Genomic DNA, 72,089 nt, shown 5'->3' on the forward strand with positions numbered 1-72,089 from the left:
GAAGAAAATTTGATAATAGGAGTAAATTAGAAAGTTGCTTAAAATTGCATGCTCTATCTGAATCATGAAGGTTATTTGACTAGACTATTCCTTTATAGAGCAGTGATTTTCAACCTTTTTTTTGCCGTGGCACATTTTTTTTTTTTACACACACACTCATACACATTTACACACCCACATTTATACGCACACACTGATAAACACATAATAACACATATTCATACACGCATATATACATACACACATTGGAAAAAAACACAAAATCACACACACATTCATATACATATTTAAACACACACACACTCATATTTATTGAAACACATTTAGGAAATGGTACTAGGTCCGTATATGTAAAAATAGCACACTAGCAAAGGCAACCTGACAGCCTAGTTCCTAAACATACCACATGACCGTAACCTTGTATATGCCAAGGGGAAAAGTAATACTGGTGTACCCAGACCACATGATGAAGTATACACTATCCTAATTCTTTAAATATAAGGGCAATATTCTCCAATGGGCTAATTTATCACCACTCCATTCGATAGCCCGATCGTAACTAATTCCTTTCCCTTAAGTCCTTATGCCCCAGCCCCATTAATTCACCCTGGTACTCAACCCATAGTTGTGCTGCTGCTTCCTGGTGCTTGCTGCGATCCTGGGTGCTGCTGCCCTGCACTGGGCCAGGGAGGGGGTGCTGTTAACCGCTGTTACTATGGGGTAAGTTCTGGCTCATGTACAAAACACTTTACTTGTTCCATTGCAAAGATGAGTCATAGAAAACCACAGAAATAGTGTACAGTGTAGAAGAGACAGAACGTAATGGTGCTATGCAGTCACACTGCCAATAAGAACCCCCCCAATGCTGCCTGATGAAAAAGGAGAATGGGAGAGCCGAGAGCGCTAAACTTTTACACTGGTTGTAGTTGAGGCTTTACCACTTTTTGTCCAGCAGCGCCTACTGAGTTGCGCTCCTGACTCGGCTTAGCTCGCTCCACATTAATCTTTATATTCATAAATGTGTAGTTATCTATGCCGAGTCAGAAAGTGCAACTCAGTATCACGACTGGAAAAAAAGTGGTAAAGAGTCTGTACCGATGATGTGAAGCTGATCTGCTGGCAGGGACACTGGCTGAATGTAGCAGGGCCTGCAGCCAGGGTGAGCTTGGAGCCCACAGCCCCCCGGGTACTTACCGCCATGGTTGTTGTCCTGCTCCTAGGTGCTACCAGTTCTGCTGGGTGCTGCTGCCCTGGCCAGGGGAGATATGTTCCGCTGGTTCTATGCTGTTGTGCTGCCATGAACCAATGAATGCTGAGCTGAATATGGGAGCAACTCAGTAGCGCGCGCGCAGCTGATCAAAACATTTTTTCAAATCTGAACCAGTGTGAAGCTGATCTGCTGGCGGGAATGCTGTGACGTGTGTGACAGTGTAAATGTAGCAGGGATGAGCTTGAAAGCGTGCACTTAAGTTAACTTGTTACTGTTCCCACTTCCCTCTCTTATTCACAGGACATTGAGCATAACACATCATTCTGCTTATTTATGAACTGCAACAACTAAAATGATAAAATAAAAAAAAATTACAACTAAAATGATGATGAGCACTGACACTGGTTGAAAATCAGAGATAGAGCAGGCAATTTAAAGCAACTTTCTAATTTGATCCTATTATCAATTTTTTTTTTTTGTTCTCTTGGTATCTTTATTTGAATGTAAGCTTAGATGCCGGCCCATTTTTGGTTCAGCACCTGGGTAGCGCTTGCTGATTGGTGGCTACATTTAGACACCAATCAGAAAGTGCTATCCAGGTCCTGAACCAAAAATGGGCCGGCTCCTTTGCTTACATTCTTGCTTTTTCAAATAAAGATACTAAGAGAACAAATAAAACTTGAGACAAGGAGTATATTTAAAAGTTGCTTAAAATTGCATGCTCTATCTGAATCATGAAGGTTTAATTTTGACTAAACTATTCCTTTAATCGGCCAATTATTTTATCTGAAAATAATAGTTAGTTGCAGCCCTAAACACCACATATTTTCAAAGAGTTAGCAGTGGCTTTTATAACACAAATTAAGTAATAAATAGACACCACTGCCGTCTCTCTGAGCTTGAATGCTGCAGCACTGGCCCTAACACCATATGTGCGTATGCCGATGAAAACGGGCAATACCTTTTTTGACAGTAAAGTCAAAATTAAAGTATGTTCCTTTTTCCAAAAAGACAAAAAATGTGAATGGTCCATTACTGAAACGGTTTTTGATATTTATGAATCCATAAAAAAAAAACCAAAAAAAAAACCACAAACTACACAGGCTGATTTCGAAAAATATATTTATTTCAATTTGTCTTTTCAAACTGATCATAAAATTTATATTTTTAGAATCTTCAAAGAAAGAAAGGTTTCAACAGGATAAGTTTAAATAAATACTTTTGACTCTTATTTTAATAGCTCATAAAAAGTTACAAAAATGTGTCTAGGGTGTCTTTTTCCTTGCCTGTTGCAGACATTTATATATATATTATTATTATTTATTTATTTTTTTTATTCCATGTATTATAATATTTTTGAAAATAACCTAAGGTCCTAAGTCAAACCTTTTCCTCTAGCAGCATTAGCAATTACAGATTTTATCTTAGCTTTTATTTTTTTGACGAGTGTCTATTTTTTTTTTTTTTAATAAGTAACCCCAAGAGTAGCAAGGGTCATGTGAAAAATAATCACCAATTTTTATAAATTCATAAGTGCTTATCTGAAAATAAATTCAAAAGAATATTAAACTGTTTGCCCTTAATACCAATGTGAAAAAAATCCATACAAATGTAAATTGGCAAATTATTCATATTGCTATAGATTATATATTTGAAGATGAATTTTATTCTTTAAAAAAAAAAAAAAAAGAAAGAAAGGTGAAAGGTTGTTCTCCCCTTTTTTACCACAAAATATATAATTTCCCCCTAAAAATGGATTTTCACAATGGAACTGCATCATCCTCCTTTTACATTAATTTTGGATAGTTTTTAAGTCAATTTTGGATAAAACAAATCTGATTGCCAAGTGCCCTGGACAAATCCAAATGATATACGTTTTTTATATTTGGTTAGTTTTCTTCCCCTCAATTTGAATAGACGGAGATCATTTTGATGGGGAATTCTGCTTGCGATATATGTGTAGTTGGAAAGGAAATAGAGATGATGTTTCAACCTTACTAACAAAGCCATTGTGGGAAAATAATTGTATATTCTTTTTTATTCATAAATAGTAAATGTTTGCTTTCAGCTCTGGGTAAGATCAAGAATAATTACAATACAGCTTTTTATTGAAAGATCCTGTTCCAATCAAAATGGTTAAAGGTTTCTGGCAGAGATACAGTTAAAACATGTTTAAAAGAGGCATGAAACCTATATATTTTCTTTCATGATACTGAGCAAGCAATTTTAAACAACAATTTATTTCTATTATCTAATTTGTTTTGTTCTTTTTCTATCCTTTGTTGAAAATTATACCTAGGTAGACTCAGAAGCTGCTTATTGGTGACTACACTTATATGCCTTTTGTCATTGACTTTCAGCTAGTTCCGAGCAGTGCATTACTGCTCCTTCAACAAAGGATACCAAGAGAATGAAGCAAATTTGATAATAGAAGTAAATTGGAAAGTTGTTTAAATTTTTATTCTCTATCTGAATCATGAAAGAAACAGTTTGGGTTTCATGTCCCTTTAAACCTCTAAGCCAAACAGCTGCCATATTAAATATTTCTGTATCATTATAAACTTAATCTCTTTGGTTTCAAATCCCTTAACCAAATAAGGGTCCTTTCATCCAATCCGTTTACTCAAATTTTCCAGATACTTGTAGATGTTATATTTCATTCAATGTCAAGTTTTATCACTTCATTCAGTATCATTTATTATAATGAATCTGTTCTCATGACTGCATCCCTAGCTGTTGTACAATGGAACCATTCGAGAGATATTATTTCTACAAATTGGGCATTTTTTGGGTTCAGGAAGAGCCTGGTAGCACTCGTAGCAGGAACATGCATGTCCACACTCCAAAAATATGCAGGCTTTTTCACTGTTTAGACAGATGACGCAGGTGTTCTGCAAGTTCTCAGCACCGTCCTCTTCTAACCTGGCTTTTGCTTGCTGAAATTCTCTCTGCAGTCTCTTTAGTCGCTCCTTCTCCTTGTGATGACGGTATTGGCGCCTCAGAACAAAGAAGAGTGTAACACATGTGGCCGCACCACACAGCAGGGTCACAATCTTCCATAGACGGACCTGGGACTCCTGCTTCTGCACCAAGGTCTCAAAATCAAGGTTGCTGAGATAATATTGCATTCCTGGCTTTGGGGGTTGCAACTTAATAGTCTTGTTATCAAGCACAAGTTCCCCAATGCCAGTTATTGTGGCTCCAATTTTCAACATCTCTTCGGTTTCCTGAACACCTTTGGGACGCTCGCCGGTAATGTAATGGCCAAGAACATCAGTGAAGGATTGCACAGCAGGGTGGAACTTCTCATACACTGTCTCTAGACCCAGATGCACAGCATCAAGAGGTTTGATCACTCTAACCGATACAACAGGTTCTCCATCTGGTACCAAGTCAAACAGAACCGTGTTAGTTCTTTGATGGATCGTTTTCTCATGGTCATTCCTAAGATAAATAAATAGATGTGTCATTAGTTTGTAATGAAATGGATTTACTTAGTCTACAAAAAAAAAAAAAAAAAAAAAAAAAAAAAAAAAAGGGGATTGGTCAAAGCATGAACATTTCTAGGTGGAATAAAAAAAGTATACATATAAAATATTTTTTCTTTGACGGTGCAAGATTCTCCCACAATGTTGCGTATCAAACATATATTAATGTATAACAATTACTTCTTTATAAAGGTTTTCACATTTTTTGTCAGATGGAGGCCTCACAATATGAAACCACTTCTCATGTTAGTATACACTAAAGTCAAAATTAAACTTTCATAATTCAGTTGTAAGAGACTTTCCAGTTTACTTCAGTTATCAAACTATGCACATTTTCTTATATATTTTTATATGCACACATTCTGGGACACCAGCGCCTACTGAGTATGTGCAAGAGTTCAGTTTTTATTTATATATATGTGTCTGTGATTGGCTGATGGCAGCCACATGATACAGGGGGCCGGCAAATTAAAGGTTTGAAATTTGTCAAAAAAAATCTACTGCTCATTTAAAATTCAAACTAAGTGCTATTACATTGTCTTTTTTTTTATGATGTTACTTAGCAGTTAAACAATTCTATTTAAAAGGGACCCTCTAGTCAAAATTAAACTTTCATGATTCAGCTAGGGCATGCAATTTTAAACAACTTTCCAGTTTACTTTTATCATCAAATTTGCTTTGTCTTCTTGTTATTCTTTGTTGAAAGCGTAAAATAGGTAGGCTCTTATGCTAGTTTCTAAGCCCTTGAAAGCCATCTTATCTCTCAGTGCATTTTGACAGTTTTTCATAGGCAGCGCTAGTTCACATGTACCATATAGATAATATTGTGCTCGCACCGTGGAGTTATTTATGAATCAGCACCGATTGGCTAAAATACATGTCTGTCAAAATAACTGAAATAAGGGGGCAGTCTGCAGAGGCTTAGATACAAGGTAATCAGAGTTAAAATATATATATTAATATAACTGTTGGTTATGCAAAACTGGGAAATGGGTAATAAAGGGATTATCTATCTTTGACAATTTTCAAGTAGACTGTCCCTTTAAACATGAAACCCACATTTTTCTTTAAGTATTTAGATAGAGTATGTGGGTTTAAACAACTTTCTAATTTACTTCTATTATCAAATTTGCTTTATTATCTTGGTATCGTTTGAGGAATTAGCATTAAAAGGGACAATTAACATCTGCTTAAAATTTTCTAAACTGTTTCTGAGGAATCAAAATAAACTAATACACTGTTCTCAATGCAGTATTTTCATCTTACTACAAGCTCTTTAAAGAAGACTCCTCATATTTTCTATGCTTATCAACAGCTTGTGTTTTCCTATGTATGGTGCCATCTTGTAATGTACGTTACACACAGGCACTGCAGTCACATGACACGTGTGCACCCAAATCATGTGATGCGCACGGCTGCTTCTTCTCTCACTGATGTAATTTATTGAATATCCAAGGAGATATTTATCTGAACACACAGAGAAATATTTCCTTGGATATTGCAGAGATCTCTGAATAACAGTGAGTTATAAAAACGGCTGCTAGACTCCCTCCCCTTCCCTCCTCCCTACTGCCACTGAACATCGGCTGCCAATTGCTTCTTTCAGTTATAAGCAGTGATCAGTGAGTGAAACAAACAGACTGTGGATCTGTTCAGGGTACATAAAACATTGAAAATATGTTTTATAAAATAAGAAGCAGTTACTGTATTACACATATAAAATTGAACTTTGTCCTCATACAGCAATGCATTACAGTGAATGAGCATTGACGATTTGCCTGCCTTCTATAAGTTACATCAGTGAGAGAAGTAGCTGCTGTGTGCATCACATGACTTGGGTGCACACGTGTCATGTGACTGCAGTGCCTGTCTGTAACGTACGTTAGAAGATGGCACCATACATCGGAAAACACAAGCTTTGGATAAGCATAGAAAATATGAGGAGTCTCCTTGAAGAGCTTGTAGTAAGATGAATATACAGCATTGAGAAGAGTGTATTAGTTTATTTTGATTCCTCAGAAACAGTTAGTTCAGAAAATCTTAAGCAGATGTTAAGTGTCCCTTTAATGCACTAATGGGAGCTAGATGAATACATCCGGGGAACCAATGAACAGAAGTATATATGGGCAGCCACCAACCAGCAGCTAGCTCCCAGTAGTGCACTGCTGCTCTGGAGCCTGCCTAGGTATTCTTTTTAACTAAGGATACCAAGAGAACTAAGCAAATTGGATAATAAAAGTAAAATGGAAAATTGTTTGAAATCACATGCTCTATCTAAATTCCGAAATATTTTTTTGGGGGGTTTCATGTCCCTTTAAATAAAAGGGCCGAAGCTCACCATAGATGGGTAGTTCTGTTCCACACCATCTTGTGCTCTTTTAAGGAGAGTCTCTGGATAACGCCTTTGCAGTTTTCCACGAACTGGCTATTAAGAGTATCCTTCACTGATCTGACAACGCCTGCACAATAGAATTCAGTTTGAGTCAATTTAAAATACATCACATTTCAACACATTTTAAATATATGAAAGAATTTTGGTTCCAGAAGCTAAAGTAATGCAGTGCAAAGTAGTGAGTTGCATCATCTTACCCTATCTATGATCAAGGCCATTTGTGATGATTAAATAAAACGTTAGATGCTTTTATTTGTCTGGAAAAATGTAAAGTAACAACTTAAAAAGCGACACTCAAGTCAAAATAAACTTTTATGATTCAGATAAATGATGCAGTTTTAAGACACTTTACAATTTACTTCCACTATCAAATTTGCAGTCTTTTTATATACACTTCAGAGGTAACAAGATCCTACTGAGCATGTGCACAACCTCACAGGTTATACGTATACTAGTCTGTGATTGGCCGATGTCTGTCACATGATACAAAGGTCCGGAAAATGGGAGAAAAAATACATTTGTCAGAAAAAAAAAAAATATCTATTGCTTATTTTGCGATACAGAGTAGATGTTATTGCATTGTCTTTTTATTATGCACTTCTTTTGCATTGAGTGTTACTTTGAAAGTCCATAATAATCGGAAACTTACATGCTCTAATTCATTAAAGCATGCGCTTTCCGCACAACTTAAAATTTAAACTAGCGCTGCTGAGTGGATCAACAGCGGTTTCTGCTTGGGACCAGCAGTACTCTGCTGGTCCCAAGTGGTATTTCTACTGTGTGTTTAACTCATTTGCAGGGGTTAAACACACAGTAGTGCAGGGTCAATAGTCTTAAAAATGACATGCTCTAACAAATTAGAGCATGTCATTTTTCAACTTTTATGGACCTTTGTGGAGTTGTGAAAAGGAGTAATGACGTTAAAAATAAAATAAAATTTAAAAAAAAGGAATAATACATAATTCAATGACTTCTATTAAGTATAAGTCACTGTTTTTTTTTAATGAAACTGGTTGTTTTATATCTCTGTAAGAATGTATATTTTTGCACTACAATATCCCTTTAAAATTAGAATATTAATTTGCAAAAAAATAATAGTTAAAGCAATGTTACATTTAGAGTGTCAACACAAGAACTGCACAGTTATTGTAAAGGGCAGGATATGGTCAATCAGCCAATACATTTAGGAGACAGAAGATGCGTGCACACATACATTCATACAAAATTTGTTCATTGCTGAATGCAGAAGTAAAAGGCGATTTTCGGTATTCGCTCTTTTCTTGTGCAAGTGAAACACACTAAGATCTGGTTTTGCACACAGAAACTGCTGAATGCACACACATCTATCATTAAAGGGACAGTCTAGTCAAAATTAAACTTTCATGATTCAGATAGGGCATGTAATTTTAAACAACTTTCCAATTTACTTCTATTATCTAATTTACTAAATTCTTTAGATATCCTTTGTTGAAGAAATAGCAATGCACATGTGTGAGCCAATCACGCAAGGCCTCTATGTGCAGCAACCAATAAGCAGCTACTGAGCATATCTAGATATGCTTTTCAGCAAGTGATATCAAGAGAATGAAGCAAATTAGATAATAGAAGTAAATTAGAAAGTTGTTTAAAATGACATGTTCTTTCTAAATCATGAAAGAAAAAATGTGGGTTTCATGTCCCTTTAATGTATGTATATTATAGTATATTCATTGACAAATACGTATACACACACAAACATATATACAAATACATTATATAATAACACACTAAACGTTGCATTTGTATTTCACAGCTTTGAGGCCTAGAAATGATCTGCCCTCACCAAGTTAAATTTTAGGCACAGTTGGTGGCAGCCTGTTAGAAGGAAGTGGGACTGTAATCCAAGGTGCCAGGGCGTATTTATAAGCCACCACTGGCTCCCTGATACCTGGGTTTTTCAAGTCTGAAGATATAGAAAGTTCTTACTATCATCTAACAAAATATATGTCATGGTCCAGAAAGTTTCAAAACCAATTGTAAGAACGGAAATATCCAATTACTGTTTTAGGTGATCTGGGTGTTATATTATCTGGTACCTTCAATAACTGCATAAGGAACACATTTTCCAGGCAGATTCATCAGAATATTCTGCAAATCATCTTCCAGGGACACTTTTTTGGCTCCCTGAAAAAAAAAAAAAAATATTTAGCACACAAGGAACAAAATTACATTATTAAAAAAAAAAAAAATATATATAATAGTAATAAATAGTTGCTGTGTTGAAAAAAAAAACACCTCAAGGAATCCCCCTAATGAGCATGCTAGTTATAAAAGTTATTTATACATACAGTACATACAAACACACACGCTTTGTTTCAGAAAAGATTACAAATGAACGCAAACTAACGACCCAGCTGTTTGGCTAGCACTGTAAATTGGATCAATGACAGTTACTGCTCAACCAGTAGTGCCCTGCGGCTCCAGAGTGGTACTTTAACTATGTGTTTACCCCTTTGTGGGGGTTACAAACATAGGGTTGCAGGGTCGCTGGTTTTAAAATGACATGCTCTAACAAATTAATAATTATTATTATTATTATAACATGTAATATTTACATTTTAAAATTACTTTGACAATCAATGGTGAAATAGGGCGCTATATAACAAATGAGCCAGTACTGGAGAGAAGAAAGAGAGAGAAAGAAAAAAAGAGAGAGAAAGAAAAAAAGAGAGAGAGAAAGAAAAAAAAAGAGAGAGAAAAAGAAAAAGAGAGAAAAAGAAAAGAGAGAGAAAAAGAAAAAAAGAGAGAGAAAAAGAAAGAAAGAAAGAAAGAAAGAAAGAAAGAAAAAGAGACCCTTAAAGTGACATTCCGGTCAAAATGTAATTGCACATAGATGAATTACATCATTGAATAGAAACATATTTACTATATACTGTACATGTATTGACAAAAATCCTTCTAGTAAAAGTTATCACTGTTTTAGTGCTAGCATTTTCTCTGCACGTCCCTGTGAAGCATTGTTGGATATTCTCGGTGCACTAGCATTTTAAATACTGCAGCTGCTCAGAGCACCAGTGGGGCTTGTATCTGGTCAGCAATTAACAAATTGAGTCGTTATCAGATGGTACAAGCACCTTAGGCTCTCTGAGCAAGTGCTGTTGGTAAAATGCTGGTGCACGGTGCATACTTAAATACACCTTTGAAACAGCTATAGCTTTTATTAGAAGCGTTTTTGCTAACACATGTATATTACAAACATATTTATATTCAAAACTGAAATGCATTCATGTGGTTTCCAATTTTGGCTGGAATGTCCCTTTAAATTTGAAGCAATCCATTTGGAAAGACACAGACGACATTTAAAAGCAGTAGTAGCAGTTTTTTCTGCATGAAGTTACAGAGCTAACCACGCTGATCTTTACATGGAACATCATTATCTACAGACCACAAACTGGATGAATTCTGACCTTTAGTGTCTGAACCGCAGATGATTTGTGATGATAAATGTAGTAAAATAAAGCTGTCAAGGCAGAGCTGCCAGTCAGCAGGATAACTTGCCCAACCGATGGACGTCCGCTGTTCTCCATCTCTGCAGACTTAAAAAAATAGAATATGAAGAATATTATTAGCTATATCTATAATTAGATGTAGAGTCTAAACCTGATAACAGAACAGTCAGCTGGAGATAACATCTCACAATATAATGTTAAGGGAACATGGAAGTCAAAATTAAACTCCTGAGATTCAGATATAGAGAGAGTGCAGATTAAAAGAGAAACTTTCCAATTTACTCTTCTCAAATGTACCTCTTTGTCTTGTTCAACAGAAGTGTGCATGTGCCTTCAGCACTATAACATAGCTACAAACAGTGCATGTGCCTTCAGCACTATAACATAGCTACAAACCGTGCATGTGCCTTCAGCACTATAACATAGCTACAAACAGTGCATGCACCTTCAGCACTATAACATAGCTACAAACAGTGCATGCACCTTCAGCACTATAACATAACTACAAACAGTGCATGCGCCTTCAGCACTATAACATAGCTACAAACAGTGCATGCGCCTTCAGCACTATAACATAGCTACAAACAGTGCATGCGCCTTCAGCACTATAACATAGCTACAAACAGTGCATGCGCCTTCAGCACTATAACATAACTACAAACAGTGCATGCGCCTTCAGCACTATAACATAGCTACAAACCGTGCATGTGCCTTCAGCACTATAACATAGCTACAAACAGTGCATGCGCCTTCAGCACTATAACATAACTACAAACAGTGCATGTGCCTTCAGCACTATAACATAGCTACAAGCAGTGAATGCGCCTTCAGCACTATAACATAGCTACAAACAGTGAATGCGCCTTCAGCACTATAACATAGCTACAAACAGTGCATGCGCCTTCAGCACTATAACATAGCTACAAACAGTGCATGCGCCTTCAGCACTATAACATAACTACAAACCGTGCATGCGCCTTCAGCACTATAACATAGCTACAAACAGTGCATGCGCCTTCAGCACTATAACATAGCTACAAACAGTGCATGTGCCTTCAGCACTATAACATAGCTACAAACAGTGCATGTGCCTTCAGCACTATAACATAGCTACAAACAGTGCATGCGCCTTCAGCACTATAACATAGCTACAAACAGTGCATGCGGCTTCATCACTATAACATAGCTACAAACAGTGCATGCGCCTTCAGCACTATAACATAGCTACAAACAGTGCATGCGCCTTCAGCACTATAACATAGCTACAAACAGTGCATGCGCCTTCAGCACTATAACATAGCTACAAACAGTGCATGCGCCTTCAGCACTATAACATAGCTACAAACAGTGCATGCGCCTTCAGCACTATAACATAGCTACAAACAGTGCATGTGCCTTCAGCACTATAACATAGCTACAAACACGGTGTAGCACAGTGCATGGGCACACTCAGGGGGTCACAGTGTAAAGACACAATGGGTGAGCACAGAGTACAGGAGCTGTGGGTGAGCACACTCAGGGGGGCACATTATACAGGAGCTGTGGGTGAGCACACTCAGGGGGGGCACATTATACAGGAGCTGTGGGTGAGCACACTCAGGGGGGGCACATTATACAGGTGCTGTGGGTGAGCACACTCAGTGGGGGGGGCACATTATACAGGTGCTGTGGGTGAGCACACTCAGGGGGGGCATATTATGCAGGTGCTGTGGGTGAGCACACTCGAGGGGGCACATTATACAGGAGCTGTGGGTGAGCACACTCAGGGGGGCACATTATACAGGTGCTGTGGGTGAGCACACTCAGGGGGGGCACATTATACAGGTGCTGTGGGTGAGCACACTCAGGGGGGAAACATTATACAGGTGCTGTGGGTGAGCACACTCAGGGGGGGGACATTATACAGGTGCTGTGGGTAAGCACACTCAGGGGGGAACACATCATACAGGTGCTGTGGGTAAGCACACTCAGGGGGGGACACATCATACAGGTGCTGTGGGTAAGCACACTCAGGGGGGGACACATCATACAGGTGCTGTGGGTGAGCACACTCAGGGGGGAAACATTATACAGGTGCTGTGGGTGAGCACACTCAGGGGGGAAACATTATACAGGTGCTGTGGGTGAGCACACTCAGGGGGGAAACATTATACAGGTGCTGTGGGTAAGCACACTCAGGGGGGGACACATCATACAGGTGCTGTGGGTGAGCACACTCAGGGGGGGCACATTATGCAGGTGCTGTGGGTGCGCACACTCAGGGGGGGAAACATTATACAGGTGCTGTGGGTGAGCACACTCAGGGGGGAAACATTATACAGGTGCTGTGGGTAAGCATACTCAGGGGGGAAACATTATACAGGTGCTGTGGGTGAGCACACTCAGGGGGGACACATTATACAGGTGCTGTGGGTGAGCACACTCAGGGGGGAAACATTATACAGGTGCTGTGGGTAAGCATACTCAGGGGGGACACATCATACAGGTGCTGTGGGTGAGCACACTCAGGGGGGGCACATTATGCAGATGCTGTGGGTGCGCACACTCAGGGGGGGGCATATTATGCAGGTGCTGTGGGTGAGCACACTCAGGGGGCACTACATAAGCACACAGCTAATATAACAACATGCACACAACGTATATTAAGGGGATAGTACACACACGTATTAGTCTCTATCCCTTACATCAGCATTTTACGTACTTTCCCACCCACACTGCCAGGTTAACTTCCCCAGGTCACCCACCGTTACTTACTTCCGGTTTGCCTTCAACAGTCCAAGTACATCACTTTGCGGCTGTAACTTGTGGTACCGATGGCGCACGCTGCCCTTAGTGTACGTGCTGATCACATGATACAGACACCCCTCCTGTAGCGTTAGGTTACACTGGGACTTACAGGACTGTCAGTGTCACTTTGCGGGTGGCCACACATAGGCAAGCAACTTACTATTTCCTGTGACATCTAAGTCCCGCCCATTTCTTTTACGTCACCAGACTGTTGATCTGTTAAGGTAGAATTGCAAGTTCCACTAGCAAAATATTAGTTTTTAAGGTGGTATTATTAAAATGTAAGCTCAATTCTTGAAAAGTACAGTATGTACTGTATATACAATTAAGTTACATATTAATTCATAAAATCAACATTGCAAATTGTTAAAAAAAAATATTAAAATATAAAAAAAAGTATTAATATTTTATTCATGTAAAACCTTTTTTATATTAATTCCATACCTGTTCTACTTATAAAAATGCTGCTAAATAACTCAAAATCAATTATTAACCCTTTAAGTTGCAATCTAATTCATAAAATCTAATATGATTCTTTTTGTCACAGATTTTTTAATTCTTCACCTCCCCTAACATCTGAATCTTAACCATCTATTACTTTAATTTCTAATGCCTCTATATTACTATTATGCACCATCTGTAAAGCATAATGGTTTTTTTGGACTCTATTTTATATTAAATGGATTCTCTTAAAACCTAATTTTTACTTTTCCTTTGGTTCTCCCCACATTACATTGCAACTGCATCTAACTTGGTACACATATGTGCTATTGCAACCAAATCTTTGTTAAAAGGGTCGGGGTATGAAACCCAAACATTTTATTTTGTGATTCAGATAGAACATACACTTTTAAAAACGTTTCTAATTTACTTCTATTATCAAATTTATTTATTCTGTGTTTAAATGATACAGGCATCTGGAGCACTAAATGGCAGGAAATAGTTCTGCCCTCTTGTGCTCTTGCAAATGGATAACATTCTTGCATAACTGCTGCGATATAGTGCTCCAGAAATGGGGATACGTTCCTAATTTTCAACAAAAGATACCAAGAGAACCAAGAAAAATAGAATTAAATTAGAATTAAATTAAAATTGCATGCTCTATCTAAATCATGAACTATGTTTTGGGTTTCATATCCCTTTAATTCCATATTTCATTGTACCATTATAGTATATATATATACACACACATGATTATCCACTTAGTTGTTGAAATCCCACCAAGATGTCATCCACCTGAGTGCATTATTGTAAGACAATAGGAAAGTAAGAATATGCACTCTCAGGATTTGTGAATAAACAGGTGACATTTATTGACGTTTCGGGTCACATTTAACCTCTTCTTTAGAATATATAGTTTTTTATATATATATATATATATATATATATATATATATATATATATATATATATATATATATATATATATATATATATATAATCCTGCAGAAGAAAGCGCACTCCAAAGGACTTGTACAATAATTCACCTTTATTCTGTGAACGTTTTCGAGCTTAACAAGCTCGTCCTCAGACAGACAACATTTTGTCTGTCTGAGGACGAGCTTGTTAAACTCGAAATTGGATATTATTGGATATTATTGGATATTATTTTTGCTGCACCCAAGGCTGGATTACAGAGGTTTGGAGTGCACTTTGTCTACTATTATATATATATATATATATATATATATATATATATATATATATATATATATATATCTATTTGTATTATTTATTTATTTTTTAAATTGATACAGGCTGACAAATGCAGCTGGTGAACATATTGCGCCTATGTGTGCCATCAGTTGGTGTAAGACACATTTTGGTTGTATAGGTTTTAACTTACTTAATGCTAAACTATTTCTCAAATTCCCGTTCTTCTTAAAAAATGATATTTGTGTTTTCTCCTACGATATTTCATAATAACGGGCCATGTAACAATGCCCAATGTTTGTTTAATATCTTTTTCAAATCACCTCATCTGCATTTGTATTTAGTTACAAAAAAGTATAGCTTCATATGTTTAAATTTGTATATTTTTTTCTTATCGCCTTCCTTTTTTGGTCTTTTATTTAACAGCTTATTCCTGTCTATATTTTGAAATCATAGAAGAGTCCTTAAAGGGACGCTAAACCTAATTTTTTTTCCTTTCATGACTCAGATAGAGCATGCAATTTTAAGCAACTTTCTAATTTACTTCTATTATCAATTTTTGTTCGTTCTCTTTGTATCTTTATTTAAAAAAACTGGAATCTAAGCTAAGGAGACACCCCATTTTTGGTTCAGCATCCTGGATAGTGCTTTCTTATTGGTGGGTACATTTAGCCACCAATCAGCAAGCACAACTCAGGTGCTGAACCAAACATGGGTCGGCTCCTTAGCTTAGATTCCTGCTTTTTCAAATAAAGATAGCAAGAAAACAAAGAAAATGTGATAATAGAAGTAAATTAGAAAGTTGCTTAAAATGCCATGCTCTATCTGAATCATTAAAGAAAAAAATTGGGTACAGTGTCCCTTTAATTCATTTAATACTATATCCTTTTGCTAAAAACATAATTTATGTAAGAACTTACCTGATAAATTAATTTCTTTCATATTGGCAAGAGTCCATGAGCTAGTGACGTATGAGATATACAATCCTACCAGGAGGGGCAAAGTTTCCCAAACCTCAAAATGCCTATAAATACACCCCTCACCACACCCACAAATCAGTTTAACGAATAGCCAAGTAGTGGGGTGATAGAAAAAGGAGTAAAAAGCATCAAAAAAAGGAACTGGAAATATAATTGTGCTTTATACAGAAAAACATAACTACCATAAAAAGGGTGGGTCTCATGGACTCTTGCCAATATGAAAGAAATGAATTTATCAGGTAAGTTATTACATAAATTATGTTTTCTTTCATGTAATTGGCAAGAGTCCATGAGCTAGTGATGTATGGGATATTAATACCCAAGATGTGGAACTCTACAGAAGAGTCACTAGAGAGGGAGGGATAAAAATAAAAACAGCCATTTTCCGCTGGAAAAATTAAATCCACATCCAAAAAAATAAGTTTTTCTCATAATTGAAAAGAAAAAAACTTAAAACATAAGCAGAGGAATCAAACTGAAACAGCTGCCTGAAGAACCTTTCTACCAAAAACTGCTTCCGAAGAGGCAAATACATCAAAACTGTAGAATTTAGTAAATGTATGCAAAGAAAACCAAGTTGCTGCTTTGCAAATCTGATCAACTGAAGCTTCATTCTTAAAAGCCCATGAAGTGGAAACTGATCTAGTAGAATTAGCTGTGATTCTCTGAGGTGGGGCCTGACCCAACTCCAAATAAGCTTGATGAATCAAAAGCTTTAACCAAGATGCCAAGGAAATGGCAGAAGCTGTGAGGCCATGCTGGTGCTACCAGAAACACAAATGATTGTTCCATGATGATCTTGGAGATCACTCTTGGAAGAAGAACTAGAGTTGGGAAAATATAAGCAGGTTGGTAAAACCAAGGAACTGCAAATGCATCCACTGACTCCGCCTGAGGATCCCTGGACCTGGACAAGTACCTGGGAAGTTTCTTGTTTAGATGGGAGGCCATCAGATCTATTTCTGGAAGACCCCACATCTGAACAATCTGAAAAAACACATCTGGATGGAGAGACCACTCCCTGGATGTAAAGACTGACGGCTGAGATAATCCACTTCCCAATTGTCTACACCTGGGATATGTACCGCAGAAATTAGACAAGAGCTGGATTCTGCCCAAGAAATTATCCAATATACTTCTTTCATAGCTTGGGAACTGTGAGTCCCACCCTGATGAATGACATATGCCACAGTTGTGATATTGTCTGTCTGAAAACAAATGAATGGTTCTCTCTTCAACAGAGGATAAACCTGAAGAGCCCTTAAAATAGCACGGAGTTCGGAAATATTGATTGGTAACCTCGCCTCTTGAGGTTTCCAAACCTCTTGTGCTGTCAGAGATCCCCAGACAGCTCCCCAACCTGAAAGACTTGCATCTGTTGTGATATTACAGTCCAGGTTGGACAAACAAAAGAGGCCCCTTGAACTATAAGATGGTGGTCTAACCACCAAGTCAGAGAGAGTCGAACATTGGGATTTAAGGCTATTAACTGTGATGTCTTTGTATAATCCCTGCACCATTGTTTCAGCATCCAAAGCTGGAGAGGTCTCATATGAAAACGAGCAAAGGGGATCGCATCCGATGCTGCAGTCATGAGACCTAAAGCTTCCATGCACATAGCCACTGAAGGGAATGATTGAGATTGAAGGTTCCGACAAGCTGAAACCAATTTTACTCGTCTCTTGTCTGTTAGAGACAGATTCATGGACACTGAATGTATCTGGAAACCTAAAAAGGTGACCCTTATCTGAGGAATCAAGGAACTTTTTGGTAAATTGATCCTCCAACCATGTCTTTGAAGAAACAACACTAGTTGATTTGTGTGAGATTCGACAGAATGTAAAGACTGAGCTAGTACCAAGATATTGTCCAAATAAGGAAACACCGCAATACCCTGTTCTCTGATTACAGAGAGTAGGGCACTGAGAACCTTTGAAAAAACTCTTGGAGCTGTCGCTAGACCAAATGGAAGAGCGACAAATTGGTAATGCTTGTCTAGAAAAGAGAATCTCAGAAACCGATAGTGATCTGGATGAATCGTAATATGAAGATATGCATCCTGTAAGTCTATCGTGGACATATAATGACCTTGCTGAACAAATGGCAGAATAGTCCTTATAGTCACCATTTTGAAAGTTGGCACTCTTATAAAACGATTCCAAATTTTCAGATCCAGAACTGGCCTGAATGATTTGTCTTTCTTTGGGACAATGAATAGATTTGAATAAAACCCCAGACCCTGTTCCTGAAACGGAACTGGTATGATTACCCCCGAAAGCTCTAGATCTGAAACACACTTCAGAAAAGCCTGAGCCTTCACTGGATTTGCTGGAACGCGTGAGAGAAAAAATCTTCTCACAGGAGGTCTTACTCTGAATCCTATTCGATACCCTTGAGAGACAATACCCTGAATCCAATGATTTTGGACAGAATCTGCTCAAATATTTTGGAAACATTTTAATCTGCCCCCCACCAGCTGAGCTGGAATGAGGGTCGCACCTTCATGCAGACTTGGGGGCTGGCTTTGGTTTCTTAAAAGGCTTGGATTTATTCCGACTTGAAGAAGGTTTCCAATTGGAACCAGATTATTTGGGGGAAGGATTTGGTTTCTGTTCCTTATTCTGTCGAAAAGAACGAAAACGATTAGAAGCTTTAGATTTACCCTTAGATCTTTTATCCTGAGGTAAAAAAAACTCCCTCCCCCCCAGTGACAGTTGAAATAATTGAATCCAACTGAGAACCAAATAAATTGTTACCTTGGAAAGAAAGAGATAGTAATCTAGACTTAGATACCATGTCAGCATTCCAATACTTGAGCCACAAAGCTCTTCTAGCTAAAATAGCTAAAGACATACATGTAACATCAATTTTGATGATATAAAAAATAGCATCACAGATAAAATGATTAGCATTTTGAAGCAAGCAAACAATGCTAGACAAATCAGGATCTGTTTCCTGTTGCGCTAAGCTTTCCAACCAGAAAGTTGATGCAGCTGCAACATCAGCCATAGAAATGGCAGGCCTGAGAAGATAGCCAGAATATAAATAAGCTTTCCTTAGATAAGATTCAAGTTTCTTATCTAAAGGATCCTTAAAGGAAGTACTATCTTCCATAGGGATAGTAGTACATTTGGCAAGAGTAGAAATAGCCCATCAACTTTTTTTTCCCAAAACTCCAATCTGACTGCTGGCAAAGGATACAACTTTTTAAACCTAGAAGAAGGAATTAAAAAAGTACCAGGCCTATTCTATTCCTTTCATATCAGAAATAGCATCAGGAACTGGAAAAACCTCTGGAGTAACCACAGAAGGTTTATAAACAGAATTTAAACGTTTACTAGTTTTAGTATCAAGAGGACTAGTTTCCTCAATATCCAAAGTAATCAACACCTCTTTTAATAAGGAACAAATATACTCCATCTTAAAGAGATTTAGTAGATTAGTCAGTGTCAGTGTCAATATCTGAGGTAGGATCTTCTGAATCAGATTTATCCTCATCAGAGGAGGATAATTCAGTATATTGTCGGTCATTTGAAATGTAATTAACTTTATGAGAAGTTTTAAAAGACCTTTTATGTTTATTAGAAGGCGGAATAGCAGACGAAGCCTTCTGAATCGCATCAGCAATAAAATCTTTTATATTCACTGGGATGAAAAATAGGGTTTTACAAAGCTGGCACTAGTATAAAGTAGAGATAAGGGAATAATGGATTAGTGGTCAGGTGCTTACCCCCAAAGGATAACTAACATAAAGAACAACAAGTTGGAGAGAGTCCAACCAAAGTAGTTTTAATAAGCACTCTTCCCTAGTGAAAAGAGTAATAATGACTAATTAAAATCTATATATTTTATTTATATCATATTAAAAGAGAGGGAGAATCGCTATTATAAAGTAACCAACAATTCAAAATAACTAAAAATAAAATGTACAATCACCCCCTTGTTTCCTGGCCGATATCTGCAGCCGTCGGCATCAGGTGTCAGGGGTGAAAGACATACTAAATTGTGTAAATAGTAACAAACGCGTGTCGGCTGACTAAGCAGCCTTTGTCAATGTTTTGAATTTTAGCAAACAGAAGCCCGGGTGCCACCATATCTTATAGTGTCATAAATGTTCATCCTTAAACTGTTATGTCCATTGGATATCAAACCTATTGATGCTGATTTATTATGGAGTACATTAATAAGATGGTAACTGATTGCCACAATTAAAGACACTATTAATGAGAAATATTGATAGATATAGGTCATATAACTATTGAGAGATTGTCTGGAATTATAGAAATACCCAATAATTGTTTGCTTCCTTCATACCATTAGGTATGACAGTATTTAGCTTAAAAATCCACTGGGTCTCTTTTTGGAGTAGAATTTTGTCACTGTTCCCTCCTCTAATTCCAGATTTCAATTGTTCTAATCCCCAACATTTAAAGGATAAAGGTTTACCAGTGTGGTATTTAAGGAAGTGTCTAGCAACACTCAAAATTTGTTTACCCTTCTCCAAATCTTTTCGGGTATTACGTATATTGCTAAGATGCTCAGTTACTCTGGTGCCCAATTTGCGGGTGGTCATACCAATATAGTAAATCACATGAGCATGACAGACAGTATATCACATCAGTACTTTGACAATTGATATGTGTTTTTATGTGCCAAATTTTATCAAATCTGTCTTTTACCCTCTCTTTTTTTACCATATATTGCAGACTTTGCAATGTCCGCAGGGGATAGAACCTTTGTATATAGGAGCTTTTTTGGATTGCCTATTGAAATGACTGGAAGTTAGATTATCTGTAAGATTTCTAGCCCGTCTAAAAGTAAAAGACGGCATATCGGGTAGTATTTCTTTTAATTTCTCATCACTTTTCAAAATATGCCAATGATTCTGAACTATTTTTGTTAATTTGTCACTTTGGCAGTTGTAAGTGGTAATAAATCTCAAAGTTTCTGATACTTGATGCTCTTTAGGTTTTAGGAGATTGTTTCTATCTTTATATAGGACTTTTTGATATGCTCTGGCTAGAAGTTTCTTTGAGTAGCCACGATCAAGGAGTCTCTTTCTCAGATCACAGGGATATCATGTACATTAGATGTTAAAGGAACAACAGGCATTGTACTAGTACTGATGGATACATTCTCTGCATGTAAAAGCTTATCATGACAACTGTTACATACTACAGCTGGAGATATAATCTCCGCTAACTTACAACAGATACACTTATCTTTGGTAGAACTGTTATCAGGCAGCAGCGATCCAACAGTGGTTTCTGAGACAGGATCAGATTGAGACATCTTGTCTTGCAAATGTAAGAGAAAAAACAACATATAAAGCAAAATGATCAATTTCCTTATATGGCAGTTTCAGGAATGGGAAAAAAATGCAAACAGCATAGCCCTCTGAGCATAGAAAAAGGCAAGAGGCATATCGGAAGTGGGTTTTAAATAATTAAATTATTTGGCGCCAATTATGACGCGCAACGCAAAATGAAATGTTTTGGCGCTAACATCCGGAAATGATGCAACTCGCGCCATGGCAGACGCAACCTTGTGCAAGGAGACCTTGCGTCAACTAAGACGCCGTAAATGATGAATTTGCATCACCGAACGTACCTTCGTGCCAAAAAAATTCTCGCGCCAAGAATAACGCAATACATATCAGCATTTTGCTGCCTCGTGAGCCTAATTTTGCCCGCGAAAATTAACGAAAAACAGTCAATTTTGAAGAAAAGACTATACCCCAGGTAAGAAAAAATAACTTCTTAAATATGTTTTCCCAATTTTGAAACTGAAAGTGTGCAAAAGGAAATATACATAAACCTGACTCATGGCAAATATAAGTACAATACATATATTTAGAACTTTACATAATACATAAAGTGCCAAACCATAGCTGAGAGTGTCTTAAGTAATGAAAACATACTTACCGAAAGACACCCATCCACATATAGCAGATAGCCAAACCAGTACTGAAACAGTTATCAGTAGAGGTAATGGAATATGAGAGTATATCGTTGATCTGAAAAGGGAGGTAGGAGATATAGGTGATACTCTCTTCACATCCCTCTGACAAACACTGTACTCTGAGAGGAATCGGGCTTCAAAATGCTGAGAAGTGCATATCACAGAAGAAAATCAAGCACAAACTTACTTCACCACCTTCATAGGGAGGCAAAGTTTGTAAAACTGAATTGTGGGTGTGGTGAGGGGTGTATTTATAGGCATTTTGAGGTTTGGGAAACTTTGCCCCTCCTGGTAGGATTGTATATCACATACGTCACTAGCTCATGGACTCTTGCCAATTACATGAAAGAAATATTATTTTTATGATACCTTCGGATTTAAAATCCTCTTCACTGGTGCAATTTCTTTGTACCTGGTAAAAATAACCATTCGGGATATTTAAGATAGACATTTTACCCTTATTTAACAATAAAAATAAGTCTAAAAACTCAATATCATCTTGACCATTTTTTCCCCGTAAAAGATAAAATATACTTTTTATTATTTAAGTACGAGGTGAACTTTTAAGCTTCTTTTTTTTCATACTAAAGGGACACTAAACCTAAATCTTTTCTTTCATGATTCCAAAAGAGCAGCAATTTTAAGCAACTTTCTAATTTACTACTATCCTACTACTAAATTCCTACAATCAATTTTTCTATGTTCTCTTGCTCTCTTTATTTTAAAAGCAGGAATTTAAATCTTAGGAGCCAGCCCATTTTAGGTTCAGCTCCCTGGATAGTGCTTGCTTATTGGTGGCTACATTTAGCAAACAAATAAGCAAGCATAACCCAGGTTCTGAACCAAAAATGGAACGGCTCTTAAGCTTTAGAGTCCTGCTATTTAAATAAAGATAGCAAGAGAACGAAAAAAAAATGATAATAGGAGTAAATTAGAAAGCTGCATAAAATTTCATACTATATCTTAATCATTAAATTAAAAAATTGGGTTTAGTGTCCCTTTAAAATATCATCTATATACCTAAAAAAAACTATATTTTCACCAAAGGGATTATTAATTCATATTTACACAATTACTCGTGTAAATGTTTGCATATGAAAGTGCAAAGGAGGTTCCAACTGCCAGCCCCTTGAGTTATTTATAATAACTTACTTCAAACCAAAAGTAATTACGATTTAGTATGAAATCTACACTCACTATAATAAATCTCATATGTCCAACTGGGATTTCCCACCTTTCCCCTCTTGTGCTAAAGCTAGTAAACCTTTTTCAAGTGGTATATTGCTATATAGGGCTGCAAAATCACACACGATCCCTAGGTAATAATAACCTTGTCTGTGTATCACTGAGAAATGATCTAATTCTTTGGAGCATTGGATGGAAAAATTACATAGTGAAGAGTTCCTGTGAATGGTGCAGTCACTGAACGATCAAGCAATGTAAAGGAATTCTCACTTTAGTTTAGTGATATGTGTATGTTATTTTGTACATAGCAAAGCATTTTATGGTGACAGGACAAACTTTCAGCAGTAGATTACTACCCTGGGTGGAGTGAGATCAACTGTTCATACATAAACGCTATGGTCTAGATTACAAGTGGAGCGCTAATTTATCGCCATTACAAGTGGCAGGTTATTGTTACCGTGAGCTTGTAAAAGATCTCTGGTTAATTTTATAAATGTGCCTCAAATGCCCCCAAAATACAGTGGTGTGTATTGTATTAAAAAAATAAAAATTATAGCATTTTTATTTTTTAATAAAATAACTACGCAAAGCAGTTTTTAATGTGGGAAGTTGGCGACTGTGGGGTGTTAGAAAAAAAAAAGGCACTGAAAAAAGCCTTTACATTGCGGTCTATGGGAACTGTGTCATACTAAAACTCCAATTGGAAAGTATTAACGAGACTGTTGCTTTTTTAAAAACGTTGTTGCTTTTTATTTTTGACATTGATTTGGTTTACTGTGTATATACATACAAACAAAGGGAGATGTCCCTAATTTTTAATGTGTAACTAAACAGATGAATAAATGTTTTCAACACATGAGTGTATACCGGATATACGAATTCATATCTTTAGCTGATAGCGCCCTTACTGCTATTTTTTATTTTTTGTTTGCATGTATCATATTTGAACAAATAGAGGGATTTGTTCATTGTAATGTGTTTGATATCCTTGACTTTAGCACACTACTATATCTTTTAATCTGGGAACTGTGTGTTCTCAGCAAAAATGTTTGTATATGTTTATATACATATATATATATATATATATATATATATATATATTTATGTGTTAATATGTGTATATACACATATTAACACATAAATATATACTGTATGTATATATTCATATACATATATATTTAAGATCTGCTGCCCATCACTGTGTGACTTACACCCTTTGTATCCTGTAACAGTAAGATGTCTCTTCCCTAGAACTAAGGAGCTAGCCCAAATCTTGAAAAACAGCCTCAGACCACTATCCCTCCTTCACCAAACTTTTAATTTTTAACTTAATTTTAATTCTGTGGCTTACAGATACAGATCTTATTTTCCATCCGATCAAGCACCCTTAAAAGATAAGTTGCAGAAAATGCTTAAAGGGACATGAAGCCCACATTAAAAAAAAAAAAAAAAAACCTTTCCAAATTGACTTATAATATGAAATGTACTTAATTCTCAGGTACGATGCACATTTCTCAAGTACTAAATGGCAGAAAACTCTGCTGCTACTTGTATTCTTGTAAATGTATGACACTGTTAAAAGTACTCTTGCAAAACTGCTGCAATATAGTGCTCCAGACATCCTCCAGAATCGACCTACGTGCGTTTCAACAAAGGATACAAAGAAAATGAAATGAAAACATCTCCATATGAAATACATAACAATAATAATAATAATAATAAATAGAAAAATACATTTTATGTCACTCTCCATGACATACGTACTCAATAACAGACATTTATTTGTTTCCTATTTCAGACACATTTTATGGCTCTACATTTAGCACCAGCCAATCTTTCCTACGTACCAAAATAAAGGATTTTAGTGTTTACTGTTCAATCAAAATTAATCATTGAAAAACAGAAGATAAAATGTATAATTTTTGGCTCAGTATCAGAACAAGAGTAGGTATAAAATGAGTAAACATAAAAATATTACATACATTTAGCCACCAATCAGCAAGCGCGACCTAGGTTCTGAACCAAAAATGGGCCGGCTCCTAAGCTTACATTCCTGTTTTTCAAATAAAAATACCAACAGAACAAAGAAAAATGTATAATAGGAGTAAATTAGAAAGTTGCTTAAAATCGTATGCTCTATTTGAATCACAAAAGAAAAAAATTTGGGTTTCATATCCCTTTAAAGTGACACAAAATTTTCAAGGAGGGTGTGCAAACTCACAAACCAAAATATTGGAGGGAAAAAAATGTCAATGTTAACATGGCGGTATCCATGACTACCAGAAGATGGGGAATACTCTAAATAATAAGCATATAAAAAAGTATTTAGGGTCAGATTACAAGTGGAGGGCTAATTTATCGCACGCACGAAAACGAGCTTGCGGTAGCAATTAGCGCTCACAAAATTATCCAGAGATCAGATCTCTGGTATATTTTCGAAAAGTTCCCCAAATGCCCCCAAAATAAAGGGTCCATTAGTTTTTAAGAAAAAAAAAAGTATAATTTTTTTCCATAAAAACTACTGCACTAGGCTGCACAAGTTGGAGGTGTGGGGTGTTAAGAAAAAAATGGCACTGAAAAGTGCCTTTAGATAGCGGTCTATGGTAACTGTGTGTTCCCTATAAATATATATGTATATGCTTATATACTGTACATATATATTTATGTGTTACTATGTGTATATACACTGTTGATACGTCTCAGGAGTGCCCTCCAGTAATGTTGGTGTATTTATCAGCAGCAGTTTCAACCAACGTGTTACGTATTGTAATAATGAATATTAATACTTAATAGCAGTATAAAATTATTGTCAGCGATAATTAATATAGCAGAATTTTGTCAATACACCCCAGTAAGATGGTAAATCCTTGTAGTGTACCCAAAAATATCCCTATTGAGATATCTATTAACTTAACAACAATATTATTATTAAAAATTAATATTTAATCTCAATATAAAATATTCCTAAATTCTGATCAGTTTATCTTTATATCCACCTTGATTATATTTATGTTCTTTATGAATATCACCTATGACCAGTTATATCTATCAATTTATCAATACAATATATAAAGCAGGCTATAGAGATATTTAGATTAATTACTATTCAATAGATATTGTCTATTATCTCATGTATGGACACAATATTTCTATAAATTAACCTTAACCCCTTAAGGACCGGACATTTCAGACAAAAAGTTTCCTAAAAGACCAGAGCATTTTTAGCATTTTTGCATCACTACATTTAAACAGAAATAGAGCCTTTTTTTATATTTACCTATCAAAACTATATATATTTTTTTAGCAGACAAACCAAAGTATTGATTTAGGCCCATTTTGGTACATTTCATGCCACCATTTCACTGCCAAATGCGATCAAATAAAAAAAAAAACGCAAACTTTTTCACAATTTTAGGTTTCTCACTGAAATTATTTACAAACAGCTTGTGCAATTATGGCACAAATGGTTGTAAATGCTTCTCTGGGATCCCCTTTGTTCGGAAATAGCAGACATACATGCGTTGGCATTGCTTTTTGGTAATTAGAATGCTGCTAAATGCCGCTGCGCACCATACTTGCATTATGCCCAGCAGTGAAGGGGTTAATTAGGTAGTGTGTAGGGTTCATTTTAGCTTTAGTGTAGAGATCAGCCTCCCACCTGACACATCCCACCCCCTGATCCCTACCTGACCCCCCTCAAACAGCTCTTTTCCCTCCCCCACCTTACAATTGTCACCGCCATCTTAAAGGGACAGTACACTGTAAAATTGTTTTTCCATTAATGTATTTTAAATGACTTGTTATACCAACGGCAGAGTATAAAATATTTGCGAAATTCCATTTTCATGCTTATTTGTGTATATGAAGTAGCTGATTTTGTGCTTTGAAACCACAGCCTATTACAATGGGTTGAACTTAAAGGGACACTGAACCCACATTTTTTCTTTTGTGATTCAGATAGAGCATGATATTTTAAGCAATTTTCTAATTTACTCCTATTATCAAATTTTCTTTATTCTCTTGGTATCTTTATTTGAAATGCAAGAATGTAAGTTTAGATGCCGGCCCATTTTTGGTGAACAACCTGGATTGTCCTTGCTGATTGGTGGATAAATGTATCCACCAATAAAAAATTGCTGTCCAGAGTTCTGAACTAAGAAAAATAGCTTAGATGCCTTCTTTTCCAAATAAAGATAGCAAGAGAATGAAGAAAAATTGATAATAGGAGTAAATTAGAAAGTTGCTTAAAATTGCATTCTCTGTCTGAATCACGAAAGAAAAAATTTGGGTTCAGTGTCCCTTTAAAGGTGATATCAGATCTCATTCGCCTAGATTTAAAGTTCTGCGTTAGCCGTCAAAACCAGTGTTAAGGGGTCCTAACGCTGGTTTTGGCCGCCCGCTGGTATTTAGAGTCAGTCAGGAAAGGGTCTAACGCTCACTTTCCAGCCGCGACTTTTCAATACCGCAGATCCCCTTACACCAATTGCGTATCCTATCTTTTCAATGGGATCTTTCTAACGCTGGTATTTAGAGTCTTAGCTCTTAGTCTTAGTGAGCGTTAGAACTCTAATGACAAAACTCCAGCCGCAGAAAAAAGTCAGGAGTTAAGAGCTTTATGGGCTAACGCCGGTTCATAAAGCTCTTAACTACTGTGCTCTAAAGTACACTAACACCCATAAACTACCTATGTACCCCTAAACCGAGGTCCCCCCACAACGCCACCACTATAATAAAAAATTTTAACCCCTAACCTGCCGACCGCACACCGCCGCCACCTACATTATCCCTATGTACCCCTATTCTGCTGCCCCTAATATCGCCGACACCTACATAATATTTATTAACCCCTAATCTGCCCCCCCAACGTCGCCGCTACCTTACCTACACTTATTAACCCCTAATCTGCAGACCGGACCTCGCCTCTAACGAAATAAATTAACTCTTATTAAATAAATTATTCCTATTTAAAGCTAAATACTTACCTGTAAAATAAACCCTAATATAGCTACAATATAACAAATAATTATATTGTAGCTGTTTTAGGATTTATATTTATTTTACAGGCAACTTTGTATTTATTTTAACTAGGTACAATAGCTATTAAATAGTTATTAACTATTTAATAGCTACCTAGTTAAAATAATTACAAAATTACCTGTAAAATAAATCCTAACCTAAGTTACAATTAAACCTAACACTACACTATCAATAAATAAATTAACTAAACTACCTACAATTAAATCAACTAAACTAAATTACAAAAAAAACAAACACTAAATTACAAATTATAAAAAAAGAATACAAGAATTTTAAACTAATTACACCTACTCTAAGCCCCCTAAAAAAATAACAAAGCCCCCCAAAATAAAAAAATGCCCTACCCTGTTCTAAAATAAAAAGTTACCAGCTCTATTACCTTACCAGCCCTTAAAAGGGCCTTTTGCGGGGCATGCCCCAAAGAAAACAGCTCTTTTGCCTGAAAAAAAAAATACAATACCCCCCCCAACATTACAACCCACCACCCACATACCCCTAATCTAACCCACCCAAACCCCCCCTTAAAAAACCTAACACTAAGCCCCTGAAGATCAGCCAATCAGATTGAGCTCGCATTCTATTGGCTGATCGGAACAGCTAATAGAATGTGAGCTCAATCTGATTGGCTGATTGGATCAGCCAATCGGATTGAACTTGAATCTGATTGGCTGATTCATTCAGCCAATCAGATTTTTCCTACCTTAATTCCGATTGGCTGATAGAATCCTATCAGCCAATCGGAATTCGAGGGACGCCATCTTGGATGACATAATTTAAAGGAACCTTCATTCGGACTTAGGACGTCGTTGAAGAAGGATGGCTCCGCGTCGGCTGCTTCAAGATAGTCCCGCTCCATGCCGGATGGAAGAAGATAGAAGATGCCGCCTGGATGAAGATGTCTGCTGGTCCGGATGTCCTCTTCTGCCTGGATAGGATGAAGACTTCGGACCCTCTGGAGGAGCTTTTCTGCCTGGATAGGATGAAGACTTCGGACCCTCTTCTGGACAGATTGGTGATACCCGGCTGGGTGAAGATAAGGTAGGAAGATCTTCAGGGGCTTAGTGTTAGGTTTTTTAAGGGGGTTTGGGTGGGTTAGATTAGGGGTATGTGGGTGGTGGGTTGTAATGTTTGGGGGGGTATTGTATGTTTTTTTTACAGGCAAAAGAGCTGTTTTCTTTGGGGCATGCCCCGCAAAAGGCCCTTTTAAGGGCTGGTAAGGTAATAGAGCTGGTAACTTTTTATTTTAGAATAGGTTAGAGCATATTTTTTATTTTGGGGGGCTTTGTTATTTTTTTTAGGGGGCTTAGAGTAGGTGTAATTAGTTTAAAATTCTTGTATTCTTTTTTTATTTTTTGTAATTTAGTGATTGTTTTTTTTTGTAATTTAGTTTAGTTGATTTAATTGTAGATAATTGTAGGTAGTTTATTTAATTTATTTATTGATAGTGTAGTGTTAGGTTTAATTGTAACTTAGGTTAGGATTTATTTTACAGGTAATTTTGTAATTATTTTAACTAGGTAGCTATTAAATAGTTAATAACTATTTAATAGCTATTGTACCTAGTTAAAATAAATACAAAGTTGCCTGTAAAATAAATATAAATCCTAAAATAGCTACAATATAATTTTTTGCTATATTGTAGCTATATTAGGGTTTATTTTACAGGTAAGTATTTAGCTTTAAATAGGAATAATTTATTTAATAAGAGTTAATTTATTTCGTTAGATAAAAATTATATTTAACTTAGGGGGGTGTTAGTGTTAGGGTTAGACTTAGCTTTAGGGGTTAATACATTTATTATAGTAGCGGTGAGGTCCGGTCGGCAGAATAGGCGTTAATAAGTGTAGGTAAGGTAGCGGCGACGTTGGGGGGGGGCAGATTAGGGGTTAATAAATATAATGTAGGTGTCGGCGACATTAGGGGCAGCAGATTAGGGGTTCATAGGGATAATGTAGGTTGCAGCGGTGTACGGAGCGGAAGATTAGGGGTTAATAATATAATGCAGGGGTCAGCGATAGCGGGGGCAGCAGATTAGGGGTTAATAAGTGTAAGGTTAGGGGTGTTTAGACTCGGGGTTTATGTTAGGGTGTTAGGTGCAGACTTAGGAAGTGTTTCCCCATAGGAAACAATGGGGCTGCGTTAGGAGCTGAACACTGCTTTTTTGCAGGTGTTAGGTTTTTTTTTCAGCTCAAACTGCCCCATTGTTTCCTATGGGGGAATCGTGCATAAGCACGTTTTTGAAGCTGGCCGCGTCCGTAAGCAACGCTGGTATTTAAAGTTGAAGTGGCGGTAAATTATGCTCTACGCTCCCTTTTTGGAGCCTAACGCAGCCCTTCAGAGAACTCTAAATACCAGCGTTGTTTAAAAGGTGCGGGGGGAAAAAAACATGCATAGCTAACGCACCCCTTTGGCCGCAAAACTCTAAATCTAGCCGTAAATGTTCTAAGTTTGTGTAAATAGACAATAGACTTGCTTCCTTATCTTTTATTTGGCTGGAACACCAAAGCTCAATACATAGAGAGAACAATGGAAAATTATAATTTTATTACTTAACTATCCTGCATCCCACTGAGAGTGTAATCTCTTCTGCTGGCTGTGTATACTTAGGCTATTCAATAGCCTATACTCCACAGGCTAAATCAGCTATTTCAAATGCTGAAATAGGAGTAAAGGAGCTTTTGTAACCAATTTAATACACTCTAGCAGGTTAAAAGGAGAAATTTTTTGGGTGAACTGTACTGGTAGAAAGTATGAAAATAAAAGCCTTTTTTATATATATATATATATATATATATATAAATATATATATATATATATATATATATATATATATTTTTTTTTTTTTTTTTTTTTTTTTAAATATATTAGCTGCAGTGTAGGTTCCCCCCTAACCCCCCAACCTCCCTGATCCCCCCACAAAAAGCTCTCTAAACCTCCCCCTTCTACCTATTTGCCACCATCTTAGGTACTGGCAGCTGTCTGCCAGTACCCAATTTGCTGCAAAATTGGCAATTTAAAAATAAATAAAATAAAAGTCCCATTTGTTCTGTAGTGTAGCTGCCCCCTTCAATACACTACCCACTCCCAGATCCCTTTCACATGGGCTCCCCCTCATTGCCCCTTCTCCCTCCTCCACCCTCAATGACGCATTTTGTTTTGGGGGGGGGGCTTCGCTGTAGCAGTTAGTAATTTTTTTTATTTTTTTTTTATTGAGGTAATAACATACAGAAAATAGGCAAATTATATCACAGTTTCAGTAAAATAAACATTAAGATAGAGAATTTACTGAAATAATGCAATGTCAAAATAAAGGTACAGATATTGCCTGGTTATACAGATGAACCTCAAGTTTTCCGCTAAGGTAAGTCCCCTTGAAATATAGCAAGACGTAAGTTAAAGGAACTTTCCCCCTATGGTACATAGGGGCCACTCTTGGGCCCCCTGGAAAGGAATAGAGACATAGTGGGGGACTCTGGGGAAGAGGGAAAACAACAAAAAGGGCCACTTTTGGACCCGAAATAGAATTTAAAAAAAATGATGATGAGCAATTATTATATAGAATAGGCTGAGCAAATGAAATGTATATAGAAGGAATCAACCACTCTAGGGAACTCTGTCACCTATACGGGGAATACAGGCCAAAAAACTCCTGAGACTATGTCTAGGGTAGTGAGATCTCACACAGGAACAGTTCAAATAAGAGTCTAAATTAAATTAGTTACCTCACAGAAATATAGATGTCTAACATTGAGGGAACCGCAGAGCCGCCTAACTTAAGGTGCTTCACAGAGGACTAAATACTATAGCCATTTAAGGCTCATGGTAGGGAGTTACCAAAATAGTTTAGCAGTTCTCAGTAGAGTCAATGTCTGCAAGTTTCTGGGCACGGCATGAGGAGGACTTGTCAGGAAGTAAGGTATATAAGAAGGAGCTAAATATAACCTATGATATTTGTGTTTGAAGGGTCTAGAGCAGGGGTGGGCAGACTTTTGTAAGGCAAGGGCTACCTCAAATTTTATTCCAAGTGATGTGGTCACCTAACTAAAAAAACACACCATGATTCACCCTCATTGGTCAGCTTATATGTAATTCATTTTGCGATCCATTCACCGCACTTGTAGTAGCCTTCAGTCCCTCCCTTTCCTTTCATGCTTTCCTTTACTCCACATTACATCAATAGACATGAGCAGGTACACACACACACCCTGTCAGTCTTACCTACAATACCAGCAATGAAAAAGCTAAACCGGGAGTGGGCGTGGACACTGACTTTGAATTCTATCTGAAGAGTGTGTGGTCTGACAGTGCTGTATAGCAGACGGACAGAAGCAGATCCAACTTTACCTAGGATCTGTTTATGTCCGTCTGCTATACAGCACTATCAGATTCAAGTACTGTCAGACCACATACTCCTCAGATAGAATTCAAAGTCAGTGTCCACACCCACTCCCGCCGTAAACCCTTTGCCTCCCAGAGCTCTGTTTTCCAAAGCCCAAGGGGTTACTAAGATAGTTCATGTTAGTTTGATACCTATGACTGGAAGTTTCCTACCTTCTGCATAACTTATAATCGCCAACTCCAGGCTCCGGGGTGATTGTGCCCTCCAGCATCCGGCAATACCCTCCTTACTCTTCAAACATATTAGTTTCTTTACTGGCCGTAGAGCTCCCCTGGCTTCGAGCAGGTAGTCAATCAGCGTGTAGCAGTGGAAAATTCTACCAGTCTGAAACAAGCCAATAATGTAAGGGGGGTAGGCTCTCAGCCAATCGGAAACTTCTTGTCTCTAGCGAAGATGGTTGTGTAGTAGAAGTTTGGTGCTGCGGATCACGTGAGCTATTGAAGCTCGTATGTAAGTTATATATATGTAATGCTACATCCCTGAGGCACGATATGAGTCCTGCGTGCTGATAGGCCACATGTTTAGCAGTCTGCATAAGTAAGAGATAGAATTCTCACACATCTACATGGCAAAATCTCTTACTGTGCAGACTTCACTTGTGGTTCACTGGTAGTCCGCGATCTACCTCTTGCCCACCCCTGTTCTAGAGGTTTGGCCCATTAACGTGTGGCGAACCACTGCACTACCTATATTAGACCAGTAGCATATATAAAATCTATATAAAAACAAGATTTACCCCTCCACCTCGGCCCCATGTAGCTGGCCTCACCCTGTACCCCCACATTAAAGGACATCTATTATCACCCGTCTAACCTTCTGGGCTGTGAGCTGTAATATCATTGCATAATGTGTGTCTCAAGCTCTAGGATGCATGTGAGAGGACTTGTTCTCAGCTAGGCATATAGACTCCGTGTGTATGCATGTAAAACCATATAAAAAACAATTTAAATATTCAAGGAGTGCGGGATTTGCTTAAACCCTCAGAAAACATTTCTAGAGGCAATAGGCTCCAAATTAAACATAAGAGAACTAGTGCAAGCAAATAATACATTGGGCTGTATACCCCTAAGCTATTTTGCCCTGATCCTCCTCAGTCAAGGAAATATATAATCCCCTATCAAATCATCTGGGTTCTAGGCTGTGATATTGTGATACTGTTAAAGTTTAAATTTCTGAGATATATGTGAGCTTATAACTAAGCATGTTGACTCAGTATATATGCATTACAAACCATATAGAAAACTACTAGAGAACAAAAAACAATGCTAGGCTTGTATTAACAGTCGTAATATTATCTCTAGCAGGATTAGATTCTAAAAACCTAAGATAACTAGTGGAAACGAATCTAAGAAGAAAGAAAAAAAGAAATATTCTTAGGCAGTAATCATACAAACTTATAGATATAATACAATCAGAGAAAGTAAATGTCCCAGATAATGAATGTCCAGCAGGGTAAAGCTGCATATCTTGACAACGAACCTATTCCTAGCGTGAGATCTAAGGTACTAGACCTCTGAAACATTATGGATAGTTCCTGTGGGTAGTTAACTATAGCAGCAGTTCTTATGCAGTCACCGCACCAAGAGGTAAACGCAGTTTCTGCCATGAAAAGTGTAGTAGCTTACTCCACACCAGTACTGTCCAGATCCTGTGTAATAGGAATGTTGTGGGGTCGCAGTAGAGGTATATACTCGATCCCCTCAACCTCTTGGAAGTAACGATCCAATAGTAAAATTGTTGTGCCAGCTGACTCTGCTTCAGACCAGTGTATGGAAGCGTCCTCAAAGACCGTCTTCCAGGCGAATACATGACAATCATAGCCTGGGTCGCCAGGTCCCTGCACCCTCAGTGTTGAGATTTGAGGCGTGTGCATTAGAGTTTGCATGGCGGTTTGCAGGACTGTTACTCCGGCATTTCTGCGCCATAGGTGTGTAGTGACCTGCTCCCCAGGGTCGGCTGCATCGCATGGTATTAAGTCAGTGCGGGGTGTCTCACAATGGCGCACTTCTTCAGCTGAGTTATATAGTTGGAGTGGTGAATCTTTGTTTATGTCCTCCGGTATTACTGCCAAGGGTTGCAGAAGTTGGACACCAACAGAGCCATGGGTTGTTCCCTTCATTGTATAGATCCGATCTGTCCGAGTCAGCTCCTCTTCTGCTGTCATGCCATCTGATATCCTCTTACTTGCAGGGAAAAGGATTTGAGAGAGCTGCTGTTCTAGAGTAGAGAAGTGAATCTGAATTGCCTGCAGAATCGATATATCCCATCTATCTAGTGCATCCATAGTTTAGCTGCGCACTTTCCTACTTTGTGGTAGTGGCTGATTTGCCGCAAAGTATTGTTTCAGTATGCTGAGAACAGAGATATGGCCAGAGATAACCACTCTGGTTTAGTAACCCAGAATCATAGATCCCGGGGGGGGGGGGGGTATATACACAGCAGTCTCAACAACACAGGTAGAATCATGAGAGAGGCCTCTTAACCTTGTGGCAAAACGCTGTGAAGTTAGCTGAAGAATATAGGTAGGTCGCTGTCTATCAGATAATCCCAGACTCCACTTAGATGACATAAGTTGGTGTAAAATAGTAAGATAAACTTAGGAAATAACTATAAAAAGAAAGTCCAGGAGCTCTCCTCAAACCCGTCCTACCGCAACAGCTATCAGCTCTGCCCCCCCATGTTGGTAATTTTATTACCAACTTATTCAGGCAATGATCAAAAGTTTCTTTGAAGTGACCTCATTTCATTTGAGACAACGGTCTTCTCTTTGATTGTGGTTTTTAGATAACCTATGTGTATTCAACTGGCAACTGGTTTGGGTTAAATTTTGATTTCAGCAACTTACATTAGCCAGATTTTCACATACAAATTAATTCTTTCTGTACATCATATATGTATGTATGTAAATATATATATAACATAATGTCACTCACCTATTCCCTGACAACACATAGTAACACATAAAAATATACAGTGGGACCTCGGTTTACGAATTTAATGCGTTCTCCAGGACGTTTCGTATTGCGAAAAATTTGTAAACCGAAACACGGTTTCCCATAGGAATGCATTGAAAACCAATTAATGCGTTCCGGAGGTGAGAAAAAAGTCAAATAAAGTATTTTATCTGTTCAAAACTCTTTATAAAGTGCACTTTAAAGGCATAAATACTGTACAGGGACATGATTAATCAAGCAATCAACTTTTAAAACATGGCAGACTGTTGGTAACATGGTACAGTACACTTTAACTGTACATAAATAACACGTCAACAGGGAAAACATGGAAAATAGCAAAACAATTTCAACACTGTTTGGAAGATGAGGAGGACGAGGGCAATTGGGCAGCACTAACACAAGCAGGTTCTGCAAAACACACAGTAAAAGGCATGCACAGCACATGAGCTGTAACAGGCATGCACAGCACATGAGCTGGCATGGAAAACAACCCCACATTGCAAAACACACAGTACAGTACTGTAACAGGCATGCACAGCACATGAGCTGTAACAGGCATGCACAGCACATGAGCTGGCATGGAAATCACCCCCAGAATGCAGAACACACAGTAAAAGGCATGCAAACAACCAAGATCAGCTCCCTACCTTTCCACTTCTTGAGATGCACCAAAAAGGCTCCAAAACCTGCTGCAAAAGGCTCCAAAAGGCTCCAAAACCTGCTGCAAATGGCTCCAAAAGGCTCCACAACTTGCTGCAAATGGCTCCAAAAGGCTCAACAACTTGCTGCAAATGGCTCCAAAAGGCTCAACAACTTGCTGCAAATGGTTCCAAAACCTCTCCAACACCTCCACACTACACACTCACGTGCTACCCACACTTCAGTATGCAGGGGGCGGAGCTATAAACCGGGACACTTGTTTCGTAAACCGAGGCATTTTTTTTTAAGAATTTTCATTCGTAAACCGAATTTTTCGTTTACCGAGGCGTTCGTTAACCGAGGTCCCACTGTATGTATATAAGCATTACATTTGCTGCCCATCGCTGCACGATTTACCCCCTTCGCTGCGCTAGTTATCATGCCGTGTCTGATGGCATGAGAACAAGGCTCGCATTGAAGCCTATGTCGTATTCGCATTCTACCTAACTCATAATACCAGCGCACATTTGAACATCTCAACTGTGGAAACTCCACCCTGGCACTCACAACTTCTCTATTCTCTTTTTTTTCCCTCTCTCTTTTCATTTTTTTTTTTCTGCCCTGGAGTATTGGCTCTGTTCAAAGGGATCAATTTATCAAGCTACGGCGGAATTTAACATTGCACGCAAGCACTATTTTGCACTCGCATGCAATGGCGCCCCCTGTCCATGCACAGCCAGTCATGCGCGGGAGGGAGCTGTCAATCTCCCCGGTTGGACGAGACCAGGGAGATTGAAATTCGCCAGCTAAATTGTGACTGCAGGTTCTCTTGATAAATCGAGCCCAAAGTGTTTAAAGGTCAAACTTAACCTATTCCTATCATTTTGCAAGTAGTTCAATGCTCTTGAAGTATTTGTTGTATTCTAAAGTGTAAACATTTTAATTCTTTATTAGTTCAATAAAAAAAAAATATAAAAAAAAAGAGGAAGTGCAGGCTCCAGACTTAACGCTGCTATATTCTGCACAGCCATTGGTTGCACACTTATGTGAGGTATTGATACTTGTCCCTAATTGGCCTTAGCAGAGGCGGAAACTTAAGTTACAACATGGCTGCATCCATTGCTTCATAGCCACTAAAAATTTACACTTTTTTTTTATTTCAATATTTAAACAATTATTTTAAAAAAAAAATCTTTATTATTATTCTCAGGCTATTCTGACTACACCATTCTAACTAGCATTTGTTTAACATTTAATGACCCAGTAAGCTCCCTTTCTCTTTTTTATTAACCTGTCTCCTAGGCCTGGCTCTATATAATGCACTGGACATGTATAAACAGGTACTGTAAGCATGTTAAAAATGATATATTAAAGGTACAGTTTACTGTAAAATTGTTCCTTAATATGTTTCTAGTTACTTGTTATGCCAGCAGCAGATTATACAATGTATAAGAAGTTGCATGTTTAGGTTTATTTTTGTATACAAAATAGCTGGTTTTGTTCTTTGACACCACATCCCATTAAAATGGGCTGAGCTTGCAGCGATATCAGATGACCCAATTGTATCACTTTCAATTATCTCTGTCTGTATACCAAAGCCCAATACTAAAAGAAAAAAATTTAAAAACAGAATTGTATTACTTTTCTCTTCTACCCCCACTAGGAATGTAATGTCTTCTGCTGGCTATGTTTACATAGCATTTCTATTGCTAATACTTAAAGGGACACTGAACCCAAATTTTTTCTTTCATGATTCAGATAGAGCATGCAATTTTAAGCAACTTTCTAATTTACTCCTATTATCAAAATTTTCTTTGTTCTCTTGCTATCTTAAAAAAGAAGGCATCTAAGCTTTTTTTTGGTTCAGGCCTCTGGACAGCCCTTTTTTATTGGTGGATCAATTTATTGACCAATCAGCAAGAACAACCTAGGTTGTTCACCAAAAATGGGCCGGCATCTAAGCTTACATTCTTGCATTTCAAATAAAGATACCAGGAGAATTAAGAAAATTTGATAATAGGAGTAAATTAGAAAGTTGCTTAAAATTGCATGCTCTATCTGAATCACGAAAGAAAAAATTTGGGTTCAGTGTCCCTTTAAGTATTTATATTTTTTTGAATTGGTGTGGATATCACAAGCAATACCAGCTATTTCATATGCCAAAATAAAGGTAAATGAGCGATTTGTAAGCAATTTAATACACTCAATAAGATAGAATGGATAATTGGGAGCAAATTAAAGGAGAAAAAAATTGACAGAACACTGTCCCTTTAATGAATGCATAACATCCCCTTATAACTGCTGTGCTTCCCAACCCTTCAGATATAGATTTTTGTTTAGAATGTAAGCTCCACAAGAGAAGCTGATTACATGATTATGGAGTGTTTGCTATTCCCCTGCTGTAGCACACATCATGTGCAGAGCACGTACACTGTGTACCTGACACGGCTATTAAAGAAAAGTGTGTGCATAGCATTCTGTCCCTATTCTTCTTCTGTTAAATACATCAGCAACCTGCACTACAATTCTTTTGCCAAAGGGAATATTTTTTGTTGTAAATTCAAAAGAACACTTTTTATAATGCATAGAGTTCTAAAGGTTGTATCTCTAGAAGGATAAAAAAATAAAATAGAGACTGTTTAAATAGAGGCTAATAAAATAGCTTATAGGAGAGAAGTGAGGGGATATGTTAGAAATCTTTAAGGATATTGAGGGATTTAAAGGAACAGTAATACAGTAGATTTGCATAATCAACAAATGCATGATAAAAATACAATTCAATAGCACTTAGGCTGGACTTCAAATGAGTAGTATTTTTTTCTGACAAATTTCAAAGTTATGTCTATTTTCACTCCTCCTGTATCATGTGAGAGCCATCAGCCAATCACAACTGCAGATACGTATAGTCTGTGAATTCTTGCACATGCTCAGTAGGAGCTGGGGACTCAAAAAGTGTAATTATATAAAAAGACTGTGCACGTTTTGTTAATGAAAGTAAATTGGAAAGTTGTTTAAAATTGCTGCTTTATCTGAATTATGAAAGTTTGATTTTGACTTGAGTGATGCTGTAATAAAGCTGATGATGAAAGCATCTCATTTTTCACAACTGTAGCTCATCAGTACAAGGGGTTATGACCTCACATTGGAGAATTAGTACTGAAGCACTTATTTACAAAAAGGGTGGCTGATTCGTGGAATAGAGGTGGTAAGGACAAATACTCCCTTTGAGTGCTAACGAAGACTCTGAGCCGTCGCAAATTGTCCCAGTCAGGTGCTGACGACGGCTCAGAGCCATCGCTAGCACTCACCCACCTTGAGGGCAATCTGGGGACTCCCACTGACTCCCACCGTTTTGTGCGGTGACATCACGCGCAATGACGTGATGACGTCACCGCGCAACTTTATTTAAAATTTACAATGAACAATATAGGGAAATGGGGGCATGCTGCTTATAAGCCTGTATCTCAGGCATCTAAAGAGCTACAGACCCTAAAGACTCACCGTTGGAAAGGTAATCGGCTAACCTTTCCAACGGTATAAGTTTTGGGGATTTTTTTTTTTTAAAAAAAAGTAAAAAATTTATATATTAAAAAAAGAAAGAAAAAAAAAAGCTCAAATCTAGCTTAGCACGGGAAATAGCTTGGCACTCAAAGGGTTAAGGGAATGAAAAAAGTAAAAAAACATATATATAATTACACTTACACTTAAGACAAAATCAGTCAACTTGATGGGCCTGTTTGGTATTATCTGATATCAACATCTATGTTCTATATATAGTGTGTATATTATATATTATATATATAATATATATTATATAATAATAATACTAGTCACCAGACCACACTTCACAGGCGAGTATGAGAGTCATAAATATAAACAAATGTAATCCATTTTATAAATCTCACAGTTACCTACAGACATTATTCTGTACACAGCACCACTTTCAAAAACATTACAAATACGTAGACGTAATATTTCAAAAGCAATGAAATTCAAATGTTTTCAAATACTACAAATATTATTTTTACTTATTAATTAAAGTTCATAAGATTTATTTGCACCAAATGGAAGGTGTATAGGAAAGTGAAACTGGAAATGTTCTGCTCCATGGGGTGTACCCCTGAGTATTATCCATCAAGAATTTTAGGGAGGTCTTTCATAGAAATGTAATATATGAGGTAAATTACTCAACTGAACTAGCCAACATGAATAGTGTAGCACACGCTATACAACCGCTTGCACCATTTAAAAACTGAGCGTAAATATGCAAGCAATGTGGATATCCATACCACTTGCATTTCTGAGATCCACTTCTGAGAGTTTAATTAATTAATTAACAGGATATGAAACGTCATCAAAGTAAACAAAACAAAAAAAGTTTATACAAAGAAAAATCTAATGTCCCTTTAATTGGCCTCTCTAGAAAATAGCTCCTGGAGACCCACCTTTGTTGAAGGTGAAGGTGTGGCCATCACAGGAGGGGGCAATGTCAGGGTGGTCTGTGGACGGTGGGGATGGGGCTGCATGCTATGGGTTTGGAAACAGAGTTGCCACCTCAGTCATTTTTCCTGGAAAGTTATGAGTTACTTATGCTGCAGAGTGTGCAGGGAAGAACGTGAATAGTGCAGTCCAGGATCACTATTTGTGTGCTGTCCCAGGGTGCAATTCATGTTCCCCTCTGCTCACCCTGCAGCATGTGTAACTCATAAGTGACCAGGAAAACATGGCTGAGGTGGCAAACCTCAGAACAGAGCTGAGGAAGCCTTGGAAAAGTGGGTGGGAAAATGAGGGGCAATAACAGTTGTGAGGGGCAGACATTATGCTAGGGGCCCACCTGGCAATGCTATTACATAAAATTAAAGGGACATGAAACACAAAAAAATATATATATTTCATCATTCAGACAGAACATACAATTTTAAAAAACCTTTCCAGTTTCCTTCTATTTTCAAATGTGCTTTATTCTCTTGGTATTCTTTATTGGAGAAACAGCAATGCACTACTGGGAACTAGCTGATTACATTGAGTGATCCAATAACACGGGGCATATATGAGCAGCCACCAATCAGCAACTAGCTTCCTAGTAGTGCATTGCTGCTCCAGAGCCTACCTAGGTATGCTTTTAAACAATGGATAACCACATAATGAAGCAAATCAGATAGAAGAAAATTGGAACGTTGTTTAAAAATTGGTTGCTCTATCTGAATTATGAAAGAAAAAAAAATTGGTTTCATGTCCCTTTAAGTGGTTTCGGATAGAACATACAATTTTAAACAACTTTCTAATTTACTTCTATTATAAAATGTGCTTCATTCTCTTGTTATCCTTTGCTGAAGGAACAGCATTACACTACTGGCAGCTAGCTGAACACATCTAGTTAGCCAATCACAAGAGACAAATGTGTGCAGGCACCAATCAGCAGCTAGCCCCCACTAGTGTAGGATATGTGCATATTCTTTTTCAAATAGAGACACCAAGAGAACGAAGCATATTTAAAAATATAAGTTAATTTAAAAGTGTTCTGGTGTTGACTGTCCCTTTAAAATGACCTTTCCTATCCCTTTGAAGTTGGAATGAAATCAGAGTTTTCAATAACATTAGAATCCATATTCCCATTTTACTTACAAATACTGTATGACAGAAAACAGATTATTCATATCCTAAATGAACTGCAAATAATTCTTCTTGTCTTCTACTCCCGATCAATAGTGAAAATCCACATGGGAATTCCTGATTTTTCAGTGAGTTTCTGTTCTTGATGAATTTCTCAAGGGATTTTGCAGAGCTGACGGACCTCACGTTAGCAATTCATTTGTCAGATGCATCTCACCGTTTGCCAGCAATGCAATCAATAATTATATTGTGTTGATTAAATGGAAGGAAACATGTCAAAATATGTCAGACTGTAGAAGGGCACAGCTTTAAACAGTCTGCAGACAATAATTTTGTAGACATCAGGGGCGAGATTACATATACGGCACAGGCTTTAGCACAATCGCTGAAACCCGCGCCGCACGTAATTTCACCTCGCACACCGGGGTATTACATATAGGGTGCTGGCAGTTCATAAAGTGCCGTAAGTCGGATAAACTAGCGATGTCCAGAAATTAGCGTAAATACAAATTTCTGGAGTCGCTAGTGACTTACTGCACTTTAGAAACTGCCAGCGCCTAAGAAAAATAAAATATATATCAAATCTCCCTTAAAAGTCTAACATGCCTCCCAAAAATAAATCTGAAACATAAAACCCCTATATCCACCATCAAACCCACATCGAAACTAATAAAAGTATTAACCCCGAAACCGACAACCCCTCCCACAACGCAATATGCCTAATTAAACTATTAACTCCTATATCCACCATCTAACCCACATCGCAAGAAATAATTAAATTATTAACCCCTAAATCCGCCAACCCCAACATCGCAAACTACCTAATGTATTAACCCCTAATCCGCCATTAACCCACATCGCAAAGTCACTATTAAAACTATTAACCCCTAAGCCGCCATTAACCCACATCGCAAACTACCTATTAAAACTATTAACCCCTAAACCGCCATCCCCCACAACGCAAATAAATAATTAAATTACTAAGCCCCCTAACCTAACACCCCCTAAATTAACCCAAATTACCTAAATTAAAAAATACTAAAGCTACTATTAAAATAAAAAACCTAACATTACTTTAAAAATAAAAAACTAAGTTTAAATTAAGCTAAAATTACAGAAAATAAAAAAATCTTATATTACAGCAAATAAACAAATTATCAAATATAAAAAAATTAAACCTAAACCCTATGAAAATAAAAAAGCCCCCCCAAAATAAAAACACCCCCTAATCTAATGCTAAACTACCAATAGCCCATAAAAATGCTCTATCCTCTATCAGACCAAACTCGGCCAGTATGTCTTGTTATCCCGGTGTCGAGCCGGAAAGATAGGGAATATCCCAGAGCAGAGAAAGTTAGTAAGATGAGGAAGGTGACACATCACAGGCAGGGCAGTCCCCAGCAACAACAGCAGAGCAGTCCAAGGGGAAACCAGTAGAATGGTCAGGCAGGCAGGATTTGGCAACAGAAAAGCAGTCCAAGAGCACACCCCTAGAATGGTCAGGCAGGCAGGATTTGGCAACAGTAAAGCAGTCCAAGGGCACACCACTAGAATGGTCAAGCAGGCAGGGTTCGGCGACAAAGAGGCAATCCAGAATAACAGGGGTTAATAAGCAGGGCAGTCAGACAGGCAGGGTACAGCAACAGTATATTAATCAAGGAGTTAGGGGTTAAGAGGCAGAGTAGTCAGACAGGCAGAGTTCAGCAGCAATAATCAATCCAGCAATTATAGGGGTTAAGAGGCAGAGTAGTCAGACAGGCAGAGTTTAGCAGCAATAATCAATCCAGCAATTATATGGATTAAGAGGCAGAGTAGTCAGACAGGCAGAGTTTCAGCAGCAATAATCAATCCAGCAAATATAGTACGATCTATCACATCTAGAAGCACACAAAGTAACACCTATACTTGGGCAGTGATAGATCGCACTAGAGACATTTAAATAGGTGCAGGATTGGCGCCACAGCAGGAGACCGGCATCAGAGAGGGAGAGGATCGTGCGGTGCATGCATCCAGACTCGACACAGCCCAAGGCAACGAGCAAGGAAGGAGATGCTGCGCCCATAGCGATGGCATGAGCAGCGCGGTGTGACATAGCCCCCCACTCAAGGGTTCCCTCCGGGAACCAAAGTCGGCTTCAGAGGATGAGCCGCATGGAATCTCGAGACCAAGGATGGAGCATGCACATCACGGGCGGGAACCCAGGGTCGATCTGCCACGAGTAACCCTTCCAGTGTATCAGATACTGCAGTTGTCTGCGTCTGTATCTGGAGTCCAGGATCTTAGCTACTTCATATTCTGGGTCACCACGGACCAGGAGCGGAGGAGGAGGAGCTTGGAGTTGGGTATATCTGTTCTTGATAAAAGGTTTGAGTAGTGATATGAAAGACTGGGTGTATGCGTAGGGTTTTGGGCAAGGCCACTTTGTAGGCAACAGGAGACAGTCTTTTCAGGACCTTGTAAGGGCCGATAAATCTAGGCCCCAATTTGTGACAGGGTTGATGTAGACGAATGTGTCGAGTAGAAATCCAAACACGTTCACCCACTGGGATTGCACGTACAGAAGCTCTATGACGATCCGCAAACTTCTTATATCTATAGACAGCTGTACGTAACTGAGAGCAAATACGTTGCCAATGAGTGGTGAGTCTAGTGACGTGTCGGTCTGCAGCAGGAACCCCAGTGGACTGGGCAGAAAGAGGGAAGACATAAGGTTGATACCCTGCTACGGCTTAAAAAGGAGAACATCGAAGAGAAGAGTGCCAATGAGTGTTTCTTGCCAGCTCAGCTAGGGGTAACAACTCAGACCAGTTGGTATGGCGAGCGTTGACAAAGGCTCTAAGGTAGGTTTCAAGATCCTGGTTTGCTCTCTCAGGCCTAGATTTGGAGTTCGGCGGTAGCCGTGAAAACCAGCGTTAGAGGCTCCTAACGCTGGTTTTGGCCGCCCGCTGGTATTTGGAGTCAGTGATTAAAGGGTCTAACGCTCACTTTTCAGCCGCGACTTTTCCATACCGCAGATCCCCTTACGCCATTTGCGTATCCTATCTTTTCAATGGGATCTTTCTAACGCCGGTATTTAGAGTCGTTTCTGAAGTGAGCGTTAGAGCTCTAACGACAAAATTCCAGCCGCCTGAAAATAGCAGGAGTTAAGAGCTTTCTGGCTAACGCTGGTTCATAAAGCTCTTAACTACTGTACCCTAAAGTACACTAACACCCATAAACTACCTATGTACCCCTAAACCGAGCTCCCCCCACATCGCCGCCACTCGATTAAAATTTTTAACCCCTAATCTGCCGACCGCCACCTACGTTATACTTATGTACCCCTAATCTGCTGCCCCTAACCCCGCCGACCCCTGTATTACATTTATTAACCCCTAACCTGCCCCCCACAACGTCGCCGCCAGCTACTTAAAATAATTAACCCCTAATCTTCCGACCGCAAAGCGCCGCCACCTACGTTATCCCTATGTACCCCTAATCTGCTACCCCTAACACCGCCGACCCCTATATTATATTTATTAACCCCTAATCTGCCCCCCTCAACGTCGCCGACACCTGCCTACACTTATTAACCCCTAATCTGCCGAGCGGACCTGAGCGCTACTATAATAAAGTTATTAACCCCTAACCCGCCTCACTAACCCTATCATAAATAGTATTAACCCCTAATTTGCCCTCCCTAACATCGCCGACACCTACCTTCAATTATTAACCCCTAATCTGCCGAGCGGACCTCACCGCTATTCTAATAAATGTATTAACCCCTAAAGCTAAGTCTAACCCTAACACTAACACCCCCCTAACTTAAATATAATTTACATCTAACGAAATTAATTAACTCTTATTAAATAAATGATTCCTATTTAAAGCTAAATACTTACCTGTAAAATAAATCCTAATATAGCTACAATATAAATTATAATTATATTATAGCTATTTTAGGATTAATATTTATTTTACAGGCAACTTTTTAATTATTTTAACCAGGTACAATAGCTATTAAATAGTTAAGAACTATTTAATAGTTACCTAGTTAAAATAATAACAAATTTACCTGTAAAATAAATCCTAACCTAAGATATAATTAAACCTAACACTACACTATCAATAAATTAATTAAATAAACTACCTACAATTACCTACAATTAACCTAACACTACACTATCAATAAATTAATTAAACACAATTCCTACAAATAAATACAATTAAATAAACTAGCTAAAGTACAAAAAATAAAAAAGAACTAAGTTACAAAAAATAATAAAATATTTACAAACATAAGAAAAATATTACAACAATTTTAAACTAATTACACCTACTCTAAGCCCCCTAATAAAATAACAAAGCCCCCCAAAATAAAAAATTCCCTACCCTATTCTAAATTTAAAAAGTTACAATCTCTTTTACCTTACCAGCCCTGAACCTTTGCGGGGCATGCCCCAAGGATTTCAGCTCTTTTTCCTGTAAAAAAAAACATACCATACCCCCCCCCCAACATTACAACCCACCACCCACATACCCCTAATCTAACCCAAACCCCCCTTAAATAAACCTAACACTAAGCCCCTGAAGATCTTCCTACCTTGTCTTCACCATACCAGGTTCACCGATCCGTCCTGGCTCCAACATCTTCATCCAACCCAAGCGGGGGTTGGCGATCCATCATCCGGTGCTGAAGAGGTCCAGAAGAGGCTCCAAAGTCTTCCTCCTATCCGGCAAGAAGAGGACATCCGGACCGGCAAACATCTTCTCCAAGCGGCATCTTCAATCTTCTTCCATCCGGTGCGGAGCGGGTCCATCTTGAAGCAGGCGACGCGGATCCATCCTCTTCTTCCGTTGTCTCCCGACGAATGACGGTTCCTTTAAGGGACGTCATCCAAGATGGCGTCCCTCGAATTCCGATTGGCTGATAGGATTCTATCAGCCAATCGGAATTAAGGTAGGAATTTTCTGATTGGCTGATGGAATCAGCCAATCAGAATCAAGTTCAATCCGATTGGCTGATCCAATCAGCCAATCAGATTGAGCTCGCATTCTATTGGCTGTTCCGATCAGCCAATAGAATGCGAGCTCAATCTGATTGGCTGATTGGATCAGCCAATCGGATTGAACTTGATTCTGATTGGCTGATTCCATCAGCCAATCAGAAAATTCCTACCTTAATTCCGATTGGCTGATAGAATCCTATCAGCCAATCGGAATTCGAGGGACGCCATCTTGGATGACGTCCCTTAAAGGAACCGTCATTCGTCGGGAGACAACGGAAGAAGAGGATGGATCCGCGTCGCCTGCTTCAAGATGGACCCGCTCCGCACCGGATGGAAGAAGATTGAAGATGCCGCTTGGAGAAGATGTTTGCCGGTCCGGATGTCCTCTTCTTGCCGGATAGGAGGAAGACTTTGGAGCCTCTTCTGGACCTCTTCAGCACCGGATGATGGATCGCCAACCCCCGCTTGGGTTGGATGAAGATGTTGGAGCCAGGACGGATCAGTGAACCTGGTATGGTGAAGACAAGGTAGGAAGATCTTCAGGGGCTTAGTGTTAGGTTTATTTAAGGGGGGTTTGGGTTAGATTAGGGGTATGTGGGTGGTGGGTTGTAATGTTGGGGGGGGGTATGGTATGTTTTTTTTTACAGGCAAAAGAGCTGAAATCCTTGGGGCATGCCCCGCAAAGGGCCCTGTTCAGGGCTGGTAAGGTAAAAGAGCTTGTAACTTTTTTAATTTAGAATAGGGTAGGGAATTTTTTATTTTGGGGGGCTTTGTTATTTTATTAGGGGGCTTAGAGTAGGTGTAATTAGTTTAAAATTGTTGTAATATTTTTCTTATGTTTGTAAATATTTTATTATTTTTTGTAACTTAGTTCTTTTTTATTTTTTGTACTTTAGCTAGTTTATTTAATTGTATTTATTTGTAGGAATTGTGTTTAATTAATTTATTGATAGGGTAGTGTTAGGTTTAATTATATCTTAGGTTAGGATTTATTTTACAGGTAAATTTGTTATTATTTTAACTAGGTAACTATTAAATAGTTCTTAACTATTTAATAGCTATTGTACCTGGTTAAAATAAATACAAAGTTACCTGAAAAATAAATATAAATCCTAAAATAGCTATAATATAATTATAATTTATATTGTAGCTATATTAGGATTTATTTTACAGGTAAGTATTTATCTTTAAATAGGAATAATTTATTTAATAAGAGTTAATTAATTTCGTTAGATGTAAATTATATTTAAGTTAGGGGGGTGTTAGTGTTAGGGTTAGACTTAGCTTTAGGGGTTAATCAATTTATTAGAATAGCGGTGAGCTCCGGTCATCAGATTAGGGGTTAATAATTGAAGGTAGGTGTCGGCGATGTTAGGGAGGGCAGATTAGGGGTTAATACTATTTATGATAGGGTTAGTGAGGCGGGTTAGGGGTTAATAACTTTATTATAGTAGCGCTCAGGTCCGCTCGGCAGATTAGAAGTTAATAAGTGTAGGCAGGTGTCGGCGACGTTGAGGGGGGCAGATTAGGGGTTAATCAATATAATATAGGGGTCGGCGATGTTAGGGCAGCAGATTAGGGGTACATAGGGATAACGTAGGTTGCGGCGGTTTACGGAGCGGCAGATTAGGGGTTAAAAAAAATATGCAGGTGTCAGCGATAGCGGGGGCGGCAGATTAGGGGTTAATAAGTGTAAGGTTAGGGGTGTTTAGACTTGGGGTACATGTTAGAGTGTTAGGTGCAGACGTAGGAAGTGTTTCCCCATAGGAAACAATGGGGCTGCGTTAGGAGCTGAACGCTGCTTTTTTGCAGGTGTTAGGTTTTTTTTCAGCTCAAACAGCCCCATTGTTTCCTATGGGAGAATCGTGCACGAGCACGTTTTTGAGGCTGGCCGCGTCCGTAAGCACCGCTGGTATCGAGAGTTGCATTTGCGGTAAAAATGCTCTACGCTCCTTTTTTGGAGCCTAACGCAGCATTTGATTAAACTCTCGATACCAGAGTTAAATTTATGGTGCGGCCAGAAAAAAGCCTGCGGAGCGTTAACAGCCCTTTTACCGCCAAACTCCAAATCTAGGCCTCAGTTAGGCCGTTGGTTTGAGGATGGTAGTCAGAAGACAAAGAAACAGGGGTTCCAATCAACTTACAAAAGGCTCTCCAAAAGGCAGAGATGAACTGTGGACCTCTGTCGGAAACAATATTCACAGGAATGCCATGAAGTCGTACCACATGCAAGAGAAAGAGAGAAGACAATTCCTGGGCAGAAGGCAGTTTGGTTAGGGGTACGAAACGAGTCAGTCTGGAAAAGCGATCCACCACTGTATGGTGGTCAGAAGGAGGAAGGTCCACAATGAAATCCAATGTTATTTGTGTCCATGGTTGTTTGGGAATGGACAATGGTTGGCGCAAGCAAGGAGGCAAAGATCGGGGAGTCTTACTGGCAGCACAATTTGTGCAGGCCTTTACATAATCCTTAGCGTCAGACTTCATAGTAGGCCACCATACATAGGCCACCATACATGTTGGCAAAGACGCTTGAAAGCCCTAGTCGAACCAGGATGTCCTGAGAGTTTGCTATCATGAGCCCAGGCCAGCACAGGGGTGCGTAGGTTCAGAGGTACAAAGAGGATATTGGAGGTCACGGGGGCTTCAGGAGGTTTACTAGATTGGGCACGTTGCAGTCTTTGCAGAAGGGTAGTGTTTAGTTGAGTAACCACACAGGAGGGGGGTATGATGTGTTTAATAGGAGCTTCAGAAGTATCACTTGAGTGAGGGAACTGACTGGAAAAGGAGTCCGCCTTCTTGTTCTTAGTCCCAGGAAGATAAGAGACCACAAAGTTAAAACGGGAAAAGAATGAGTCCCAACTGGCCTGTCTAGGATTGAGTCGATGAGCAGTCTCTAGGTAAGTCAGATTCTTGTGGTCGGTGAGAATCTGAATGGGATTATCGGTACCCTCTAACCAGTGATGCCATTCGGTTAAAGCCATCTTAATGGCTAAGAGTTCATGATTACCCACATTGTAGTTCCTCTCAGCAGGAGAAAGTGTTTAGAGAAAAGGCTACAGGGTGTGACTTGGAAGTCAAAGGATCCCTTTGGGTAAGAACTGCTCCAGCCCCTATCTCGGAGGCATCAACCTTTAAAGTGAACTTTACGTAAGGGTCAGGATGGCGGAGCACAGAAGCTGAACAGAAAGCCTTTTTCAGACTAGAGAAGGCACGTATGGCTTTGGGAGGCCAATGTTTACAGTCTTTGTTCCATTTTGTTAATTCAGTGAGAGGAGCGACTGTTTGAGAAAAGTTCTTTAAAAACTTGCGGTAATAATTGGAGAACCCCAAGAAACTCTGTAATTCCTTTAGAGAAGTAGGTTGAGGCCATTCCAGAACTGCGGTGAGTTTAGCAGGATCCATGGCAAAACGCTCCTTCGAGATGACATAACCAAGGAATTGGATCTGAACTTGATCAAACTCACATTTTTCTAATTTGGCTACCAGAGAATTGTCTCTGAGACGTAGAAGCACCTGTCTCACGTGTCTATGATGTTCCTCCAAATTTGAAGAGAAAACAAGGATGTCATCCAGATAGACGATGACAGTGCGGTTGAGGAGGTCACAGAATACATTGTTGACAAATGCCTGGAAGACTGCAGGGGCGTTACACAGCCCAAAGGGCATTACGAATACATTAAGGTATTCATAATGCCCATATCTTGTGTAGAAGGCGGTCTTCCATTCGTGGCCGGGAGAGATAAGAATCAGATTGTATGCCCCATGTAAATCCTATTTGGTGAAAAAGCGAGCATCCTGGAGTGAGTCATTGAGTTCAGTGATTAATGGTATGGGATAGCGATTCTTGATGGTTATGTTGTTCAAGGCCCTGTAGTCTATGCAGGGTCTGAGCCCCCCATCCTTCTTACTGACAAAAAAGAAGCCTGCCCCAGCAGGAGAGGAGGAAGGACGAATGAAACCTTTAGCTAGGTTCTCTTGGATGTACTCCTCCATGCATTTGGTTTCAGCTTTGGAGAGTGGATAAGTCATCCCTTTAGGAAGTGGGGCTCTGGAAAAGAGGTCGATCTTGCAGTCATAAGGACGGTGGGGTGGCAGCACGTCAGCTGCTTTTTTCTCAAACACATCCGCAAAGTCTGCGTATACTGAAGGAAGGTTTGAAGGAGTCTGTATACTGGCTATGGGAATACGGGACAGAGGAGTGACTTTAGCAAGGCAGAAGTGGAAACAGGAGGTACCACAGGAGACCAGTTGTCCCTCAGCCCAGTCGAACTGTGGATTGTGTACCCGAAGCCAAGGAAGACCAAGGATGACAGGCTGTGCTGGGGACTGAATGACCTCAAACTGCAGCTGTTCGGTGTGAAGGACTCCCACAGTCAGGGTCAGGGGTGCTGACTCAAAATGGATCAAGCCTAAACCAAGGGGGGGTGCCATCCAAGGTAGTTATTTTGAGACAATGTCTTTTCGGCAAAAGAGGCAAGCCAGCTTGAATCATGAAACAGTAATCCAGGAAGTTCCCAGCTGCCTCTGATTTAATGAAGGCTTGGGTGTGGACTAGGGATGGGCGAATGTGTAAATTTCCGAATTCGAATGTTAGAACAAATGTTATTGCCGAAATTCGAATTATAAATCCGAATGTTGATAAGAACGAATATTCTTAAAAATTCTATAATCGAATGCTATTTACAGTTTTCGAATGTCACTTTCGAATTCGAATGTTTATAATTATATCGAATGTCCACATTCCAAATTTTGAATTTAACATTCTATTTAAAAAATACTATTCAGAAGTTCAATAGTTCATGTGGTAGGGAGGGAATCTAGTAAACTGATACATAATAGATACAAATATATAATTTTGAATGTTTCTATATAGAATATTGCATAATTCGAATATAACATTTAAAGAAAGTATTAGAAATACTATTACAAATATAAATTCGAATTTTTCGAAATGAATATTTTCGAATGTAATCGTAAAATTCAAAACCGAACATTCGAAAATCGAATGTTAGAATGTTATGTAAACATTCGAAATTCAATTCGAACGAACGTGTTAAAATTCGTTTCATTTTTCGAATGTTGCAAAGCATTTGCCCATCCCTAGTGTGGACAGTATTCTGAAGGAAAGTTAGGGTAACAGGTACCAGGATCCGAGAGGAGTGAGGGGATTTAGTAATGATCATGCTTAGAGGTACCCCTGTGTTATCACCTAAGCATTTGCTTTTCCTGGCCGAATGTCACAATCCTTTAGTTGGTGGGAGTTAGATCCACAATAAAAGCATAGACTCAGTCTCCTTCTTCTCTGTCTTTCAGACTCTGAAGGTTTGAAGGAGGAGAGATCCATGGGTTCCTCCACTGAGGTAACTGGAGCTGTTGAAGGGGTAGCGGATGTTGCCGAAACTGGGCGAATAGGAGGACGGGAGGGAAGGACCCTCCTTGTTCTGTCTCTCTCGGCTTGTCTTTCCTGAAAGCGAGAGTCCAGACTGACACAAAGTGTAATAAAGTCATTCAAAGAAGAAGGAATATCACGATAAGTGAGTTCATCTTTAATGCATTCATGCAGACCCCTCCTAAAGGCTGCCTTGAGAGCACTGCCATCCGAAGTGGTTTCAAGTGCCAAGGTGCAAAACTCGATGGGAAATTGTGCCACAGTTCTATTGCCCTGGCGGAGATCCAGGAGAGAATATTCTGCAGCAGAGGTAGGGCCAGAAGCCCCAAACACAGAAAGCAGAAATGAACTCATCAGCATCATGCAGGAGTATAGCGTTCTGTTCCAAAAGGGGAGAGACCCAGGCTAGGGCCTTGTCCTTCAGCAAGGAAATGATAAAGGTGACCCTTGACTGATGAGACTGAAAGGTGTGAGGATCATTATGGAAGTGCAGCCTGCATTGGTTTAGAAAGCCCCTGCAATCAGTAGTACCTTCATAATTGTCAGGCAATGGAATCCGGGGTATACTTCCAGAAGCAGAGGAAGACGTCACAGTACTAGGAGTAGGGGCTGGTGGTGTAACAACAGGAGCGGCATCCCTCGCTGCAACTAGTAAGGAGAGTTGAGCGGTAATAGCCTCTAGCTTGGAATCCATATTCTGCAACTGTGTGGTATGGGTTCCCAACATCTGTCCCTAAAGATAAACAGCTCGTGCCACCTCATCTGGCTGCATGGCCCAAGTATAATGTAATGCTCGTGGGATATTCCTCTATCAGACCAAACTCAGCCAGTAGTCTTGTTATCCCGGCGTTGAGCCGGAAAGATAGGGAATATCCCAGAGCAGAGAAAGTTAGTAAGATGAGTAAGGCGGCACTCACCACAGGCAGGGCAGTCCCCAGCAACAACGGCAGAGCGATCCAAGGGCAAACCAGTAGAATGGTCAGGTAGGCAAGATTTGGCAACAGAAAAGCAGTCCAAGAGCACACCACTAGAATGGTCAGGCAGGCAGGATTTGGCAACAGTAAAGCAGTCCAAGGGCACACCACTAGAATGGTCAGACAGGCAGGGTTCGGCAAAAAAGAGGCAATCCAGAATAACAGGGGTTAATAAGCAGAGCAGTCAGACAGGCATGGTACAGCAACAGTATATCAATCCAGGAGTTAGGGGTTAAGAGGCAGAGTAGTCAGACAGGCAGAGTTCAGCAGCAATAATCAATCCAGCAATTATAGGAGTTAAGAGGCAGAGTAGTCAGACAGGCAGAGTTTCAGCAGCAATAATCAATCCAGCAATTATAGGGGTTAAGAGGCAGAGTAGTCCGACAGGCAGAGTTTCAGCAGCAATAATCAACCCAGCAAATATAGTACGATCTATCACACCCACGAGCACACAAAGTAACACCTATACTTGGGCAGTGATAGATTGCACTAGAGACATTTAAATAGGCGCAGGATTGGCGCCACAGTGTGAGAAAGGCATCAGAGAGGGAGGAGGAGCGTGCAGTGATAATGTCAGCGCCGCACGCATCCAGACCCAACACAGCTATAGGCAACGAGCAAAGAAGGAGACGCTGCACCCCTAGTAATGGCTAGAGCGGCGCGGCGTGACAAAAAGGGCTTTTTGCAGGGCATTGCCCTAAGTTAAACAGCTCTTTTGCAGTTACAAAAAATTCTAAGTCCCCCATAACAGTAAAACCCACCACCCACCAAACCCCCCAAAATAAAAGAACCTAACACTAAAAAACCTAAGCTACCCATTGCCCTGAAAAGGGCATTTGTATGGGCATTGCCCTTAAAAGGGCATTCAGCTCTTTTGCTGCCCTTAAAAAGGCATTTAGCTCTTTTAAGAAGTGCCCATCCCTAATTTAAAAAAACCTAAGTGTAACCCCCAGTTTGGTACTCGCTTAGAATTTTTTGTAACTGCAAAAAAACTGTTTAACTTAGGGCAATACCCTGCAAAAAGCCATTTTAAGGGCTATTGGTAGTTCAGCATTAGATTAGGGGGTGTTTTTATTTTCATAGGGATTAGGTTTAATTTTTATATTTTTGATCATTTGTTTACTAATTTCTGTAATATTAGATTTTTTTTATTTTCTGTAATTTTAGCTTAATTTAAACTTATTTTTTTTGTTTTTTAAGTAATGTTAGTATTTTTTTTATTTAATTGTAATTTAATTTTAGTTTAATTTATGTAATGGGGCTAGTTTAGGGGGTGTTAGGTTAGGGGGCTTAGTGTTTAATTATTTGCATTGTGGGCTTTGGCGGTTTAGGGGTTAATAGATTTATTAGCATTGCGTTGTGGGCTTTGGCGGGTTAGGGGTTAATACTTTAATTATTAGTTGCGATGTGGGTTTGATGGCGGATATTGGGGTTAATACTTGAATTATTAGTTGCGATGTGGGTTTGATGGCGGATATAGGGGTTAATACACTTTATTAGTTATTGCGGTGGGGTATTGCGGTTGACAGGTAGATAGATATTGCGCATGCGTTAGGTGTAAGTTTTATTAAAATTGCATGCCCTATCTGAATCATGCAAGTGTAATCTTGACTATACTGTCCCTTAAATAAATATATCAAAATATATCTATTAGACTTCCTAAGTGTAGGAGACCCACCTCTGGTTTATTAGGTGCAGGGATTTGATGTGCAAAGCCTCAAACGTAGATTTCCAAAGAGTTCATAGTTTAGGACGTTTCCACTAAGGGCTAGATTACGAGTGGATCACTATTCATCGCTCCCGCTTGCGCATTAACCCTGCTAGACTTCGGCTTTTTGTGCTGGTCAGGTTGTGTGCGTATTACAAGTTGAAAGTAAAAAGTTTTCGCTTTCGCATTAACCCGTGTGCAAAAAAAACCCTTTGAAAATCGCGACCGCCTTAACGTATTCACCATAGACTTCAATGGAGCGTAAAAGTGATAAAAAACCTAACACCCAACAAGTCGCGCAAACCCGATCGTGTTTTCTCAAGTGCACTAACCCGACATGAAATATTAATATCTCATATTCCAATGTTCTTCACATAGCAGAATATGTTCTATTTATTCTTTTAAAAACATATTTCTATATATATAATCTTATGGTTTTTCGTAAAATATATATCTATACATATATATAAATATATATACAGATATCTATTAGTTATGTTGAACCCACACCAGTGACGTGTGGTAAAGTCAGAGGCTAGTGATGCACATGACACATTTTTTCTTTCCTGATTCAGATAGAGCATGCAATTTTAAGCAATTTTCTAATTTACTCCTATTATCAATCTTTCTTCATTCTCTTGGGATCTTTATTTGAAAAAGCAGGAATGTAAGCTTAGGAGCAGGCCCATTTTTTTGGGTAGCGTTTGCTGATCGGCAGCTACATTTAGCCACCAATCACCAAGTGCTACCCAGGTGCTGAACCAAAAATGGGCTGCTTACTAAACTCACATTCCTGCTTTTCAAATAAAGATACCAAGAAAACAATAAAACATTTATAATAGAGTTAAATATAACTTTAAGGGTCCTGAGAAACATTTGCAAATTAAAAGATGATGAACACGGTTCTCCTACCTTACTCCAAAGGGATATTAGATTACGGCTACGCTATTTCCCAACACACTTCCAAAAGGCTGAGCTGCAGAGAAGGTTCATTCTTCAGCCGGTTATATGTAAACAGGCTATGAGCCTTCCAGCCAGGATCAGTGCCTAGCTTGAGTAATTGAGCAGGCTCCATCGGCCATATAACAGTTCACCCCACACATGTATTACCGGTAGAGTCAGACTAGGCGGGGTGGAGCACCGGTGTGGAGGGATCGTTGGATTGCGCATGGGCACTGTGCAGGGAGAGCCAAACATCACTGGTCAAGTTCTCCTGGTACTGTCAATCACAACATACATGACCAGCACTCATTGGCTCCCCGCAAACTAAGAGGCTGCATTAGAGATGCCTCTATAAGTAGTTTTTTAGCCGTGCGCAGCTACAAACCACCACCGGGTAGCACAGGAGAGCGGCTACTGATAGAAGAGTATGCTACAAGACTGCGCAATAGAGAAAAAGCCGAACCCTATGCTGCCTCTCTCTAAAATATAGAGGGGGAAAAATGGGGGGAATTTTTTTAAAAATTGTTTTTTTATTAAAATTTTAGTTTTAATTTAAAAATGCCCCAAATGGCAGGTGCGGCACTGCCTCATCTGCCTCCTATGACTGCACGTGCCTGACCCACACCCATAGCCAAAGGGCAAGAATAAAGGGCCTGAACAGCCAGAAAGAATTCTGGAGGGAAATGGAAGGCCCTATGTACCACCCATAAGTAATCCCACTTGACGCTTCTCGTCATAAAGTGACAGGGCCAGGAATGGTACCCCTCGTCTTCTCGCCTTAAACATAATATATAACAGACGTGTAGTGTTGCCTGGTCCCTTCCTGCCCTGGAAAAACCCAACTTGATCTCCATGTCCTACACTAGAAATCACCCTGGATAGACGGTTAGCCATAATTTTAGCGTATAGCTTAATGTCAATATTGATTAAAGAAATTGGCCAATAACTGCTACAAGACAAGGGATCTTTTCCTGGTTTCAGTACGGTGATAATGGTCGCTTCAAGAAATTTGTCTAGTAATTTCGCTGATGAAGCTATGTCATTTATCACTCTTAGGAGGAGTGGACGTTAAAGGGATACTAAACCCCAAAAAATGTATTTAATGATTCAGATAGATCATGCCATGCAATTTTAAGCAACTGTCTAATTTACTCCTATTATAAATTCTCTTGCTATCTTTATTTGAAAAGCAGGAATCTAAGCTAAGGAGCTGGCCCATTTTTGGTTCAGCACTCTGGATAGCGCTTGCTGATTGGTAGTCACATTTAGCCACCAATTAGCAAGCGGAACCCAGGTTCTGAAACAAAAATGGGCTGGCTCCTAAGCTTTACATTCTTGCTTTTCAAATAAAGATAGCAAGAGAACAAAGGAGTAAATTAGAAAGTTGCTTAAAATTGCAGGTTTTATCTGAATCATGAAAGAAAAAATTGGGTTTAGTATCCATTTAATAATTTTTTTCTGAAAAGCTCAGAAGCAGCAATGCAATACTGGGTGTTAGCTGGTGATTGGTGGCTACACACATATGCCTCATGTCATTGGCTCACCAGATCTGTTCACCTTGATCCCAATAGTGCATTGCTGCTCTGCAGCTGAGTTTAAAGGGACAGTGTACTGCAAATTTGTTTATTTCCCATAACATGTTTCCAATGACTTGTTATACCAGCTGCAGATTATAAAATGTATGAGACATTTCGTATTTATGTTAGTTTTTTTATGTTTGTTTTTGTATATGGATTTGTACTTTGAAACCCCAACCGATAAAAATGTGTTGAGCTTGCAGGGAAATCAGATCCTATTTTATTACTTTATGTACACACACATACTTAGTTATATCATCTATGTCTGTAAACCAACACCCAAAGGCCCAGATGATCAAAATGCTATGATGGATCTGTCGAGAGACGTTTACTATGCATGCCAATGTTCAGAGATGCTGGCTATAGACAACAACCAGCATAGCTGGCCATATTGGCAATGTATAGTAAAAGGATTCCTTGAATATAACTGCTTTGTGCCTAACCACTAACCCTAATACCCCTAAATTAAAGTACCCCACAATTGCAAACTAGCACTACACTAATAAATATCTAAAATGTCACATACCCACCGCAAGTATCTAACTATTAACCCCTATGCCGCCACATACTCGTTGCAAGTATCTATTAACCCCTATGCTGCCACATACCCACTGCAGTTAGGGGGCGTTAGCTGGGCAATGCAGGGGGAGTGTAGGTTAGCTGTGACGTAGTTATAGGCGTTCAGTGGGAGTTAGCAGGGCGTGCTAGTGGGAGTAGTCTATACTTTACTTCGGACACATCAACACAAGATCAATATGTTAGAAGCAGAGAAGTGCAGGTCGCAAGGAGGGTAGTAACCATGTTTGTCTCACTTGCTATCAGCTGTCAAGACTACATTGCCAGAGCTAATAAGTGTAGGTGTAGTAAAAACGTAGGTCCCATGGCAATATTTGAAGCGTGCTTGATTTTAGTTTCGGTGAGCGCACTTTCTACGCTGTGTAGCCACACTTTAAATAGGGCCTCACCCGGCTGCAGTAAAATGCAGACGAGCGGTGATGTGGGTGGTGACATCACGCTCCCATTGACTTCTATGAGAGAGATATCGCCGCTGGCTGGCATTGCTTGGACACACCCCTATTCTTTGAATATCTCGATAGACTGTCGGACTACAAAGCTGACAAAGCCAGCGAAGCAGTTTCCTGATGGCCTGTCAATATTTTGAATATCAGGGCCAAAGAAAAAACAACTGAAAATGAACTTAATTGCTTATCTCTCCTACCTCCCACTAGGGGTGTGATTCCTTCTGCTGGCTATGTTTACACAGATTTTCTGTAGCCTATACTTAAAGGGACACTGTACCCAAAATTTTTCTTTTGTAATTCAGAAAGTTTAGTTTGAAATGAAATTTATTCACTTAAACATTTTAGTGCAAGAATATGGCAATACTATAGGATACGATAATCCGCCCTGGGAATAGCCACATTCACGAGATATGTTGAAAATAAAATCACACAAGATCCTGCTGAAATACGATATACTTATATTAAGGTATGATGGTACTAATTATAAACTAAGGGCTAAGAATATGTCAATCCCATCAATGCAACAATGATGAAAAGATAGCGTTCGTTGAATGCACAAGCATAGGAAAACGATAAAATATGTTTAACCATACTGCGATTAGCCGTGCTGACAGGACATTTTGACACTGAACTATAAAGAACATTTGCCGAGACTCAACTTAAACAGTTGTACATAGTAAAGACGGTATTAGCTATTAATTATTACTAGACGATGAATATTGTAAATAATCCAATATGTTCACTCTTAGGAAGTTTGTTTATTTAGAGAGTGTAAGTTGTTATTACGCGCAACCAATTGAAAACCAGTAGAGATGAAGCCGCTTCAGGGAACCCTATCAAATGTAAGCATCAGGATACGCCCTGAATATACAGCGGCTTATTGGTACGATGATGGGCGTTCCTAAAGGCTGAAGCGGATTGGTGGGGATAGACTTTGTTAGCACTATATAAGAAGGTGGCACCCGGGCCTCGGTTTGCTCTAACACATTGACAAAGGCTGATCTATACAGCCGAAACGCGTTTGTGAAAATTGTTAGCACCTCGGTGCACATCTATATTGGTTTTATTTGCTGTCCCTTGTCCCTGTCACCTGAAGCCGAGGGAGCTGCTATCGGCCAGGAAACAGGGGGACAAGGTGTACAGCGAGTTAGTGGGTACTATAAAGGTGTTTATTCTCCTTTATTTTTTAACTTTAATCATAATAAAAATTCAATTTTCTCTTGTTAAGTGTATCCAGTCCACGGATCATCCATTACTTATGGGATATTAACTCCTCCCCAACAGGAAGTGCAAGAGGATTCACCCAGCAGAGCTGCTATATAGCTCCTCCCCTAACTGCCATTACCAGTCATTCTCTTGCACCCAACGAATAGATAGGATGTGTGAGAGGACTGTGGTGATTATACTTAGTTTCATACCTTCAATCAAAAGTTTGTTATTTTATAATAGCACCGGAGTGTGTTATTCCTTCTCTGGTAGAATTTGAAGAAGAATCTACCTGAGTTTTTCTATGATTTTAGCCGGAGTAGTTAAGATCATATTGCTGTTTCTCGGCCATCTGAGGAGAGGTAAACTTCAGATCAGGGGACAGCGGGCAGATTAATCTGCAAAGAGGTATGTAGCAGCTTATTATTTTCTGACAATGGAATTGATGAGAAAATTCTGCCATACCGATATAATGTAAACTCAGCCTTAAATGCAGTAGCAGCAACTGGTATCAGGCTGTCATGTATGTATATTTTACACTTCAGTATTCTGGGGAATGGCACTTCACTGGAATTATACTGTATGCATAAAACTTTAGCCTAATTTGCAGGGACTAGCAACAGGCTTTTTAATAACACTCAATTTATTAATGTTAAACGTTTTTTGCTGGCATGTAAAATCGTTTAATTTTCTGAGGTACTGGGTGAAAAAATGTTTTGGGCACTATTTTTTTCCACTTGGCAGTCGTTTTATTTAATTTATGACAGTTTACTGATCTCTCTCACTGTTATGTGTGAGGGGGAGGGACCTTTTTTGGTGCTTTTGCTACGCATCAAAAAATTCAGTCAGAAGTTTATTGTCTTCCCTGCATGATCCGGTTCATCTCTACAGAACTCAGGGGTCTTCAAAACTTGTTTTGAGGGAGGTAATCACTCACAGCAGAGCTGTGAGATTGTAGTTGACTGTGATAAAAAAAAAACGTTTATTTCTGTATTTTTTTTTTTTTCTGCTATCAGGGTTAGTTATCCTTTGCTAATGGGAGCAATCCTTTGCTAAAATTGTGTTTTTTACAAAGATTTGATGCTATAACTTTTCAGTTTATTAATTTTCAACTGTCATAACTTTTTCTGTGCGTCTTATAGGCACAGTACGTTTTCATATTATAGTAAATTACTTGAAAAGTATTTCCAAGTTGCTAGTTTATTTGCTAGTGTGTTAAACATGTCTGATTCAGAGGAAGATATCTGTGCTATATGTGCTAAAGCCAAAGTGGAGCCCAATAGAAATTTATGTACTAACTGTATTGATGCTACTTTAAATAAAAGTCAATCTGTACAAATTGAACATATTTCACCAAACAACGAGGGGAGAGTTATGCCGACTAACTCGCCTCACGTGTCAGTACCTGCATCTCCCGCTCGGGAGGTGCGTGATATTGTAGCGCCGAGTACATCTGGGCGGCCATTACAAATCACATTACAGGATATGGCTACTGTTATGACTGAAGTTTTGGCTAAATTACCAGAACTAAGAGGTAAGCGTGATCACTCTGGGGTGAGAACAGAGTGCGCTGATAATATTAGGGCCATGTCAGACACTGCGTCACAATTTGCAGAACATGAGGACGGAGAGCTTCATTCTGCGGGTGACGGTTCTGATCCAAACAAACTGGATTCAGATATTTCAAATTTTAAATTTAAGCTGGAAAACCTCCGTGTATTACTAGGGGAGGTGTTAGCGGCTCTGAATGATTGTAACACAGTTGCAATACCAGAGAAAATGTGTAGGTTGGATAAATATTTTGCGGTACCGGCGAGTACTGACGTTTTTCCTATACCTAAGAGACTTACTGAAATTGTTACTAAGGAGTGGGATAGACCCGGTGTGCCGTTCTCACCCCCTCCGATATTTAGAAAGATGTTTCCAATAGACGCCACCACACGGGACTTATGGCAAACGGTCCCTAAGGTGGAGGGAGCAGTTTCTACTTTAGCTAAGCGTACCACTATCCCGGTGGAGGATAGCTATGCCTTTTCAGAACGAATGGATAAAAAGTTAGAGGGTTACCTTAAGAAAATGTTTGTTCAACAAGGTTCTATATTGCAACCTCTTGCATGCATTGCGCCTGTCACGGCTGCAGCAGCATTTTGGTTTGAGTCTCTGGAAGAGACACTTGAATCAGCTCCATTAGATGAGATTACACACAAGCTTAAAGCCCTTAAGTTAGCTAACTCATTTATTTCAGATGCCGTAGTACATTTAACTAAACTTACGGCTAAGAATTCCGGATTCGCCATTCAGGCACACAGAGCACTGTGGCTAAATCCTGGTCAGCTGACGTTACTTCTAAATCTAAATTGCTTAATATACCTTTCAAAGGGCAGACCTTATTCGGGCCCGGGTTGAAATAAATTATCGCTGACATTACAGGAGGTAAAGGCCATGCCCTGCCTCAAGACAGAGCCAAACCTAAGGCTAGACAGTCTAATTTTCGTTCCTTTCGTAATTTCAAAGCAGGAGCAGCATTAACTTCCTCTGCACCAAAACAGGAAGGAGCTGTTGCTCGCTACAGACAAGGCTAGAGACCTAACCAGTCCTGGAACAAGGGCAAGCAGGCCAGGAAACCTGCTGCTGCCCCTAAGACAGCATGAATCGAGGGCCCCCGATCCGGGAACGGATCTAGTGGGGGGCAGACTTTCTCTCTTCGCCCAGGCTTGGGCAAGAGATGTCCAGGATCCCTGGGCGTTAGAGATCATATCTCAGGGATACTTTCTAGACTTCAAATTCTCTCCCCCAAGAGGGAGATTTCATCTGTCAAGGTTGTCAACAAACCAAATAAAGAAAGAGGTGTTTCTACGCTGCGTACAAGATCTTTTATTAATGGGAGTGATCCATCCGGTTCCGCGGTCGGAACAAGGAAAAGGGTTTTACTCAAATCTGTTTGTGGTTCCCAAAAAAGAGGGAACTTTCAGGCCAATCTTGGATTTAAAGATCCTAAACAAATTCCTAAGAGTTCCATCGTTCAAAATGGAAACTATTCGGACAATTTTACCCATGATCCAAAAGGGTCAGTACATGACCACAGTGGATTTAAAGGATACTTACCTTCACATACCGATTCACAAAGATCATTACCGGTATCTAAGGTTTGCCTTTCTAGACAGGCATTACCAGTTTGTAGCTCTTCCATTCGGATTGGCTACGGCTCCGAGAATCTTCACAAAGGTTCTGTGTGCTCTTCTGGCGGTACTAAGACCGCGAGGAATTGCGGTAGCTCCGTACCTAGACGATATTCTGATACAAGCTTCAAGCTTTCAAACTGCCAAGTCTCATACAGAGTTAGTACTGGAATTTCTAAGGTCGCATGGATGGAAGGTGAACGAAAAGAAGAGTTCTCTCTTTCCACTCACAAGAGTTCCCTTCTTGGGGACTCTTATAGATTCTGTAGAAATGAAGATTTACCTGACAGAAGACAGGTTAACAAAGCTTCAAAATGTATGCCGTGTCCTTCATTCCATTCAACACCCGTCAGTAGCTCAATGCATGGAGGTGATCGGCTTAATGGTAGCAGCAATGGACATAGTACCCTTTGCACGTCTACATCTCAGACCGCTGCAATTGTGCATGCTAAGTCAGTGGAATGGGGATTACTCAGACTTGTCCCCAACTCTGAATCTGGATCAAGAGACCAGAAATTCTCTTCTATGGTGGCTTTCTCGACCACATCTGTCCAGGGGGATGCCATTCAGCAGGCCGGACTGGACAATTGTAACAACAGACGCCAGCCTACTAGGTTGGGGCGCTGTCTGAAATTCTCTGAAGTCTCAGGGACAATGGAATCAGGAGGAGAGTCTCCTACCAATTAACATTCTGGAATTGAGAGTAGTTCTCAATGCCCTTCTGGCTTGGCCCCAGTTAACAACTCGGGGGTTCATCAGGTTTCAGTCGGACAACATCACGACTGTAGCTTACATCAACCATCAGGGAGGGACAAGAAGCTCCCTAGCAATGATGGAAGTATCAAAGATAATTCGCTGGGCAGAGTCTCACTCTTGCCACCTGTCAGCAATCCACATCCCGGGAGTGGAGAACTGGGAGGCGGATTTCTTAAGTCGTCAGACTTTTCATCCGGGGGAGTGGGAACTTCATCCGGAGGTCTTTGCCCAAATACTTCGACGTTGGGGCAAACCAGAGATAGATCTCATGGCGTCTCGACAGAACGCCAAGCTTCCTCGTTACGGGTCCAGATCCAGGGATCCGGGAGCGGTTCTGATAGATGCTTTGACAGCACCTTGGACCTTCGGGATGGCTTATGTGTTTCCACCCTTCCCGATGCTTCCTCGATTGATTGCCAGAATCAAACAGGACTTGGTATGCAGATCTAGTGGACATGTCATCCTGTCCACCTTGGTCGCTACCTCTGAAACAGGACCTTCTGATCCAGGGTCCCTTCAAACATCAAAATCTAATTTCTCTGAAGCTGACTGCTTGGAAATTGAACGCTTGATTTTATCAAAACGTGGTTTTTCTGAGTCAGTTATTGATACCTTAATACAGGCTAGGAAGCCTGTTACCAGAAAGATTTACCATAAGATATGGCGCAAATACTTATATTGGTGCGAATCCAAGAGTTACTCATGGAGTAAGGTTAGGATTCCGAGGATATTGTCTTTTCTACAAGAAGGTTTAGAAAAGGGTTTATCCGCTAGTTCCTTAAAGGGACAGATTTCAGCTCTGTCCATTCTTTTACACAAACGTCTGTCAGAAGTTCCGGACGTTCAAGCTTTTTGTCAGGCTTTAGCTAGGATCAAGCCTGTGTTTAAAACTGTTGCTCCACCATGGAGTTTGAACTTAGTTCTTAATGTTTTACAGGGGGTTCCGTTTGAACCCCTTCATTCCATTGATATCAAGTTGTTATCTTGGAAAGTTCTGTTTTTAATGGCGATTTCCTCGGCTCGAAGAGTCTCTGAGTTATCTGCCTTACATTGTGATTCTCCTTATCTGATTTTTCATTCAGACAAGGTAGTTCTGCGTACTAAACCTGGGTTCCTACCTAAGGTGGTCACTAACAGGAATATCAATCAAGAGATTGTGGTTACATCTTTGTGTCCTAATCCTTCTTCGAAAAAGGAACGTCTGCTACACAATCTAGATGTAGTCCGTGCCCTGAAATTTTATCTACAGGCAACTAAGGATTTTCGACAAACGTCTTCCCTGTTTGTCGTTTATTCTGGTCAGAGGAGAGTTCAAAAAGCTTCGGCTACCTCTCTCTCCTTTTGGCTTCGTAGCATAATACGGTTAGCCTATGAGACTGCTGGACAGCAGCCTCCTGAAAGAATTACAGCACATTCTACTAGAGCTGTGGCTTCCACTTGGGCCTTTAAGAATGAGGCTTCTGTTGAACAGATTTGCAAGGCTGCAACTTGGTCTTCTCTTCATACTTTTTCCAAATTTTACAAATTTGACACTTTTGCTTCTTCGGAGGCTGTTTTTGGGAGAAAGGTTCTTCAGGCAGTGGTTCCTTCCGTATAAAGAGCCTGCCTGTCCCTCCCGTCATCCGTGTACTTTAGCTTTGGTATTGGTATCCCATAAGTAATGGATGATCCGTGGACTGGATACACTTAACAAGAGAAAACATAATTTATGCTTACCTGATAAATTTATTTCTCTTGTAGTGTATCCAGTCCTCGGCCCGCCCTGTCACTTTAAGGCAGGTAATTTTTCCATTAAACTACAGTCACCACTGTACCCTATGGTTTTCCTTTCTCTGCATGTTTTCGGTCGAATGACTGGTAATGGCAGTTAGGGGAGGAGCTATATAGCAGCTCTGCTGGGTGAATCCTCTTGCACTTCCTGTTGGGGAGGAGTTAATATCCCATAAGTAATGGATGATCCGTGGACTGGATACACTACAAGAGAAATAAATTTATCAGGTAAGCATAAATTATGTTTTTTAAATTACTTTAGTAGGAATGAGTGCTATATTAAACCCTTAACCTTAGGTTCTCTTACCTGTTTATCTTTACTTATGTATATTGAAGGGTAGCACCGGATTCATTATCCATTTATTCCTCTACACACTATATCTAGTGCCAGTCCTCTAATCTATATTCTATGTAATTCAGAAAGAGCATGCAATTTTAAGCAACCTTCTAACTTACTCCTATTATCAATTTTTCTTCGTTCTCTTGCTATCTTTATTTGAAAAAGAAGGCATCTAAGCTTGTTTTGGATTCAGTACTCTGGGCAGCAACTTTTTTTATTGGTGAATGAATTTATCCACCAATCAGCAAGGACAACCCAGGTTGTTCAACAAAAATGGGCCGGCATCTAAACTTACATTCTTGCATTTCAAATAAAGATACCAAGAGAATGAAGAAAAATTGATAAAAGGAGTAAATTAGAAAGATGCTTAAAATGTCATGCTCAATCTGAATCCAGAAAGAAAAAATTTGGGTACAGTGTCCCTTTAAGTATATAAACTTTCAGTATAGGTAGGTATACCACAGGCAACATCAGCTATTTCAAATGCCAAAATAAACAATTTGTAAACAATGTAATACATATAAAATAGATCACTGGGAACAAATTAAAGGCTAGTTTATGAATGGAGCGCTATTTATTGCTCCTGCTCATGTGTTAACATCGCTAGACGAAGACTTTTTGTGCGCATTGGGTTTCATTCGTATTATGATCTATAGACGAGAAGAGAGACAGATGCGCCACATGGCCCAATATTGTTTGTACCACACAAAATAAATGATCAAGTTGTACTATATTAAACTCACAATCTGAGAAGCACTCCAATTAGTGCAGTGGGAGCAGTCTGGGATCTATGACAGTCACCCAGCAGACCGACCTCTTGGTATAGAGAAGGATCTTCTGTGTTGGAAATACAAAAAGACACAAGGTGCCTATATGGCCTAGTACAGTCTTAACCCAAGGAGCACTAGTATGTATAGTATATATATATATACTCACAATTTTTATAGCATCTCCATTGATGCTATTCAAGCAGGAAGGGATCAATACAGTCACCCAACAGACTATGACAAGGCTTCCACAGGAGGCAATCAGCAAGAGTCCAGTGGACCAAAGGTAGATCCAAATAATACACGATAGCAAGTGTTTTTATATAAAAGTTATAAACTTTACTTAAAAGGATAAAATCAAGCGACGCGTTTCTCAGCAACAAGCTGTTTCATCAGGCTTATCTGTAGATATAGGCAGTGGAAAGAACCTTGACATGGTGCCTGAGCATTCCCATTTGGCCAGATGCGGTAACTAACCTTTCCAGTTGTGATTTTATCTTAGCTGTGAGCTAGCTGGTAAGTGCTGGGTGTTTCTATGTGTTGTATTACTTTTTGTTTGTAATCCCCCTTGTTTCTTGCACCCATTCCGGACTGGGGTTAACTGCCTGTGGCTCTGGTGACATCACAGCTTTTTTGGAGTGCTATTTAGCACCCAGGGCTGGATGTTGCTGAGTCACAGGATGTGTACCTGGTCTGGTCTTGGAGTGCAGTTCCCTTCCATGTTTTGTATTTTCTCTGGGTGATTACATCCACCTGTGCACCCCTTCTTTGTTCTCAGTCTGTTTGGCTTTGTGAGCTCGCATGATGGTGTGGCTGTGTTAGGGACTCAGGCAGTGGAAAGGACCTTGACGTGGTGCCTGAGCTTTCCCATTTGGCCAGATGCGGTAACTAACCTTTCCAGTTGTGATTTTATCTTAGCTGTGAGCTAGCTGGTGAGTGCTGGGTGTTTCTATGTGTTGTATTACTTTTTGTTTGTAATCCCCCTTGTTTCTTGCACCCATTCTGGACTGGGGTTAACTGCCTGTGGCTCTGGTGACATTACAGCTTTTTGGAGTGCTATTTAGCACCCAGGGCTGGATGTTGCTGAGTCACAGGATGTGTACCTGGTCCGGTCTTGGAGTGCAGTTCCCTTCCATGTTTTATATATATATATATATATATATATATATATATATATATATATATATATATATATATATATATATATATATATAGGTATAGGTATAGATATATACAGATATATAGGAATATCTATTAAAAATACTTTGATTATATTCACTTATGTGAAGAACACTGGAATGTGAAATATTTACAGTACAAACACAGTTAAACACTTTAAAAAATGCATATTGCATACATATGTTTTTCGTGTTTTCAGCTACTTGACTGCAAAGGGCTACATATGTCTATATATGTATACACATGTGTTTATGTCTGTAAATACATATAAACACATACAAATGTAGGGTAAACTGTCCTTTTAACTTTGTGTTTAACCCTTTTGCAGGAGTTAACATAGTTATATTCAAGCAATAGTGCATTAATAAAAAAGCTCAAAGTTGTTAGAGCAATTATTTTTGTGTTTTTCTCTACCAAAACAGAACAATTTATCTTTACTTTAGAATTGTCTCTCTGTAAAATGAATTCATTTATTTGTTTCCAAGTAAAGAAATTGTATTCATTAGAGAATATAAATAGAAAATGCAAAATATGATACATCTTTAGCATCAAGTTCCATATTATCACTAATATAATCATTATATTTTGTTTAAAAATTAACATATTTATTGAATCATAAATAATGTAAAAAAAGATATCTCTGTATCAAAGTGGAAAACAAATCAAATACAGATATTCATTCATCAGAAAACACATTTGCTTTCACTAATGTAAAAAAAATATAAAGTCAAAGAGAAATCAAGAAATTGGAAAGTATTTATTTTTATATTAATACTGCTCTCATGGTGGTTTCCATAGAAACCTCTAAAGTTCCTTATTTGACATCATCTTTAGAACTTTAGTTACCGTAGAAACTGAACACAGTTGTTATATATAGCAAGTTTTCTGACATCTAAGTGTCATTTAAATTAATTTTGTTTGGAAAATTTGTTGAATTATTGAATATGTTGCATGCAGTTCTTTCACTGCGGTGCATAGGAACCTCCCTGTTTTCACAGCATGTTGCTTTCCATAATGAAAGATATTTAGAGAAATGTGCTAATATTTTGTAGGTCACAAGGCCAGAGCAAAAGATGTAAAAGCAAATGCTGATAGACTCCTTAAATGCTGATTGTATTAGACATTCATTTGTTTCTATGTATTTGTCTAGATTAAAACTGGAATATAAATAGTGCCAGTGCATGCAGGAAATGTATTTTTAAAGCTAGTCGTTTTTAGAAATGAGTATTTAAAGATATTCTAATATGTACTCATTTGCATTTCTTACAGCTAGACATACTGTCAAGATTCTAAAAGTCTGGGGCTTGAGCCCCAGGAAAAACTGGACACAGTGATAGCTATTCCCCTGCAAAGCACATAATGCATATATGTTAATCATTTACTGATATATATCAAAAAGAAGGAATTATTTTTCCCACAGGCATATACTCACTATAAATGTATCTTTGCACAGGAGGGAGAAATCATTGCTGTTTTTAAGATTTAGGGTTTCACCAGACCAGGCTTTGGGCTTTAACACCAAAGGCTTTCCCAACCACACCCGTACCTATGATGCCCCAGTAAGTCTCAAAAAATAAATGTAATGCAATATATAGCCTTAAAGGCACATACAAGTGCAAAAAGAATATGCTCTTATATTTACTGTATATGTACTGTATTTAATGGTCTTTTAAAGAACCATTTGTACCCTGCCCTGGTGCTCAGAGGGGGCTAAATTAATGGTCTTTCTATGGAAACCGATGAACATCAAACTGCAGGTCAAAGCAATTAATTAAAAACAATGCTACACTAATAATGTCAGAGCCACCTTTGTGCTGATATAAATATATCAGTATTGTGGTTAGAGTTATTGTTACGATTAACCTCTTGGGCTCCACGGGTTATTTTGCAATTTGGAGCCAAATATCTGGGTCATCATTGACTCGTGTGAAGGGAAAAATCATAGGAGCTACAGAAGAACCAGTTCTTATGTGCACTAAACATGTAAATCCAGTACTGGACAAAATATATCACACTTCCTAGTAACCAGTATCAGGTGGCCAAGTCAATGGGCCACAGTACTCTATGGAGGAAGTCAGCAGAACCAGGGGTGGAGCTGGGTTTGTGTTCGGTCAATGCTTCATTAGTGCAATCATATTTAATATGGGTAGGGTTGGGAGGTTTAGGGGACTGTCTTGACAGTTTTACTTTGTAAAACCAGAATATTTAAAGGGAAAGTAGTTCAGCAGGAGGAACGTAGTTTCCAAATTGACTGCCCCCAAAAATGTCAGAAGCTCTTTTATATGGTCTGAAGACTGTGAACTTGATCTTTAGGGCAAAGATTTTCCAACTTTGATTGTAAATGCTTCTGAAACTGGACTTTCTGCCTCTTTGTCCTGGATGGTATATGCTCAGGGGCATAACTATAGAGGTCTCAGAGGTTGCTACCATGTTTATGCAGGAAGGATGCACAAGTGCATATAATCTGGTGCAGACTAACTGAGGGGGAAACACAACCCCAAATCACAGACAAGTAGCTCTGCATGCTCCAATGTGACTGCTGGGCAGACAGGAAGGGAGCTGTTAAATTAGGGGGCCCCACTGCAGCCTTTAATCTGGGGAGCAGTGAGGACTAGTTGTGTCGCAAAAAGTGGGAAAAGAATCTCCCAAAAATCACGGTCAGATGTGCATACTTAAATATGCTATTGCAAGAATCAATTTAGGGTACACAGACAATCACTACCGTACATGCATATCCAAATATAACTGTACATTTACGTACATGTCTTACAGGCCATTGAGTAAATAACCCTTGTGAATGGTAGTTCAGAACATATATTAGGGTGTACTACCGTAGTTCTGTACTGTGTCTCAATTTACAGTCCGCTAAAATCCAGTGTATCTATAACACCTTCCCACGTGTCAGATACTGTTTCTTAAAGGGGTAACTGTGTAATGTAACATAACATAACATAGCATAGCATTTAACAGTTCTGTATGGACCTCATAGAGTGTAAAGGATCACTTGTTGCTAGTTACTCACGAGTCCCCCACCCGGGTTGCTGGTAGTTGTATGGATAATCGATTCATCAAAGGATGTCTACTGGGCTCGTTGTGTTCCACTTCCGATAACTGTAGCAGTGAAAAGCCTTTAATCCTTCCCGCAAGTAGATCAGTGCTGCTCACCCGGGGCTCTGGAAAAAGCTGAACTGTAGACCGTTCCCCTGCAGGTCCCTTTAAGCTCAAGCGTGCTCACTCCTGGCACAAAGCTTAGTGTACGGCGGTCTTGCCGAAACATGTCAGCCTTTGCTTTTGTTCCTTGTACCCTCCTGTGACGGTTTTACTAGGGTTTTTTATAACCTGTACGTTTTTAAACGATTTGCCAATAAAAGTATCAAGTTTTAACCTACAAGCTTGTTTCAGTGCTCCAAAATTTCACTTCGTTGTTACATAGAGGACTAGTTATGCCCCTGAGTATACCCATATATTCTTTTTATTTATACCCACTGAAGAATATGATTGAGCAGTGCAGATATAATAATAATACATAATGCTTGGAGATTCTGTGTGTTCATGCATGTTACAAAATGGTTGCTTGCTGTGTGTTTAGCAAGCCTTCATCTGGATTAAGGCATTAAATCAATAGCTCTGCAGTTGTTTGTGTGAATATTTGACAATCAACCATATGGCCTCTTGGGTTAAGGACAGACAAAGCTTTCTAAACATGAGGAAAACAATAGTTAGTTGTCAGAAACCAAATGAAGTGAAAAATAATGATATTGTTTATATTTTAGACTTCTCTCTGAATGTTTCCAATGGTAAGTCCCTCTTGAATATCTTTTAAATGCTTTTATTTTACTTACAATTTCCCCTTTTCCTCCATATATATTGTTCTACTTTTTTTTTTAATTAAAACTGTTTTGGTATATTTTATTTGTTTGAGAGTAAAACCTTACAAAATGTCTGGTAGGCATAAGATACAGCCATAGATCTTACAAACTATTCCCATTGAGCTGAACAATTATATAAATATCTCCTTTATGCTTTTTTTCAAGAGCTACAAGAAACCTAAATGGGCAATCACTAGATCAGGGTTCTTCAAACTTTTTTCCCCAAGACCCAGTGACATAATACCACATACCTTCGTGACCCTATTTTTATGCTTGGTCTGAAAATGTCAGCGGTAGTATACAACAAGATACTAGAGGGGAGAGAGAGCAAAAGAGAGGGGGGAGAGCAAAAGAGAGGGGGGAGAGAGAGAGAGCAAAAGAGAGGGGGCGAGAGAGAGCAAATGAGAGGGGAGAGAGAGAGCAAATGAGAGGGGAGAGAGAGCAAAAGAGAGGGGGGGGGAGCAAAAGAGAGGGGGGAGAGAGAGCAAAGAAGAGGGGAGAGAGTGCAAAAGAGAGGGGGAGAGGGAGAGCATAAGAGAGGGGGAGAGAGAGCATAAGAGAGGGGGAGAGAGAGCAAAAGAGAGGGGGGAGAGAGAGCAAAAGAGAGGGGGAGAGAGAGCAAAAGGGGTGGTGA

General features: G+C 39.1%; 1 protein-coding gene across 4 annotated transcripts; it reads right to left on the bottom strand.

Annotated features, from left to right (window-relative positions):
* Positions 1-2,315: 2,315 nt before the first annotated feature.
* Positions 2,316-13,539, bottom strand: MUL1 (mitochondrial E3 ubiquitin protein ligase 1). 4 transcript variants are annotated; one of them, XM_053690326.1, is made up of 5 exons: positions 13,333-13,539; positions 10,537-10,665; positions 9,166-9,253; positions 7,037-7,157; positions 2,316-4,654 (listed from the first exon to the last, which is right to left on the bottom strand). In XM_053690326.1, the coding sequence occupies exons 2-5, from the start codon at positions 10,654-10,656 to the stop codon at positions 3,940-3,942; spliced, it is 1,044 nt and encodes a 347-aa protein (XP_053546301.1). In that variant the 5' UTR covers positions 10,657-10,665; positions 13,333-13,539; the 3' UTR covers positions 2,316-3,939. The 4 variants fall into 4 exon arrangements, with proteins under 4 accessions (XP_053546301.1, XP_053546302.1, XP_053546305.1 ...); XM_053690327.1 differs by having other exon boundaries at positions 13,323-13,539; XM_053690330.1 differs by lacking the exon at positions 13,333-13,539 and adding an exon at positions 13,280-13,298.
* Positions 13,540-72,089: the final 58,550 nt, after the last annotated feature.

The sequence above is a fragment of the Bombina bombina genome, chromosome 8, assembly GCF_027579735.1.
Source record: "Bombina bombina isolate aBomBom1 chromosome 8, aBomBom1.pri, whole genome shotgun sequence".
Taxonomy (NCBI): Eukaryota; Metazoa; Chordata; class Amphibia; order Anura; family Bombinatoridae; genus Bombina; species Bombina bombina.

Excerpts from the sequence above, each read along its gene's own strand:
- MUL1 (XM_053690326.1), bottom strand. The coding sequence starts at position 10,656 with ATGGAGAACAGCGGACGTCCATCGGTTGGGCAAGTTATCCTGCTGACT. Across the intron at positions 7,158-9,165 it reads TCCTTATGCAGTTATTGAAG|GCGTTGTCAGATCAGTGAAG; the intron begins GTACCAGATAAT and ends TCTATTGTGCAG. Across the intron at positions 4,655-7,036 it reads AACAGAACTACCCATCTATG|GAATGACCATGAGAAAACGA; the intron begins GTGAGCTTCGGC and ends TATTTATCTTAG.